This window comes from Bos indicus x Bos taurus, chromosome 15 (genome assembly GCF_003369695.1).
Source record: "Bos indicus x Bos taurus breed Angus x Brahman F1 hybrid chromosome 15, Bos_hybrid_MaternalHap_v2.0, whole genome shotgun sequence".
NCBI classification, from domain to species: domain Eukaryota; kingdom Metazoa; phylum Chordata; class Mammalia; order Artiodactyla; family Bovidae; genus Bos; species Bos indicus x Bos taurus.
In genome coordinates, this window is record NC_040090.1 from 3,832,898 (window position 1) to 3,904,986 (window position 72,089).

The window sequence follows — 72,089 nt, forward strand, 5'->3', positions numbered from 1 at the left end:
AAGAGTTGACTCATTGGAAAAGACTCTGATGCTGGGAGGGATTGGAGGCAGGAGGAGAAGGGGATGACAGAGGATGAGATGGCTGGATAGCATCACTGACTCGATGGATGTGAGTCTGAGTGAACTCCAGGAGTTGGTGATGGACAGGGAGGCCTGGCGTGCTGCGATTCATGGGTTCGCAAAGAGTCGGATATGACTGAGTGACTGAATTGACTGACTGACTGATATCCCCTATATGCCTGCTTTCTGGAAAGTTTTTATTGTAAATGGATGTTGAATTTTATTGAAAGCTTTTTCTGCATCAACTGAAATGACCATATAGGTTTTATTCTTCAATTTGTTAATATGGTGTATCACATTGATTGATTTATGGATATTGAACAATTCTTGCATTCCTGGGGTAAATGCCACTTGAGCATGATGTATGATCTCTTTACTGTATTGTTGGATTCCATTTGCCAGTATTTTATTAAGAAATTTTGCATCTATGTTCATCAGTGATATTGGCCTCTAATTTTCATTTTTTTGTGTGACGTATTTGTCTGGTTTTGGTGTCAAGGTGATGGTGGCCTCATAGAATAAGTTTGGAAGTCTACCTTATTTTGCAATTTTTTTGGAATAGTTTCAGAAGGATAAGTGTTAACTTGTCTCTAAATGTTTGGTATAGTATAATCTTTTAATGACCTATTGGTGTCTTCATATTTGAAATAGGTTTTTCTTAGGAGTTTTTGTATTGATGATCTTGCTTTATTCACAGTGATAAAAATTTTGACTTTTAGTTGGGGCTATTTAGAGTGAAAAGACCCTGATGCTAGGAAAGATTGAAGGCAGAGGGGAAGGGGATGACAGAGGATGAGATCGTTGGATGGCATCACTGACTCGATGGACATGAGTTTGAGTAAACTCTGGGAATTGGTGATGGACAGGGAAGCCTGGCATGCTGCAGTCCATGGGGTCGCAAAGAGTCGGACACGACTGAGCAACTGAGCTGAACTGATTTAGAGTGATTATTGATATGCTTAGACTTAAATCTGTCTTCTTTCTTCTTGTTTGCTTTTTGCCTCATCTGTACTTGATTCATTTTTGCTTCATTTTCTCATTTCTTTGAATCAGTATTTGGCTGAAGTTTACTCCTGAGAACTTTATTCTTTTGGTACATCTGGCTTGTTGGGTGGTAGAGAAGTACATGTGTTTGCGCTCACTCAGTTGTGTTCAACTCTTTGAGACCCCATGGACTGTAGCCTGCCAGGCTCCTTTGTCCATGGAATTCTCCAAACAAGAATACTGAAGCAGGTTGCCATTTCCTCCTCCAGGGGATCTTCCTGACCCAGGGATCAAACCTGTGTCTTCTGGTTCTCTTGCACCGGCAGGCTGATTCTTTATCACTGAGTCACCTGGGAACCCTGGAGGAAAAGTAGTTGGAAGACAAATTCTCAAGTAAAGAAATGCAGGTGGTGTGCACTGAAATGATGAGTGAGACAGCGAGTCTGCCATGCTAACCAATGTAACCATGGGGAGCAGTGTATGCACTACACTTTCTTTAGTGCCTGAAGTTAACTCAGTTGTGATTTTAAAATCTCACTGGCTAATAATTGAAAAGGAAATCTCACGATGTAGTAGACAGCCCAATGAGTAAGTAACTGAGGCTTCTTTTAAATTATTGTTTCAGTTTGGAAGAAACTACAAATATGATTCCAATAAACTGCTGAGAATATTAGGATGTGGCATTATAGTTTAATTTATCATGTCAGCTGCACTAGCTTTATGACTACTACTTGGCTGCATACCAGATTAGATAGTGAATATGAAGGGATTATAGAGCAAAGAATTAAAGATGGTGATGTAATGTGAGAAATCGACAATCAGAAGCACTCTAAACTAAGACCACCTCTACTAACACATATACATTTTCTAGAAAAGTAAATTTATTGCTTTAGGGATGGTAGCTTACATGTTACATTTATTTTTGGTAAAGCTGTAGGAAGAAAGTAAATTATAAGGTTTAGAGGTGAAGACATAGGTAAAATAGTAAATTTGAATGAAATTCCTTTGATCATGCCTATTATACGTGCTGTTTCTTCTTCTGTTTTTCATAAATATATGAATACATCTGATTAAATATTAAATATTACTTCCAATAAGACTTTTAGTGTCTGTTCTTTTTCGGTTATGCAGTATGATTGCACTTAGTACAAAATTAAATTGCATGACAGCAAAGGTAAATAAGTGCTGTTTCTCATCCACTTTACAAAGATTCCTATGGAGATATTTTCTATCAAGAGGTTTTTCTCTGCATATGAAAGCGTCAGTTCAGTTCAGTCGCTCAGTCACGTCTGACTCTTTGTGACCACAGCACACCAAGCCTCCCTGTCCATCACCAACTCCTGGAGTCCACCCAAACCCATGTCTATTGAGGAAAAGCATACACAGATGTAAATTTGTGTGCTTTTATAATAACATAAATGAAAGCTTACCTTGTACACACTTCTACTCCTTCCTTTTTTGAGTCAAATACTTTAGAATATTACGTTGAATCAATACACATAGCTCTAACTCATTTTGAGAACTATTTAATATATCCCTTATTGATACAAAATTACTCCCAATCTTTTGTTATTATAAATGATTGTGCTGCAACAATAAATAAGTTCTGTTTTAAATGTGCTATTTCATTTAAAAGCTGTTTTGCTTTTAGTATTTCTTTTAAAAATATTTTACTTCATGGTATAAATTTTTCATGTTTTTGGCATGTATAAAATATGTGAATTTCTTCTGGTAATTTGAAAATTTTACAATTCATTTTTATCCATTCTGATATTAATCTTTAGAAGCAATATTATACATTTTTGTTTCTAGAATTATTACCTTAAGATCATATTGGTATGAAAGATATTAATATTAGTACATTTACATTCCTTATGTTCTTTCCATAGCCTGATTTTGATAGTTTACATTATTATCCCTAATGCCCCTAGGGACTTCCGTGGCAGGTCAGTGGTCAAGATTCTCTGCTCTTAGTGGTGGGGCTCCACGTTTGGGCTTCCCTGGTGGCTCAGATGGTAAATAATCCACCTGCAATGCGGGAGAACTAGGGGTGATTCCTGGGTTGCGAAGATCCCTTGGAGAAGAGAATGGCCACCCACTCCACTATTGGGACAGAGGAGCCTGGCAAGCTACAGTTCATGGGATGACAAAGAGTCGGACATGACTGAACCACACTCACTTTCACTTTTCAATGCCCCAGTGGCAAATTTTCCATCTTAGAATATACTTACATATAAAATGATGTGTGTTACACTTAAGCAATATTTAACAATTTCCTACACCAAGAGGTGGAGAAGGAAATGGCAACCCACTCCAGTATTCTTGTCTGGAAAATCCCATGGACAGAGGAACCTGGCTGGCTAGAGTTCATGGGGTAACAGAGTCGGGCACACAGAAGAGGAGGAGGCTGGTGGGCTGTACAGAGTGCCTGCAAAATTCCTTCTTTTTTATTTCAAGTTTGTTGTTTGGTTATATTACTATATTATTAGTATTAGTCTTTACTGGTTAAATTATTATTGTCATACCACCATTTCCTGTAAACGGAGTTTTTCACTCTTGGTTCCATCAATAAGAGTATTCATTGCAAAGAATGTAGTGTGGAATGATATCATGGAGAAGTCTGAGAACAATTTGAGTTTTATCATACAGTCAAGAAAAAAATGAAGTCCACACACTTTACTAGAATAAACCATGAGCTATTTAATTTATATTTTTTTCTTTCAAGACAATTTGTACACTTTTATTCCACAGAGATCTTATGTGTCATTCATGATTGCTTTGAGAAGCATCTATGCTCCTTTTTTTGTTTTGTTTCATGTGACTAAAAAATTCTCATATAATTTTCTTTCTTGGGCTCAGCCGGCTCACCTTGCATTACCTGATATCATTTTGCTATTTCTTTTTTTAACCTTGCTATTCCATAGAGTAGATATTACTTTTATTTTAATGTGACAAACAAGGATTTTCCAAAAACTGTTTAATTAATTGAATACGTTCTGTTATTTTTCCTATAACTTTTTGGTTGGTTTAATGTACTATCATTCTCTATTAAAAATCTGTTTTCATTGCTTTCTCATTGATTTTAGATCATTTTAAGAAAAATAGCAGAAGTATTTTTCCATCAGTATCTTTAATTATAGCAAAAGTATGTGTACTTATAGCTGATTCACATTGTTGTAAAGCATAAATCAACACAGCATTATAAAGCAACTATCCTCCAATTTAAAAATAATATAGCATAATTTAAATTGCAAAACATGAACCATTATGAATATATAGATTTTATAGGTTTGTTTCCATAAATTCAACAAATATGTACAGAACACAATTATTGACAGCCTTCTGAGTTAGATACTTAACAGGAGTCATAAATGAGCTAATAGTGAAGTGTTATGGCAGTGATATCTGCCCTTGTTGAGGGGGATGAGTAATTAGGATTCTCAGAGAAGTGGTGATTTAGAGAATTCACCCAATGTCATCAGACTCTGCATGTTCTTCTCTCTCTTCTGCAACCATTCTATGCAAAACAAAACTTTTGCCTTTTTTCCTGCCTCCCTGCTTCTTACCAACTCATTAGCACTGCCTGGAATGCCTTTGCTCTTAACTTCAGTATATCTAAATTGTACTTTTCAGACCAACTTCTTTTTTGAAAATTTCCTTCTTTATTCCTACAGTGACCTGTCCTCCTTTCAAATCCAGAGACTGTTTTTTTTTTTTTTTTTTTTTCATCTTTTGTCTAGAGATAAGAACATGCTACTTTGAACTGGTGTCTTATTTTTATATCTAGATCAGTTCAGATCAGTTGCTCAGTCATGTCCAACTCTTTGCAACCCCATGAACAGCAGCATTCCAGGCCTCCCTCTTCATCACCAATTCCCGTAGTTTACCCAAACTTATGTCCATTTAGTCGGTGATGCCATCCAACCATCTCATCTTCTGTTGTCCCCTTCTCCTCCTGCCCTCAATCTTTCCCAGCATCAGGGTCTTTTCAAATGAGTCAGCTTTTCACATCAGGTGGTCAAAGTAATGGAGTTTCAGCTTCAACATGAGCCCTTTCAATGAACACCCAGGACTGATCTTTAGGATGGACAGGCTGGATCTCCTTGCAGTCCAAGGGACTCTCAAGACTCTTCTCCAACACCACAGTTCAAAAGCATCAATTCTCGGTGCTCACCTTTCTTTATAGTCCAACTCTAACATCCATACATGACTACTGGAAAAAACATAGTTTTGACAAGACAGACCTTTGTTGACAAAGTAATGTCTCTGCTTTTTAATATGCTGTTTAGGTCGGTCATAACTTTCCTTCCAAGGAGTAAGCATCTTTGAATTTCATGGCTGCACTCACCATCTGCAGTGATTTTGAAGCCCAGAAAAGTAAAGTCAGCCACTGTTTCCACTGTTTCTCCATCTATTTCCCATGAAGTGATTGGACTGGATGCCATGATCTTAGTTTCTGAAGGTAGAGCTTTAGGCCAGCTTTTTCACTCTCCTCTTTCACTTTCATCAAGAGGCTCTTTAGTTCTTCTTCACTTTCTGCTATAAGGGTGGTGTCATCTGCATATCTGAGGTTATTGATATTTCTCTCGGCAATCTTGATTCCAGCTTGTGCTTCTTCCAGCCCAGCGTTTCTCATAATGTACTCTGTATAGAAGTTAAATAAGCAGGGTGACAATATACAGCCTTGACGTACTCCTTTTCCTATTTGGAACCAGTCTGTTGTTCCATGTCCAGTTCTAACTGTTGCTTTCTGACCTGCATATAGGTTTCTCAAGAGGCAAGTCAGGTGGTCTGGTATTCCCATCTCTTTCAGAATTTTCCACAGTTTATTGTGATCCCCACAGTCAAAGGCTTTGGCATAGTCAATAAAACAGAAACATATACATTTTCTGGAACTCTCTTGCTTTTTCGATGACCCAGAAGATGTTGGCAATTAGATCTCTGGTTCCTCTGCCTTTTCTAATACTAGCTTGAACAACTGGAATTTCACGGTTCATGTTTTGCTGAAGCCTGGCTTGGAGAATTTTGAGCATTACTTTACTAGCGTGTGAGATGATTGCAATTGTATGGTAGTTTGAGCTATCTTTGGCATTGCCTTTCTTTGGGATTGGAATGAAAACTGACATTTTCCAGTCCTGTGGCCACTGCTGAGTTTTCCAAATTTGCTGGCATATTGAGTGCAGCACTTTCACAGCAACATCTTTTAGGATTTGAAATAGCTCAACTGGAATTCCATCACCTCCACTAGCTTTGTTCGTAGTGATGCTTCCTAAGGCCCACGTGACTTTGCATTACAGGATATCTGGCTCTAGGTGAGTGATCACACCATTGTGATTATCTGGGTCATGAAGATCTTTTTGTACAGTTCTTCTGTGTATTCTTGTCACCTCTTCCTAATATCTTCTGCTTCTATTAGGTCTATACCATTTCTGTCCTTTATCGAACCCATCTTTGCATGAAATGTTTGTTCCCTTGGTATCTCTAATTTTCTTGAAGAGATCTCTAGTCTTTTCCATTTTATTTATTTTTTATCCCATTCTATTGTTTTCCTCTATTTCTTTGCATTGATCTCTGAGGAAGGCTTTCTTATCTCTCCTTGCTATTCTTTGGAACTCTGCATTCAAATGGGCATATCTTTCCTTTTCTCCTTTGCTTTTCACTTCTCTTCTTTTCACAGCTATTTGTAAGGCCTCCTCAGACAGCCATTTTGCTTTTTTGCCTTTCTTTTCCATGGGGATGGTCTTGATCCCTGCCTCCTGTACCATGTCATGAACCTCCATCCTTTGTTCATCAGGCACTCTGTCTATCAGATCTAGTCCCTTAAATCTATTTCTCACTTCCACTGTAGAATCATAAAGGATTTGATTTAGGTCATACCTTAATGGTCTAGTGGATTTCCCCAATTTATTCAATTTAAGTCTGAATTTGGCAATAAGGAGTTCATGTTCTGAGCCACAGTCAGCTCCTGGTCTTGTTTTTTTCTGACTGTATAGAGCTTCTCCATCTTTGGCTGCAAAGAATATAATCAACCTGATTTTGGTGTTGGCCATCTGGTGATGTCCATTGTAGAGTCTTCTCTTGTGTTGTTGGAAGAGGGTGTTTGCTATGACCAGTGTGTTCTCTTGGCAAAACTCTATTAGCCTTTGCCCTGCTTCATTCCGTACTCCAAAGCCAAATTTGCCTGTCTCTCCAGGTGTCTCCCGACTTCCTACTTTTGCATTCCAGTCCCCTATAATGAAAATGACATCTTTTTTGGATGTTAGTTCTAGAAGGTCTTGTAGGTCTTCATAGAACCGTTCAACATCAGCTTCTTCAGCATTACTGGTCTGGGCATAGAGTTGGTACCATGATATTGAATGGTTTGCCTTGGAAATGAACAAAGATCATTCTGTTATTTTATATCTAGATATTATCTCCTAAATACTCTTATAGTTCCCTTATGATAGTAAATGACTAGTGAACAGTGATTCTATGCTGGACCTTGTTTTTAATTCTTTTAATGTTTTGCTTTGTTAAGTCCTTCCAACACCTTTGTGAGCTAGAAACCATTTTTATTTATTTATTTATTGTATTAAGAGAATGAGGCATGGAAAGATTTAAAAACTTGCTCAGAGTGACACAGCCAGTAAATAATGAAATTAAGATTTACACCCAGGCAGTGTGGCTCTAGAATCAGATAGCAGACTGTTATCTGGTAGCACCAGCTCCCAGCTGGTGCTGGGTGCTCAATGGATCACTCCTCACTGATAGAAAAGAGAGCTCTCTTTTGGGAGGATCCAAAAGGGGGAAAACATACACTGTTTTCCTAGGAGTAATCTTCTTTCCAGGGAAGACAGGATAAAACACTTGGTCCAGATGCCTCTGTGATCATGTTAATTTTGTGACTCCAGGTGTAAACTCTTGTTGCTTTAGTTCTTTGGGGACCTGGCTCTAAATTATTGTAAACTCCCAAGGGAAAGTATCTTCTTCTAGGCAGTATATGAATCAATATGCAGGTCAAAGAGTATCTCTTTACTCCTACAATGTTCAAGATGATGGATTTGTCTTCTTCCAATACTCGAAAGTCATGCCTCTTAGAAAAAATTGTCACCATGAAGGAAATTGAATATTTCACACTTATATAAAGAAATGGTTATTTACTTGAAGCAATCAATGGACCTACATAAAGAATATCTTTAAGGAAGTGAGTACATTGCATTCTAGATAATATGACAGTTTTGAAGTATGATGGAGAAGCTTCAGGCTGCGCTTGAACGTTGGGAATATAACCCTTCCAGACCAAGTTCTCTTTTAAAGAGAGCAGACTGGCACTTTGTTTACTTCCTTAAACAGACAAAGTAACTGTTTTCTGTGACTTTTTCAGAACTTATTTTCTTGTTTATTTCTGTATAATATAGAGGTACTACAAAGTCCATAAAGAATTCTAAGGTCACAGAATGTTAGCTGTGAAAATGGCATAAAGACTACCTTCCTTGCTTTATAAAGGACCTAAATTGACTCACATTCAAATAAATAAAAAGTTTTTGAACTAAAACTTGAACTAAACAAAAGCATTTATGCAATGGATAATGCTCTTAATCTATGCTGAGAAATATCTTTATGACTGTTGAAAATATACTCCACCTTAGCATTAGCAGAAAATCATAATGATAGATAATCACAAATCGAGTCACTTTTGTTTTTCATTTATCAAGCTCTACATATAACTATTATATAATTCGAGTAGTTTGTTGTATTTATTTATCACTGTAGTGATAATAAATGTTATTTAAAACAAGTTATTTTTCATATAAATTATCCTACATAGTAATCTTCTTGTAGGAATTTTAAACAGTTTGAGTCCTAATTCCTTAATTAATGAGTCCAAAAGTAACATATTCTTGAATGTATTTCATGCATAAAGTCTCATGCATTTGATATTTTACATATAACATTACCATAATTGATATTGCCTGGTAGATTTCAGGATAAATGCCCTAAAATAAGTTTATATGAAATATAATATATCATATAGAATAATTCTCCATTATTTTGGTGCAGAGATGCTAAATTTTACATATAGTTTCCATGACAACTTGCTGTCCAACGTTGCCAGATCATTTGATGTTACAGGCAAGGCATCCTCATTCCTTCCATGGGTCATATTCTTTTAAATTAGTAACCTCTGTCATTTGTGTATATTACCCTTTCAACATCTTTGTATAAGTGGTAGTAGGGAATGGACTGATAAACACATATGTGAATTGTGTGTTTAAAATACTAGGATGCATGTGATCATTAAAATAAAGAAATACCCTATTTTTCACTTCTCAGATGTCATATGTTGTTAGGATCTGAATATCTCATTGGTTTTACAGTATTCCTAGCAGTGTTTCTCTAGCTGGGGTTTTATATCCAATTATGCAATAAGATGAAACATGAAAGGTAGTTCATATACAAATTTGTAACTTGAAAGAGTTTTAGATTACAGGATTAGACTCTTTGTGGTGGCAAACAATAGAGATTAAAGGTAAATTACCCTAGTTTACACAGGATCTTTGCACAAACTGCCAGGATCTAGTATGTGTGTGCGTGCTCAGTCGTTCAGTCATGTCTGACTTTTGCGACCCCATACTGTAGCCCATCAGGCTCCTCTGCCCTTGGGATTTTCCAGGCAAGTGTACTGGAGCATGTTGCCATTCCATACATCAGGGGATCTTCATGACCCAGGAATTGAACCCATGTCTCTAGTGTCTCTTGCACTGGCAGGTGGATTCCTTACCACTGCACCAACTGAGAAGCTCAACCTAGAATCTGGGAATATTATTTTTTAGTTCCAAAGTGTTTCAGTAATTGTCTATTGTAGACCTATCTAACAGAACCCTTTATTGGCTTAATATGTTATTTGTAACTCAATGATTGTTTTTCATCAAAAAACATCTTTCTTATAACAGATTGCAGATGACCAATGGAAGATCAGAATCAGACAGCAGTGACTGAATTTCTTTTCTTGGGCCTCACAGATCATCTCTATCAGCAGATTGTTCTCTTTTTCATTCTTCTTTTTTTCTATCTTGCCACTCTGGGTGGTAACTTGGGGATGATCACTCTCATATGGATTGATCCCAGACTCCACACTCCTATGTACTTTTTTCTTAGCCACTTGTCCTTTGTAGACTTGTGTTCCTCTTCTTCCATTGCCCCCAAGATGCTGTGTGATATCTTTGTAAAGAAAAGAAGCATCCCTTTCATGGGTTGTGCTGCACAGATGTTTTTCTTTGGTCTTTTTGTGGCCACTGAATGTTTCCTGCTGGCTTCCATGGCCTATGATCTATATACAGCCATCTGTAAGCCCTTGTTGTACACACTCATTATGTCCCAGAGGGTCTGTGTGCAGCTGGTTATAGGCCCTTATGCTGTGGCTCTTATAAGCACCAAGACTCATACAAGTCTCACCTTTTGCTTACCCTTCTGTGGTCCAAATGTTATCAATCACTTTTTCTGTGATATTTCACCACTGCTTTCCCTTGCGTGTGCAGACACCTGGATCAATAAGTTGGTGCTTTTCACCTTGGCTGGAGCAATAGGAGTGCTCAGTGGCCTGATCATCATGATCTCCTATGTTTGCATCTTGGTGGCCATCCTGAGGATCCAGACTGCCAATGGGAGGAGGAAAGCTTTCTCTACTTGTTCTTCCCACCTGGCAGTTGTCTCCATCCTAGGTGGAACTCTTTTCTTCAATTATGTTCGACCTAGCTCATGTTCCTCCCTAGATATCAATAAAGTGATTTCCCTCTTTTACACCATGATGATCCCCATGTTGAACCCCCTCATCTACAGCTTGAGGAACAAAGATGTGAAAACTGCATTCAGTATGAAATTTGAAAGGAAGAATTGCTTAGTAGCTAGGTAAAGTAGAACTCTACTTGTCTTGTACCATAGATATTGGTACAGAATGCTTAGTAAAAAGAATACTAGCCTGGAAATCTGAAGTTTCATGTGAGTCCTGGCTCTGTCTCTTCAAGATAATCTGAAAAATGGGCAGTTCTTTAATAATTTTCTGCTTCAATCTTGTTCCCTGTGACATGAGAGTGGCTTAAAAATAATACAGAGATGGAGTGAGAATATAAATGTATAAATATACTAGAAGAGAACTCAGGTGAATATTGTACAGTCATACATCTGTGAATCATGTTTAATCTAGACATGAAAAATAGAAGTTATAATGGAAAGCTTAAAGTATGACAAACAATATTAAAAGGCAAATAAAAAAGAGAGAAAATATTTGTGCTCCTGAAACAAAGAGTGGGATAATATCCCTAATATTCAAATAACAGTCTAAAATTCACAATGAGAAAAACAATAGGTAAGTGTCAACTAAATGAACAGGCATTTTACAAAGATGGAAATGCAAACTGCCAAAGGTGCATGGAGAAAATGTTCAGCATCGTGATTGGTCAAGTAAATGAAATAAAATTAAAATGCCAAGGCAGTTCCTTTCAATGCAGGTGAAATGTTAACAGTTTAATTCCATGCCACTGATGGAAGAAGAGATCTTTTTTGATATGTAGTGATGCATTCATTATTTTCTACTGGCAGCAAGAATCTACTCCACTGTTTCCTAGGCCATTTGGTAGTTTTCATTTAAAATGATACATTTATATGGCTTTTGACTGAGAGATTCCTTTATTAGAAATCTAGACTGCTGCTGCTGCTGCTAAGTCACTTCAGTCGTGTCCAACTCTATGCAACCCCATAGATGGCAGCCCACCAGGCTCCCCTGTCCCTGGGATTCTCCAGGAAAGAGGACTGGAGTGGGTTGCCATTTCCTTCTCCAAAAAATCTAGACTACAGATGTATAAATGCCAAAACATAAGATTTCACATATTTAAGTGCTATGTGTTGTGGCAAATAAAATAAAAGAAATAACTTGAATACTAATCATGGAAGAAAGGTACATATTTTTCAGTGTAATGTTGTGCAGCAAATAAAGACTGAATTAGGTATTGATGGATTGAATTGGCAAGACCTATTGCATGCAGGCTACTGCTAGTTTAGAAAAAATCAGGTTGAAGATCAGTGCTTATGCTGGTCATTAAGGAAAAGAGCAAAACCTATATAATGAAAAAAATGTATATGTGTGTGTAGGTGTAAGTGAGCACAGGGAAAATTATAAACAATATATAATGAGCTACTGACAATGATTATTTCAATGTGAATGGCGTTGGAGGTAGGAAAAGAGAGCTCTTCCTCATAAACAGTTGTTGTTGGTGTTCAGTCGCTAAATTGCATCTAACTATTTGTGACCCCAAGAACTGCAGCATGCTAGGCTCCCCTGCCCTTCATTATCTCCCTAAGTTTGCTCAAACTCAAGTCCATCAAGTCAGTGATGCCATCCAACCATCTCCTCCTCTGTCATCCCCTTCTCCTCCCACCATCAATCTTTCCCAGCATCAGGGTCTTTTCCAATGAGTCAGCTCTTCACATCAGGTGGCCAAAGTATTGGAGTTTCAGCTTCAGTATCAGTCCTTCCAATTAATATTCAGAACTGATTTCTTTTAGGATGGACTGGTTGGATCTCCTTGCAGTCCAAGGGATTCTCAAGAGTCTTCTCCAACACCACAGTTCAAAAGCATCAATTCTTCAGTGCTCAGCCTTCTTTATGATCTAACTCTCAGAACATCCATACCTGACTATTGGAAAAACCATAGCTTTGACTCTACATACCTTTGTCAGCAAAGTGATGTCTCTGCTTTTTAATACATTGCCAAGGTTTGTCATAACTATTCTTACAAGGAGCAAGCCTCTTTTAATTTCATGGCTGCAGTCACCATCTGGATTGATTTTGGAGCCCAAGAAAATGAAATCTGATACTGTTTTTCACATTTTCCCCATCTATTCACCATGAAGTGATAGGACCAAATGCCATGATCCTTTTTTTTTTTTTGAATGTTGAATTTTAAGCCAGCTTTTTCACTCTCTTCTTTCACCTTTATCCAAGAGGCTCTTTAGTTCCTCTTCATTTTCTGCCATTAACGTGATATCATCTGTGTATCTGAGGTTGGTGATATTTCTCCCAGCAATCTTGATTCCAGCTTGTGATACATCCACTCTGACATTTCCCATTATGTACTCTTCATATAAGTTAAATAAATTGAGTGACAACATACAGCCTTGATGTATTCCTTTCCTAATTTTGAACCAGTTTGTGGTTTCATGTCCAGTTCTAACTATTGCTTCTTGACCTACATACAGGTTTCTCAGGAGGCAGGTAATGAGGTCTGGTATTACCATTGCATTAAGAATGTTTCACAGTTTGTGGTGATCCACACAGTCAAAGGCTTTAGCATAGTCAATGAAGCAGAAGTATATATATATTTTTGAATTCCCTTCTTTTTCTATGATCCAACAGATGTTGGCAATTTGATCTCTGGTTCCTCTGACTTTTTTATATCCAGCTTGAACATCTGGAAGTTCTTGGTTCATATACTGCTGAAGCCTAACTTGAAGGATTTAGAGCATAATCTTGCTGGCATGTGAAATGAGTGCAATTGTATGGTAATTTGAACATTCTTTGGCATTGCTTTTCTTTGAGACAGGAATGAAAACTGAACTTATCCAGTCCTGTGGCCACTGTTAAGTTTTCCAAATTTGGAAATTTGGAAATTTGCTGCACTCATTGGTATAATGAGTGCAACACTTTAACAACAGTATCTTTTAAGATTTTAAATAGCTCAGCTGGAATTCCATCACATCCACCAGCTTTATTCATAGTAAAGCTGTCAAGGCCCACGTGACTTTACACTCCAGGATGTCTGGCTCTAGGTAAGTGACCACATCATTGTGGTTAACTGGGCTTTTTGGTATAGTTCCTCTTTGTATTCTTGCCACCTCTTCTGTTCCTGTTAGGTTCTTGCCTTTTTTGTCTTTTATTGTGCCTATCTTTGTATGAAATGTTCCCTTGGTATCTCCAATTTTCTTAAAGAGGTCTCTAGTCTTTCCCATTCTGTTGTTTTCCAAAATTTCTTTACATTTGTTACTTAAGGCTTTTTTATGTCTCCTTGCATTTCTCCGGAACTGTGCATCCAGTTGGAGATATCTTTTCCTTTCTCCTTTGCCTTTTTTTTAAAAATTTTATTTTATTTTTAAACTTTACAATATTGTATTAGTTTTGCCAAATATTGAAATGAATCTGCCACAGGTATACCCGCGTTCCCCATCCTGAACCCTCCTCCCTCCTCCCTTCCCTACCCTACCCTCCCTCTGGGTCGTCCCAGTGCACCAGCCCCAAGCATCCAGTACTGTGCATTGAACCTGGACTGGCGAAAGATGGTAACAATAACCCTGTGTACGAGACAGCAAAAGAGACACCGATGTATAGATCAGTCTTATGGACTCTGTGGGAGAGGGAGAGGGTGGGGAGATTTGGGAGAATAGCATTGAAACATGTATAATATCATGTATGAAACGAGTCTCCTTTGCCTTTTGCATCTCTTCTTTTCTTAGCTATTTGTAAGGTCTCCTCCTAGATTCAAGGGACTAGATCTGGTAGACAGAGTGCCTGAAGAACTATGGACCAAGGTTCATAACATTGTACAGGAGGTGATAACCAAAACCATCTCCAAGAAAAAGAAATGCAACCAAGGCAAAGTAGTTGTCTGAGGAGGCCTTACACATATGCAGTTGAATTGTGTCTTATTCATGCTCTCTTGAGAGTCCCTTGGACTGCAAGGAGATCCAGCCAGTCCATCCTAAAGGAGATCAGTCCTGGGTGTTCATTGGAAGGACTGATGCTGAAGCTGAAACTCCAATACTTTGGCCACCTGATGTGAAGACCTGACTCATTTGAAAAGACCCTGACACTGGGAAAGATTGAGGGCAGGAGGAGAAGGGGACAACAGAGGATGAGATGGTTGGATGGCATCACCGACTTAATGGACATGGATTTGGGTGGACTCTGGGAGTTGGTGATGGACAGGGAGGCCTGGCATGCTGCAGTTCATGGGGTCACGAAGAGTCAGACACGACTGAGCTACTGAACTGAACTGCACGTGCTCTCTGGTCTTTCTTCGATATGATCTTGATGCACCATGATAGATTGCTGCTATGCCTATCTGATAATGGGAGGACCTGACAGGTTCCAGGTTATTATGGCAGACTGTATGCTTATTCCCATGATGTCATTTATTCAAGTATTGAAGTTCTTTTTCAGAAGCCATAGCATTCTTTGCTGTAAATGGCATAGAATTGCTCCTGAAGCCCTAAGACCTGAGTTATTGCCTTACTGAAGCTTGTAATAAGCTCCACACTGCTTCTTTCTTCCCAGTATACCTTTGATCACAGAGTCTAACATGTAGCCCAAGTGGCCATACTGCTTGTACTGTGACTGGGACATGCAACAGAGCCCTTTCCTCCTCTGATTCGCTTAATACTGGCAGCCTTCTCTGCCATGCAACATATGGACTAGAGACACAGTCCTAACTGTGGAATACACTGCCACTGAAATGCAAAGAGAGCTTCCAGGACCCTCTGGTTCTTTTCTCATGGATTTTAGAATCTTAGATCTTCCTTTCTATATATTAATCATTTTCTCTACAAATGTGTAGTTTATACTCAAATTTTGTGTTTTAATTTCTCAAATATTCCATCATTGTTTTAAGTGGTGTGTATATTCCTTTTGTTTGGTTTTGTTACATGTGACTGACAATTCTGATAGTCTTTCCTTTTCTGGGCTTAGCCAGTTAACTTCCTATCACATGATATAAGTTTGCTGTTTCTTTTTTCAATATTGCAGTTTCACAGGATGCATTTTTTGATTTTTATAAAAATGAAGTAAAGAATTATTTTCCTATCTTTTTTTGCTAATGGGAAACTTCTTCTTGTTCTTTTTCTATATTCCATTTTTTGGTTGGTATAATGAAGTATCATTTTCTTTTTTTTTAAATCTGCTTTTTCTCTTTTCTCATTGTTTTTAAATGGTTTTAAGAAGGATAAGAGGTAGAAATACTTTTCCCTTGACATTTTTAATCAAAATGTTATGTACCATAATTGCTAAACATGATCCATCAAGAATTATATAGATTTTATGGGTTTGTTTTCCACTAATTCAACAAATATGTATGCAACACCAATTATTGACAACCTTCTGAGATAGATAATGAATAAGAGTTATAAGTGAACCATCAGTGAAATGTTTTTGGGGTTGATAAATTGAATTATCCACTCTTCTTGAAGTTATAAAGAACTAGGTTCTCAGAGAAGATGGTGATTGAGATAGTTCACCCCGTGTCACCAGACTCTACACATTCTTCTCTCTCTGGTGACCCTTCTACCCCATATAACCTTCTTTCCTTTGTTTCTCCTTCCCTGCTTCAGATCATCTCATATAGCACTGCCTGGAATGCCTTTCCTCTTAACTTCAGTTTATCTAAATTATGGTTATCTTTTCAGACCAATTCCTTCTTTAAAATTTTTCTGGTCTATTCCAGCTTGCAGTGATCTGTCCTTCCTTTGGAGTCCAGAGACTAGTGTTTAGTTTTTGTTGTTGTTGTTGCTTATTTTGTTTATTTATTTTTTAAAATTTGTGTTTAGTTGGAGGATAATTGTTGTACAATATTGTGTTGATTTCTACCTTACAACAACATGAATCAGCTATAAGTATACGTATATCCCCTCCTTCTTGGGACTCCACCCCACCCCCATATCCCAGCTCCCTAAATCAGAGACTGTTTTCTACTTTTGCCTAGATATAGACAAATGTTACTTGAACATATGTTTTGTTTTTATATCTAGTTATTATCTCCTAACTATCCTGTAGACCCCTTTTGATACTAAACTTCGATTCTGTGCTGGATACTCCTTTAAATACTTTAAAATTATTGTCTCATTAAATAATTCCAACATCTTTGTGAACTAGAAACCACTTTTATATATTTAAGAGAGCAAGCTATAGAGAGATTTAAAAACTTGCTCCAACTGACACAGGCAGTAAGTGATGAAATTAAGACTATGCCCAGGCAGCAAATCCCAACTGGTGCTGGGGGCTCAATGCATCACTTCTCACTGATAAAAGAGACAGCTCTTTTTTGGCAAGGGAGGCTCCCAACGGAGAGCATCTACACTGTTTTCCTAGGACTCTTCCCTATGAGAAAAGATACAGTTAGGAAATAATGTTGGTCCAAATGCCACTGAGATCATGTTAGTTTTGTGCCTCCAGGTATAAGCTCTTGAGGCTTTAGTTCTTTAGGGACATGGCTCTAAATTATTGTAAACTCCTAAGAAACTGTCCCTTATTCTATGCAGTATGTGAATCAATATGCAGGTCAACGAGTATCTGTTTACTCCCAGGATGTTCAAGATGAGGGATTTGTCTTCTTCACCAAGTACCTAGAAAGTCATGCCTCTTTAGAAAAAGTTGCCACCATGAGCGAAGTTGAAAGTTCCATCCTTATTTCTAGAAAATGACTAATTCCTTGAAGCAATTAAAGGACCTATGTAAAGGATATCCTTAAAGAAGTGAGTACATTGTGCTTTGGATAACATGAAGTTTTTGAAATGTGATGGAGAAACTTCAGGCTGTGTTTGAACTTTGGGGATATAACCGTTCTGGATCAGGCTCTCTAAAGAGAGCAGACTGGCAATTTGTTCACATCTTTATGAGACTAAGCAACTTTTTTTGTGTGTGACTTTTTCTGAACTGATTTTCTTGTTTATTTTTCTATAATACAGAGATACAATGAAAGGAATTCTAAGGTCACAGAATGTTAGCTGTAAAGTGGCATAAAGACCATCCTCCTTGTTTTATAGAAGCCTGAACATGACATACATTAAAATACATAAATAGTATTTGAATCAAATATAGAATTAGTATGGTCAACCCCTTACCTCCATACACCTATATTGGTATATTTGAATGGATATAAACAAAAACATTCATGCAATGGCTAATGCTCCTAATCCAAGCCTAGAACTGTATTTGTGACCACTGAAATTGTACCCCACATAGCATTAAGCAAGTAGTCATGAAAATGATGAATAATCAAATAGATATAGTCATGATTTTTTTTATCAAACTTCACATATGATTACTATATAAAGAATAATAGTACACTGTTTTTGTTTTACTTAAAGAAGAAATTAATTACAGTAATAATAAATGGTATTTAAAACAAGATTTTTAAAATATGAATTACCTATGTAGTAATCTCTTAGAAAATTTAAACAACTTGATATTTTCTTCCTTGTTTAGTGAGTCAGAACATATGTATTATTAAATGTGTTCCCTGCATTAAAAATTATATATTTGATATTTTGCATATATCATTTCTGTAATTGATATTGCCTAACAGATTTCAAGATAAGTGCCCTAAAAAGTAGTTCATATGAAAAAGTAAGTCACATAATACAATTCTATGATATTTTGGTGCAAAAGATGCTTAATTTTCTATACAATTTCCACAACAAGTTGCTTTCTAACATTGTCATAACAATTTGATTTTACAGACAAGGCATCCCCATTCCTTCCATGGATCATATCATTTTGTATATGATAGAAAATATATGAGTAAACTCTTCATCATTTGTGTATATCACCCTTTCCACATCTTTGTATAAGGGGGAGTAGGGAATAGAATTATCAACACATACGTGAGTTGTATGTTAATAATATTAGGATGGTTGTTATCATTCAATAAGATCAAGAAATTCCCTGTTTTGCATTTCTCAGATGTCATATAATAGGATCTGAATATCTCATTGATCTTACAGTATTCCTAGCAAGGTTTTTCTAGCTAGGGTTTTATATCCAATTATGCAATAAGATTAAACATGAAAGGTAGTTCATATACAAATTTGTAACTTGAAAGAGTTTTAGATAACAGGCTTGGACTCTTTGTGGCAAACAATAGAAATTAATGGTGAATCACCCAAGTTTATACAGGATCTTGCGCAAATGGCCCTGATCTAGTATGTGTGTGTGTGCTCAGTCATTCAGTCATGTCTGACTTTTGCGACCCCATACTGTAGCCCATCAGGCTCCTCTGCCCTTGGGATTTTCCAGGCAAGTATCCTGGAGCAGGCTACCATTTCTTACTCCAGGGGTCATCATGATTCAGGGATTGAACCCATGTCTCTAGTGTCTCCTGCTTTGGCAGGTGGATTCCTTACCACTGCACCACCTGGGAAGCCTAACTTAGAATCTGGGAATATTATTTTCTAGTTCCAGAGTGTTTCAGTAATTGTCTATTATAGACCTATTTAACAGAACCTTTTATTGGCTTAATATGTTATTTGTAACTCAATGATTGTTTTTCATCAAAAAAAAAAAATCTTTCTTATAACAGATTGCAGATGACCAATGGAAGATCAGAATCAGACAACCGTGACTGAATTTCTTTTCTTGGGCCTCACAGATCATCTCTATCAGCAGATTGTTCTCTTTTTCATTCTTCTTTTTTTCTATCTTGCCACTCTGGGTGGTAACTTGGGGATGATCACTCTCATATGGATTGATCCCAGACTCCACACTCCTATGTACTTTTTTCTTAGCCACTTGTCCTTTGTAGACTTGTGTTCCTCTTCTTCCATTGCCCCCAAGATGCTGTGTGATATCTTTGTAAAGAAAAGAAGCATCCCTTTCATGGGTTGTGCTGCACAGATGTTTTTCTTTGGTCTTTTTGTGGCCACTGAATGTTTCCTGCTGGCTTCCATGGCCTATGATCTATATACAGCCATCTGTAAGCCCTTGTTGTACACACTCATTATGTCCCAGAGGGTCTGTGTGCAGCTGGTTATAGGCCCTTATGCTGTGGCTCTTATAAGCACCAAGACTCATACAAGTCTCACCTTTTGCTTACCCTTCTGTGGTCCAAATGTTATCAATCACTTTTTCTGTGATATTTCACCACTGCTTTCCCTTGCGTGTGCAGACACCTGGATCAATAAGTTGGTGCTTTTCACCTTGGCTGGAGCAATAGGAGTGCTCAGTGGCCTGATCATCATGATCTCCTATGTTTGCATCTTGGTGGCCATCCTGAGGATCCAGACTGCCAATGGGAGGAGGAAAGCTTTCTCTACTTGTTCTTCCCACCTGGCAGTTGTCTCCATCCTAGGTGGAACTCTTTTCTTCAATTATGTTCGACCTAGCTCATGTTCCTCCCTAGATATCAATAAAGTGATTTCCCTCTTTTACACTCTGATTACCCCCATGTTGAACCCCCTGATCTATAGCTTGAGGAACAAAGAGGTGAAGAATTCATTCAGTACAAAGTTTGAAAGGAAAAACTGTCCAATTGGTAGGTGAAATAGAATTCTATTAATGTTTTAGTGTAGATGTTGGTGCAGAACATTTAGTGATAAGAACACTAGCCTGGAAATCTGAAATTTCATGTGAGTCCTGGTTCTGCCTATTCAAGATGATTTGAGAGATGGTGTAGTTCTTAAGGTTTTTTTTCTGTTCCAATCTTGTTCTTTGTCACATGAGAATGGTTTAAAAACAATATAGAAATGAACTGAGAATATAAATATAAAAATATACTAGAAGAAACTGAGTATTTGTACAATTGTGGATATGTGAATTCTATTTAAATTGGGCAAACTCAATGTTACAAGGAAACTTTAATGTACCACAGTCAGTGTTAAAGAAAAAATAATGAAACAAAAGAGAATATTTATGCATGTGACCCAAGTGACGGATCGTATCTCTCTTCAGTTCAGTTCAGTTCAGTCGCTCAAGCATGTCTGACTCTTTGCGACTCCATAAATCGCAGCACGCCAGGCCTCCCTGTCCATCACCAACTCCTGGAGTTCACTCAGACTCAGGTCCATCGAGTCAGTGATGCCATCCAGCCATCTCATCCTCTGTTGTCCCCTTCTCCTCCTGCCCCCAATCCCTCCCAGCATCAGAGTCTTTTCCAATGAGTCAACTCTTCGCATCAGGTGGCCAAACTACTGGAGTTTCAGCTTTAGCATCATTCCTTCCAAAGAACACCCAGGGCTGATCTCCTTCACAATGAACTGGTTGGATCTCCTTGCAGTCCAAGGGACTCTCAAGAGTCTTCTCCAACACCACAGTTCAAAAGCATCAATTCTTCAGTGCTCAGCCTTCTTCACAGTCCAACTCTCACATCCATACATGACCACAGGAAAAACCATAGCCTTGACTAGACGGACCTTTGTTGGCAAAGTAATATCTCTGCTTTTCAATATGCTATCTAGGTACAGTCCCAACTGTGGAATATGCTGTCTCCAAACTGAAAGAAGCCTCCCTGGACACTCAAGTTCTTTCTTCATGAATTTTTCTTTGTAGGAGGTGTTTTAGCATGAGCACTAGACTTCACCACTAGATCTGTAAATATTTACCTAATGTGTCAAATTTCTGAATCTTAATGAGTTTTCTCTCATCCTTTGGAGAATGTATGTTGCCAATTGTGAAGAGCCTATTGTGACTCCACATTAGATCTGTTTCTTTTACTTTTACGTTGCTTCCCATTCCTTTTGTTCATTAAAAGGATACTGTTTATACCCAATGGCCTGGGAACCCTACCCCTCTGCCAGAAAATTCAACCAAAATGCCTCTGTTTGGGACCCTGTCCACCGGTGAATGGCTCCAAGAAGGAAGAAATTAACACATCCCCTCCCTGAGTCTTGCCATTCCAGAGATATTTACAAGATTAATGGTCTTTTTACTTTGTTTCCTCACCTCCCCCTACCTCATCTCTTTTCTATAAAAGAAACTAGCATCCGGGCCACAATAAAATGGTTATTTTGAGACGTTAGTCATGTTCTCGGTCAGCTGACTTTGTGAATAAAGTAGTAATCTTTGCTTCAACTCCTAGTCTCTCAGATTTATTGGCCTGTCATGTAGTGAGCAGAGCGAGCTTGAACTGGGTACCACATGCATTTTACCAAGACCTCCAATATTAGAGCACCTGTTTGTGTGACCTGCTATATTAATGTGATGTTATCAGTGTAAAGGACATTAAGTGTTGTATCCACTAAGTGTAGTGGATGCAGAGGGGGGTCAGATATCTGCAGACTATATCAAGGAATGAAATAGGGTTAACATAGCCTTAAAGCAATATTGTAAATGAATATTTTTGTTCATCTTACATGAAAGTAAACTGTTTCTGATTATTTATTTTTTCTAATCAGAATGGAAAAGACTACATTCCTCAAATCATGACTGCATGCCGTGTACTGGAGCTCCATTAAAGTATCCTGTATTTGTGGAGCACTGTCAGAGGTACTAATGCTTATTGGAACTTGAAGCAGTCTACAGGCATCCTTTTTCTTTTTTAATTCATTAAAAAAAAAACCTGAAGTATAGTTGATTTACAATGTTATGTTTGTTTCACGCCCTTACTTTCCTTACATTATGGTAACCATAATGTCTCTAGTCTGTGCATCTATTTCTGGTTTTTAAATACATTCATTTTTATCATTTTCATACATTCTTTTAAGATTCCACATATCAGTGATATCATATGCTATTTTCCTTTCTTTGTCTTATTTACTTCACTTCATAGGATAATCTGTAGGCCCATCTATGTTGCTGCAAATGGCAATATTTCATTCTTTTTATGGCCAAGTAGTATTCCATTGTATATATAAATATCACATCTTGTTTATCCATCCATTGATGGACAAGTAATGTGCTTCCACGTCTTGGCTAGTGTAAATAGTGCTGCAGTGAATATTGAGGTACATGTATTTTTTGAATTATGTTTTTTTTTTCTTCTGGATATACACCCAGAAGTGTTATTGCAGAATCTTATGTTAACTTTAATTTTAGCTTTTAAGGAACCGTCATACTGTTTTATATAGTGGCTAAACAAATTTATATTCTCATCAACAGTAGAGTTCCTTTTTCCTCACATCAGTTCCCGGATTTAATATTTGTAGGCTTTTTAATGACAGCTATTCTGACTGGCATGAGGTTATACCTCATTGTAGTTTTGATTTGCATTTCCTTTATAATTGCAATGCTGAGCATTTTTCCACATGCCTGTTGGCTCTATGTATGTCCTTTTTGGAGAAATGTCTATTCAGGTCTTCTGCCCATTTTTTTTTTTTTTTTTTTTGAGGTGAGGGCTTCCCTAGTGGCTCAGGAGGTAAAGTATCCACTTGCAATGCAGGAGATCTGGGTTCGATCCATGGGTTGGGAATATCCCCTGGAGAAGGGAATGGCAACCCACTCCAGTTTTCTTGCATGGATAATTCCACGGACAGAGGAGCCTGGATGGCTATAATCTATGGAGTCTCAAAGAGTCAGACATGACTGAAGCAACTTAACATGCATGCACACCCATTTTTTGATTGAGTTATTTGATTTTTTTTTACATTAAACTGTATGAGATGTTTGTATATTTTAGAAATTAGTCAATCCCCTGTCAGTCACATCATTTGCAAATATTTTCTTCCATTCCATAAGCTGTCTTTTCATTTTATCATTTCCTTTGCAAAATCTTTTAAGTTCAATTGGGTCCCATTTGTTTATTTTTGCTTTTATTTCTGTTACTCTAGGAGGCAGATTGAAAAAAATATTCCTGCAATTTATGTATTTATGTCATAGAGTGTTCTGCTTATGTTTTTCTCTAAGAGTTTTAGAATATCTAGTCTTTACATGTTTCAATGCCGTTCTCCCAAATCTTCCCACCCTCTCCCTCTCCCACAGAGTCCATAAGACTGTCCCATACATCAGTGTCTCTTTTGCTGTCTCATGTAAAATATCATGTATGAAATGAGATGCCAGTCCAGGTTCAATGCACGATACTGGATGCTTGGGGCTAGTGCACTGGGATGACCCAGAGGGATGGTATGGGGAGGGAGGAGGGAGGAGGGTTCAGGATGGGGAGCACATGTATACCTGTGATGGATTCATCTTGATATTTGGCAAAACTAATACAATTATGTAAAGTTTAAAAATAAAATAAAATTAAAAAAAAGAATATCTAGTCTTACGTTTAGGTCTTTAGTTAATTTTGGGTTTATTTTTGTATTTGGTGCTTCAAATCTTCTAATTTCATCTTTTACATGTAGTCGTTCAGTTACAGGCATTCTTTTAGAGTCATCTGGTTTCTGGATGGTCTAGACTGCTGAATTAAATAGAGAAATAATGTGACTACTTCTGAAGCACCCTTTATATATTTGGTGAAGGCATTAATTTCTCGTTTCAAGTATTCTGGAATCCTATCATCTCCATTGACTCTAGGAAGTTTAGATCCACAACAGAACCTTCTACCACTGAGTTTCTTATGAAACTCGAGTCCCTTCCATTAGTGTCTTTAAAAAATTCCTTTAGTGGAAGACATGCCTTCTCAGGAAACAGTCACCCAATACCTTCTCTGCTCTTACATCCTTGAGTTGGAAATTACCCGGCCTAAATGTTATTTTCTCATCATTTATCATATTAGTGGAATTTCACAAGTGTCAGTTTCATTGTGCAGTGGTTACCACTGCTCTCAATAGTTCTCACATGTTAGAAAAAATTGCCAAAGCCAATGCACAGTTTTCAACTGTACTCTATCCCAATTCGGTGCTGGTGAGTTGTAGTAATGCTGTGCTAGGGCATGCTGATGGTTATGACCACCTCATTCCACCAACAATGGACTCTCATTTCCATTTGTCTGTGAGTGGTCTGATTCCAGGATCCCATTCCAAGAATCTGCTGAATGCACTAGTCAAACAATTTACTAAGATAAGTTGTTAGAATTACAAAACCTAAACAAAATTTTCTACATATATTATAAACAAACAAAAACATTAGTGTTTAATGTGGTGAAAGCTTGGATTTTTATAATAGTTAATCTGCCACTGCTTCATCTGAATAATTTCAATAATCTGAATTAACTCAATCTATTTACATATATGGTTCAGCGAATTTCTAACACAAAGAGACAGAAAACACTTTCCAATAAAATTTGGAAACTGAATTTCAGAAAACTATCCTTTTGGAATGGCTTGCTCTAAGAAATTTTAGTCCTCATTTACCCCTTGAATTCAAGAAAGAACTCCAAGAAGAACAGATCACTTAAGACTTGAGCTCATATATGGTCCTGTAAAGACTGGCTACAGATTTAAAGATCAATTCAGTTAAGAACTCTAGACCTCACTATTCATCAGGGAAATGCAAATCAAAACCACAGTGAGACATCACCTCACATTTATCCAAATGGTTAATATGAAAAATATGACAAATAACGAGTGCTAACAAGGATGTGGATAAAAGGGAACCCTCGTGCACTGTTGGTGGCATTGTAGATTGGAAAACTACTATAGATTGTACTTTGGAAAACACTATGGAATTTTTTCAAATAATTAAAAGTAGAACTGTCATACGATCCAGGATTTTCACTTCTGGGTATTTACCTGAAGAAAACAAAAACTCTAATTTGAAAAGGTATTTATTGTAGCATTATTTACAGTAGCCAACATATGAAAGTAACCTACATGCCTTTCAACAGATGAATGAATAAAGAAGATGGGATATGTAAATATGTATATATACATACACGTTATGAAATACTACTCAGTCATAAAAAATGAAGTGCCCATTTGTGACAACATGAATGGATTTAGAGGGTGTAATGTTAGGTCAAATACTGCATGATCTCACTTATACATGGGATCTAAAAAATAAAATGAACAAACAAACCAAAGTGATATAAAAACAGACTCAGAGATACAGAGAACAAATGGGTAAATGCCAGAAGGAGAGAGGCTGAAAGGAGTGGGCGAAATAGGTGAAGGGGATTGAGGTACACACCTCCAGTTATATAAAAGTCATGGTGATATGATACAGAGCATAAGGAATATAGTCGATAACAATGTAATAACTTTGTATAGGAACAGATGGTTACTAGACATATCTTCATAGTGATAATTTCACAATGTAGGCAGATAGCAACATAATATAACACACATCTGAAATTGAAAGTCACTCAGTCTTGCCTGAATCTTTGCGACCCCATGGACTATAGAGTCTATGGCATTCTCCAGGCCAGAATACTGGAGTGGGTAGCCTATCCCTTCTCTGGGGGATCTTCCCAGCTCAGGGATCGAGCTCAGATCTCTAGCATTGCAGGTGAATTCTTTACCAGCTGAGCCACCAGGGAAGCCCAATACATCTGAAACAAGCGTAATATTGTAGGTCAGTCTATATTTCAATTTAAAAAAATCTTTAATTTCCTAATTAAAAAAGAATAAATTTCAGAGGCGAGTTATTTTATTACAAAGGCAAGCAGTTAATGACCACCAATTTCTTATGTGCCAAGCCTGGTCTTTTCCTGGGAAGGTGACAGAATCCTGAAGAAGCACTGGTTGGTTTATGCCATCAAAACAAAGTTGGCCCTTCAGTAGCTTGAAGTTTCACACCATAAGTTTCTCTAAGCATTTTATTAGCACTATTTTCAATTTTTATTTTATATTGGAGTACAGTATAGTATATTGATTAACAGGCTTTCTAGCTGGCTCAGTGGTAAAGAATCTACCTGCCAAAGCAGGAAACACAGGACACATGGATTTGATCCCTGGGTCAGGAAGAGCCCCTGGAGGAGGAAACATCAACCCACTCCAGTATTCTTGCCTGTAAAACCCATGGACAGAGGAGCCTGGCAGGCTACAGGCCATGGTGTCACAGAGTCTGATAGAACTGAGTGACTGAACATGCACAATAGTTGATTAACAGTGTTGTCTTAATTTCAGATGTACAACAAAGTGATTCATTTATACACGTACTTTCAAACTCCATGCATTGGAGAAGGAAATGGTAACCCACTCCAGTATTCTTGCCTGGAGAATCCCAGGGATGGGGCAGCCTGGTGGACTGCTGTCTATGGGGTGGCACAGAGTTAGACATGACTGAAGTGACTTAGCAGTTCAAAGTCTTAATTAGATTACTACAGAATACTGAGCAGAGTTTTCTGTGCTATATAGTAAGTCCTCTTTGATTATCTATTTTAAATATAGCAGTGTATATATGTCAATCCAAAACTCCCAGTCCATCTGTCTCTCTACCCTTTAACCCTGGTATCCTTAAATTCATTTTCTAAGCCTGTGGGTCTGTTTCTGTTTTATAAATCAGTTCATTTGCATCATGCTTTTTAGAGTCCACATATAAGCAATATCATATAAGTCTTTGTCTGACTTACTTCACTTAGTATGAGATTCTCCAAGTCGATGTTGTTGCAATTGGCATTATTTCATCCTTTTTAATAGCTTATTAATATTCCATTGTATATATGTACCACATCTTCTTTATTCTTTCATTTGCTGATGGACATGTAGATTGTTTCTGTCTTGGCTATCTTCGTTATTGTAAACAACATTGCAATAAAAAAAAAAAAGAATCCCCTCTCTGATTTTAAGCTTTCTATCAAAAATATGAAACCTCATTACTTAACACTGCAAAATTTGGTGTCAAGGGACAAGATTACAAAATTTTAGACTTATTACAGTGAGAAAAATTGTTCTGTTATTATTTCTATCTTAATACTATAGCTTGTATGGTAGGAAAAGACCTTGTTTATTTCTAATGATTTGGCATGGAAGTTTCTAACAAAAAAAATCTATTAAATTCACTTTGAAAGTGTTAGTTGCCCAGTTGTGTCTGACTCTTTGTGAACCTGTTTACTGTAGCTCACCAGGCTCCATGAAATTCTCCAGGCAAGAATACTGGAGTGGGTTCAGTTCATTTCAGTTCAGCCACTCAGTCATGTACGACTCTTTGCGACCCCATGAACCACAGCTCGCTCGGCCCCACATCCATCACCAGCTCCCGGAGTCCACCCAAACCCATGTCCATTGAGTCAGTGATGCCATCCAACCATCTCATCCTCTGTTGTCCCCTTCTCCTCTCTCCCTCAATCTTTCCCAGCATCAGGGTCTTTTCCAATGAGTCAGCTCTTCCCATCAGGTGGCCAAAGTATTGGAGCTTCAGGTTCAACATCAATCCTTCCAATGAACACCCAGGACTGATCTCCTTTAAGATGGACTGGTTGGATCTCCTTGCAGACTCTCAAGAGTCTTCTCCAACACCACAGTTCAAAAACATCAGTTCTTCGGTGCTAAGCTTCCTTTATAGTCCAACTCTCACATCCATACATGACCACAGGAAAAACCATAGCCTTGACTAGATGGACCTTTGTCGGCAAAGTAATGTCTCTGCTTTTGAATATGCTATCTAGGTTGGTCATAACTTTCCTTCCAAGGAGCAAGCGTCTTTTAATTTCATGGCTGCAAGCACCATCTGCAGTGATTTTGGAGCCCAGAAAAAGTCAGCCACTGTTTCTACTGTTTCCCCATCTATTTGCCATGAAGTAATGGGACCAGATGCCATGACCTTAGTTTTCTGAATGTTGAGGTTTAAGCCAACTTCTTCACTCTCCTCTTTCACTTTCATCAAGAGGCTCTTTAGTTCTTCTTCACTTTCTGCTGTAAGGGTGGTGTCATCTGCATATCTGAGGTTATTGATATTTCTCCCATTGGGTATCCATTCCCTTCCCTTCTCTTTACAGCCCAGGGGTGAAATCCAAGCTTCCTGCATTGCAGGCAGATGCTTTAGTGTCTAAGCCAACAGAGAATCTTACTTTCATGTAGTAAAACTAAAAGACTGCTTTTCTCTCATAGTCTTTTTTTTTGTAAGTCTAGCCAAGATGGAATTCTTAAGTAATCAAAGACCTAATCAAAACAATGTGATGTTCAGGAAATTATTTTTATAAAACATAGAATCTTTTTTTCTAGGCATTAATGAGTGCTTATGTGGTGTGTAATCTTGTAAGTGCTTTGTATGTAATAATTCATCTAATTCTTCAGTGTGAGCAAGCTATCCATCATCCCCATTTTGTAGATAAGGATACTGAGGAACAGATAGTTAAAAACAAATAGAAAATATACAAAAAAAAAAAAAAAGCAAAAACCCCACTAGCTCAAAGGGACAAGCCAAGGAGCTGTGATTTGAACCTAGGCTTCAGGATCCAGGCAGAGCACTACTCATCTCTGTCGGTGCTCAGTTTTTTAGCTCATCACTCTCTATGGATGTAAATGCTGCTGCTACTGCTACTAAGTCGCATCAGTTGTGTTCGACTCTGTGCGACCCCATAGACGGCAGCCTACCAGGCTCCGCCGTCCCTGGGATTTTCCAGGCAAGAGTACTGGAGTGGGGTGCCATTGCCTTCTCTGTGGATGCAAATGAGGTCCTGTTTTTTTTCAAAGAGTATCTAAAGGGGGAAAAACATTTTTCCCCCTCCTCAGAAATCTTCTATTTGAGAAAAGACATTATTTTGGAAACAACCTTGGCACAAAGTCCAATGATAGTGCTTTAATTTTGTCCCTCAGGTGTACACTCTTGAGGTTTAGTTCTTCTGAGACCTGGCTTTAGAGCAGTTAAAACTATAGGGACATGCATCCTTTAATTGTGCTGCATGTGAGTCGGTATTCAGGACAAGGTGCCTCTCTTGATCCACAGACTCATCAACATCCAGACTTATCTTCCTTACCAAGTGTTGAGGGCATCGTGCTTGTTGCAGAAGCTGAATACCAAGCTGGGAATTAAATCTTCCACACTGAGTTTCTGATGGAAACCAGAAATCCCTGGGTTTTGCTATTCCTCTTAAAGCAGTGAATGGAAAAACAATTCTTTTAATGAAGTGAGTATTCCATGGTTTGGGAATGAAAAGAAAATTTGAAATATAGTGGAAAGACTTTGGATGAACTTGGAGATTTAGGGAATATAAAACTCACCATCCCAAGTACTCCAAAGAGAGTGCTCTTTGGTGTTTAGTCCAGCTTTTCAGAGCACTAAGCAACTAATCTTCTGACTTTTTAAACTGAACTTTTTTTTTTTTTTAAACATGATAGAGATAGCATAATGTCCAAGAAGAATTCTAATGTCATAGATGCCAGAAATGGAAAGTGCATAGAGATCATTCTCCTTGTTTGCAGAAGTGGATAAATGTCCTGTTCAGGTTCACATGCTGGTTAGTGGCAGGTGTGGCATCCTACCCTCACGACACACACTTGCCTGCAATGCCCATAATATCCACAACCACTGCCTGAAAGCTATGCTTTGAGAAACATTTCAGATGAGAAATTTCACCAACCACTTCAGCTCACAGTGACCTTTCCTTCTTCTGAAACCCTAGGGCATGTTTCATCTTGGACCTCTCTGAAATGTAAGTTTTCCTTTTCTTTCTAAGTCCTGTCTCCCCAACCAAGTTTAAATTCCTAAAAATAACAACTGACATTATTAGTTGACATTTAATAGGCAATTGCCTTGTGAAAATGAATCCTATAGATAATTTCTTAAATTATAAAAATAAGATAGAGACGTAGACTTTTTTAAACTATTGTTTTATACCATAGCATTTCATGTTCCACATCCTAATTATTATATCTTCAAAATGTGGTATGTTTTGTTTTACTTATAGAGGTAAGTGAGTTGATTATACACATGATTTGAAACTAGAATCTTTGCTATGGATACTGATACACTTTGGGCTTCTTACTGTAATTATAACAGCTTGGTATCATCTTCCTCAATTGATGAGTCAGAAAAATAATATTTACCTTAAAATGGTGTCAGGGTTTCCCAGGTGGTGCTAGTGGTAAAAAATCTCCTGCCAAAGCAGAATAATAGGCGATGAGGGTTCGATCCCTGGTTTGGGAAGATCCCTTGGAGGAGGAAGTGGCAATCCACTCCAGTATTCTTGCCTGGAGAATCTGATGGACAGAGGAGCTTGCTGAGCTACAGCCCATGGAGTTGCAAAGAGTTAGATGTGACTGAAATGACTTAGCATGCATGCATGCAAAAATTGAGTCTAAATAAAAATTTTAAACATTTGACATTATACACATTTTCTTAATAACAGAGATATTACCTGTTATAATCTATGTCTTAAATAATTTTTAAATATTATAAAATTTTGGAAATAATCTTATTATTCTGGTTAACAGAATATATTTATACATTTATAAAAATTATAAGTAGAAATCATCTAGAGATTAAGTCAGATGAGCTTAATGCAGGTGTTTTTTTATATAGTTTCCATAAAAAGCTGTTATGTGTTGTTTGACAGATTAATTAATCTCGGAAGCAGGGCATCTAAGTCTCTCCAAAGGCATTATATTTCATTATTCAAGTTATATGGTTGGTGAAATTTTCTTCATGCTAACCCCAATTTTAAATCCTTTTTCTTTTTGTGCCACTCCTATCTTCAGAGTTGTCAAAGAGTAAATGAATCCAGTCTCTATTTTCACGAAACCCTACATAAACATAAATATAATTGTCATGTGTTACAACACAATATTCTTCATGCTAAATAACACTCTGGCAGTTGTATACATTTACCTTTTGAATACTTTCTTTTCATAAGGGGATAGATTAATGTACACAGATATGAATGTTGTCTTCATAATATCCAAATGACACTATTCATTCCATCAGTAGAGGAACTGAAAGTGTTTTATTTCTGTTCTACTTAGCTTATCCCAGTGTCTGTTATCAAGATCTAAATTTTCTTTTGTGTCTTACAATATCACTGGTAACTGTATTCTTAGGGAGTGTTCTTATCCTGTCATGCAATAAAGATGAAATACAAAGATTGAATCTCATATGGAATACAATTTTAGAACCCATGGGAGTTTTCGATATTGCAGTTAGACTCTTGAAGGCAGAGAATGCTGAATCCAAAAAGATCAACTATGAACTTGCCCAATTTTACAGGATCTGTGCTCAAGTGACAGGGTCTAGTCCCTAGAAATATTGTCAACCAGTCTAATGCTATTTCTGTAACTGCCACCTATCTAGATTAGAATAAAAAAACTACAATTAGTTTAAAAGACTATTTTATATGTGCTTATGTAAAGGAGACAGGGATCAAGACCATTCCCATGGAAAAGAAATGAAAAAAAGCAAAATGGCTGTCTGGGGAGGCCTTACAAATAGCTGTCAAAAGAAGAGAGGTGAAAAGCAAAGGATAAAAGAAAAGATATAAACATCTGAATGCAGAGTTCCAAAGAATAGCAAGAAGAGATCAGAAAGCCTTCTTCAGCAATCAAGGCAAAGAAATAGACAAAAACAACAGAATGGGAAAGACTAAGGATCTCTTCAAGAAAATCAGAGATACCAAAGGAATATTTCATGCAAAGACAGGCTCAATAAAGGACAGAAATGGTATGGACCTAACAGAAGCAGAAGATATTAGGAAGAGATGGCAAGAATACACAGAAGAACTGTACAAAAAAGATCTTCACGACCCAGATAATCACGATTGTGTGATCATTGACCTAGAGCCAGACATCCTGGAATGTGAAGTCAAGTGGGCCTTAGAAAGCATCACTATGAACAAAGCTAGTGGAGGTGATGGAATTCCAGTTGAGCTATTCCAAATCCTGAAAGATGATGCTGTGAAAGTGCTGCACTCAATATGCCAGCAAATTTGGAAAACTCAGCAGTGGCCACAGGACTGGAAAAGGTCAGTTTTCATTCCAATCCCAAAGAAAGGCAATGCCAAAGAATGCTCAAACTACTGCACAATTGCACTCATCTCACACGCTAGTGAAGTAATGCTCAAAATTCTCCAAGCCAGGCTTCAGCAATATGTGAACTGTGAACTTCCTGATGTCCAAGCTGGTTTTAGAAAAGGCAGAGCCCACTTGGTCATGGTGTATGATCTTTTTAATGTGTTGTTGGATTCTGACTGCTAGAATTTTGTTAAGGATTTTTGCATCTATGTTCATCAGTGATATTGGCCTGTAGTTTTCTTTTTTTGTGGGATCTTTGTCAGGTTTTGGTATTAGGGTGATGGTGGCCTCATAGAATGAGTTTGGAAGTTTACCTTCCTCTGCAATTTTCTGGAAGAGTTTGAGCAGGATAGGTGTTAGGTCTTCTCTAAATTTTTGGTAGAATTCAGCTGTGAAGCCGTCTGGACCTGGGCTTTTGTTTGCTGGAAGATTTTTGATTACAGTTTCAATTTCCGTGCTTGTGATGGGTCTGTTAAGATTTTCTATTTCTTCCTGGTCGAGTTTTGGAAAGTTGTACTTTTCTAAGAATTTGTTCATTTCTTCCACGTTGTCCATTTTATTGGCATGTAATTGTCGATAGTAGTCTCTTATGATTCTTTGTATTTCTGTGTTGTCTGTTGTGATCTCTCCACTTTCGTTTCTAATTTTATTGATTTGATTTTTCTCCCTTTGTTTCTTGATGAGTCTGGCTAATGGTTTGTCAATTTTATTTATCCTTTCAAAGAACCAGCTTTTGGTTTTGTTGATTTTTGCTATGGTCTCTTTTGTTTCTTTTGCATTTATTTCTGCTCTAAGTTTTAAGATTTCTTTCCTTCTACTAACCCCGGGGTTCTTCATTTCTTCCTTTTCTAGTTGCTTTAGGTGTAGAGTTAGGTTTTTTATTTGACTTTTTTCTTGTTTCTTGAGGTGTGCCTGTATTGCTATGAACTTTCCCCTTAGGACTGCTTTTACCGTGTCCCACAGGTTTTGGGTTGTTGTGTTTTCATTTTCATTCGTTTCTATGCAAATTTTGATTTCTTTTTTGATTTCTTCTGTGATTTGTTGGTTATTCAGCAGCATGTTGTTCAGCCTCCATATGTTGGAATTTTTAACAGTTTTTCTCCTGTAATTGAGATCTAATCTTACTGCATTGTGGTCAGAAAAGATGCTTGGAATGATTTCAATTTTTTTGAATTTACCAAGGCTAGCTTTATGGCCCAGGATGTGATCTATCCTGGAGAAGGTTCCATGTGCGCTTGAGAAAAAGGTGAAATTCATTGTTTTGGGATGAAATGTCCTATAGATATCAATTAGGTCTAACAGGTCTATTGTAAAGTTTGTGTATCATTTAAAGTTTGTGTTTCCTTGTTAATTTTCTGTTTAGTTGATCTATCCATAGGTGTGAGTGGGGTATTAAAGTCTCCCACTATGAATAATGCAATAAATGAAATTAAAAACACTCTGGAGGCAACAAATAGTAGTATAACAGAGGCAGAAGATAGGATTAGTGAATTAGAAGATATAATGATAGAAATAAATGAGTCAGAGAGGATAAAAGAAAAACGAATTAAAAGAAATGAGGACAATCTCAGAGACCTCCAGGACAATATTAAATGCTACAACATTCGAATCATAGGGGTTCCAGAAGAAGAAGACAAAAAGAAAGACCATGAGAAAATACTTGAGGAGATAATAGTTGAAAACTTCCCTAAAATGAGGAAGGAAATAATCATCCAAGTCCAAGAAACCCAGAGAGTCCCAAACAGGATAAACCCAAGGCAAAACACCCCAAGACACATATTAATCAAATTAACAAAGATCAAACATAAAGAACAAATATTAAAAGCAGCAAGGGAAAAACAACAAATAACACACAAGGGAATTCCCATAAGGATAACAGCTGATCTTTCAATAGAAACTCTCCAAGGCAGGAGGGAATGGCAAGACATACTTAAAATGATGAAAGAAAATAACCTACAGCCCAGATTATTGTACCCAGCAAGGATTTCATTCAAGCATGAAGGAGAAATCAAAAGCTTTTCAGACAAGCAAAAGCTGAGAGAATTCTGCACCACCAAACCAGCTCTCCAACAAATACTAAAGGATATTCTCTAGACAGGAAACACAAAAACGGTGTATAAGTTTGAACCCAAAACAATAAAGTAAATGGCAACGGGATCATACTTATCAGTAATTACCTTAAACGTAAATGGGTTGAATGCCCCAACCAAAAGACAAAGACTGGCTGAATGGACACAAAAACAAGACCCCTACATATGTTGTCTACAGGAGACCCACCTCAAAACAGGGGTCACATACAGACTGAAAGTGAAGGGCTGGAAAAAGATTTTCCATGCAAATAGGGACCAAAAGAAAGCAGGAGTAGCAATACTCATATCAGATAAAATAGACTTTAAAACAAAGGCTGTGAAAAGAGACAAAGAAGGTCACTACATAATGATCAAAGGATCAATCCAAGAAGAAGATATAACAATTATAAATATATATGCACCCAACATGGGAGCACTGCAGTATGTAAGACAAATGCTAACAAGTATGAAAGGAGAAATTAACAATAACACAATAATAGTGGGAGACTTTAACACCCCACTCACACCTGTGGATAGATCAACTAAGCTGAACTTTCTTTATAGTTAAACTCTCACATCCATACATGACTACTGGAAAAACCATAGCTTTGACTAGATGGACCTTTGTTGGCAAAGTAATGTCTCTGCTTTTTAATATGCCATCTGCTGCTGCTGCTAAGTCGCTTCAGTCGTGTCCGACTCTGTGCAACCCCACAGATGGCAGCCCACCAGGCTCCCCCATCCCTGGGATTCTCCAGGCAAGAACACTGGAGTGGGTTGCCATTTCGGTCTCCAGTGAATGAAAGTGAAAAGTGAAAGTGAAGTTCCTCAGTCGTGTCCGACTCCTAGCGACCCCATGGACTACAGCCTACCAGGCTCCTCTGTCCATAGGATTTTCCAGGCAAGAGTACTGGAGTGGGGTGCCATTGCCTTCTCCGAATATGCTATCTAGGTTGCTCAAAACTTTTCTCCCAAGGAGCAATCATCTTTTAATTTCATGGCTGCAGTCACTATCAGCAGTGATTTTGGAGACCTCAAAAAGAACGTCTATCATTGTTTCTATTGTTTCCCCATCTGTTTGCCCTGAAGTGATGGGACCAAATGCCAAGATCTTAGTTTTTTGAATGTTGAATTTCAAGCCAACTTTTTCACTCTCCTCTTTCACTTTCACTGAGAGGCTCTTTAGTTCTTCACTTTCTGCCATAAGTGTGGTGTCATTTGCATTTCTGAGGTTATTGATATTTCTCCCCGCAATCTTGATTCCAGCTTGTGCTTCATCCAGCCCAGCATTTCTCTTGATTTACTCTCCATATAAATTAAATAAACAGTGTGAGAATTTATGGCCTTGACAGACCCTTTCATGATTTGGAACCAGTCTGTTGTTACATGTCCAGTTCTAACTGTTGCTTCCTGACATGCATACCAGTTTCTCAGGAGGCAGGTCAGGTGGTCTGGTATTCCCATCTCTTTAAGAATTTTCCACAGTTTATTGTGATCCACAAGGTCAACAGCTCTGGCATAGTCAACAAAGCTGAAGTAGATGTTTTTCTGGAATTCTACGCTTTTCTGATGATCCAAGAGATGTTGGCAATTTGATCTCTGGTTCCCCTACCTTTTCTAAATCCAGCTTGAACATATGGAAGTTCACAGTTCAAGTATTGTTGAAGCCTGGCTTGGAGAATTTTGAGCATTACTTTATTAGCATATGAGATGACTGCAATTGTGCTGTAGTTTGAGCATTCTTTGACATTGCCTTTCTTTGAGGTTGGAATGAAAACTGACATTTTCAAGTCCTGTGGCCACTGCTGAGTTTTCCAAATTTGCTTGCATATTGAGTGTAGCACTTTCACAGCATCATCTTTTAGGATTTGAAATAGCTCAACTAGAATTCCATCACCTCCACTAGCTTTGTTTGTAGTGATGCTTCCTAAGGCTCACTTAACTTCACATTCCAGGATGTCTGGCTCTAGGTAAGTGATCACACCATCATGATTATCTGAGTCATGAAGATCTTTTTTTTTGTACAGTTCTTCTGTGTATTCTTGCCACCCCTTCTTAATATCTTCTGTTTCTGTTAGGTCCATACTTTTTCAGTCCTCTATTGTGCCCATCTTTGCATGAAATGTTCCCTTGGTATCTTGAATTTTCTTGAAGAGATCTCTGCTGCTGCTGCTGCTGCTGCTAAGTTGCTTCAGTCGTGTCCAACTCTGTGTGACCCCATAGACGGCAGCCCACCAGGCTCGCTCGTCCCTGGGATTCTCCAGGCAAGAACACTGGAGTGAGTTGCCATTTCCTTCTCCAATGCAGGAAAGTGAAAAGTGAAAGTGAAGTTGCTCAGTCCTGTCTGACTCCTAGCGACCCCATGGACTCCAGCCTACCAGGCTTCTCCGTCCATGAAATTTTCCAGGCAAGAAAACTGGAGCGGGTTGCCATTGCCTTCTCCATGAACAGATCTCTAGTCTTCCTCATTCTATTGTTTTCCTCTATTTCTTTGCATCGATCACTGAAGAAAGCTTTCTTATCTCTCCTTGCTATTCTTTGGAACTCTGCATTCAAATGGGTGTATCTTTCTTTTTCTCCTTTGCGTTTCACTTCTCTTTTCACAGGGACTTCCCTGGTGGCTCAGATGGTAAAAGTATCTGCCTGCAATGTGGGAGACCTGGGTTTGATCCCTGGGTTGGGAAGATCCCCTGGAGAAGGAAATGGCAGCCTACTCCAGTATTGTTGCTTGGAAAATCCCATGGACAGAGGAGCCTGGCGAGCTGCAGTCCATGGGGTCGCAAAGGATCGGACACGACTGAGCAACTTCATTTTCACTTTCTCTTTTCACAGCTATTTGTAAGGCCTCCTCAGACAACCATCTCGCCTTTTTGCATTTCTTTTTCTTGAGGATGTTCTTGATCCCTGCCTCCTATACAATGTCATGAACTTCCATCCACAGTTCTTCAGGCACTCTGTCTATCAGACATAATCCCTTAAACCTATTTCTCACTTTCACTGTATAATCATAAGGGATTTGATTTAGGTCATACCTGAATGGTCTAGTGGTTTTCTCTACTTTCTTCAACTTAAGTCTGGGTTTGGCAATAATGAATTCATGATCTGAGCCAGAGTCAGCTTCTGGTCTTGTTTTTGCTGACTGTATAGAACTTCTCCATCTTTGGCTGCAAAGAATATAATGAGTCTGATTTTGGTATAGAGTATCTGGTGATGTCCATGTGTATAGTCTCCTCTTTTGTTGTTTGAAGAGGGTGTTTGTTATGACCAGTGCATCCTCTTGAGGGATGCCTAATATGCATCTCTAATGACAAGATGGATGTCCTGGGGCAACGTTTATGTGAATAGATATTATCTGTTTTCTGTAATACCTTGAAAGATTCTTCATTTCTTAGAGTAAGAATTTTTTACTCTAAGTGTTCAAATGCTTTGAAGTTTGAGTCCAATCCTATTTTTCTTGTTTTTGAAATTTTCATATATACAGCGTGTACTGATTTTGTCTTTCAAAGATGTTGTCCAAATTTTAGCACTCCACTGCTGCATAGATACCATCAATCCACCTTATTTTTACTTACCTATACCTTAATCATACTGTTCATGGGGTTCTCAAGGCAAGAATACTGAAGTGGTTTGCCATTCCTTCTCCAGTGGACCACATTCTGTCAGATCTCTCCACCATGACCAGTCTGTCTTGGTGGCCCCACGGGCATGGCTTAGTTTCATTGAGTTAGACAAGGCTATGGTCTGTGTGATCAGATTGGCTAGTTTTCTGTGATTATGGTCTCAGTGTGTCTGCCCTCTGATGCCCTCTTGCAACACCTACCGTCTTACTTGGATTTCTCTTACCTTGGATGTGAGGCATCCCTTCATGGCTGCTCCAGCAAAGCACAGCCACTGCTCCTTACCTTGGATGAGTCACCCATCCTGACTTTGAATGTGGAGTAGCTCCTCTTGGTCCTCCTGCGCCCGTACAGCCGCCACTCCTTGGACGTGAGGTTGCTCTTCTCGTCCACCATCCCTAACCTCGGATGTGGAGTAGCTCCTCTTGGCCACTGCCCCAGATAATCACGATGGTGAGAAACCTATATGCAGGTCAGGAAGCAACAGCTAGAACTGGACATGGAACAACAGACTGGTTCCAAATAGGAAAAGGAGTACGTCAAGGCTCTATATTGTCACCCTGCTTATTTAACTTATATGCAGAGTACATCATGAGAAACGCTGGGCTGAAAGAAGCACAAGATGGAATCAAGATTGCTGGGAGAAATATCAATAACCTCAAATATGCAGATGATACCACCCTTATGGCAGAAAGTGAAGAGGAACTAAAAAGCATCTTGATGAAAGTGAAAGAGGAGAGTGAAAAGTTGGCTTAAAGTTCAACATTCAGAAAACTACGATCATGGCATCTGGTCCCATCACTTCATGGGAAATAGATGGGGAAACAGTGGAAACAGTGTCAGACTTTATTTTTGGGGGGGCTCCAAAATCACTGCTGATGGTGATTGCAGCCACGAAATTCAAAGATGCTTACTCCTTGGAAAGAAAGTGAACAACCTAGACGGCATATTAAAAAGCAGAGACATTACTTTGTCAGCAAAGGTCCATCTAGTCAAGGCTATGGTTTTTCCAGTGGTCATGTATGGATGTGAGAGTTGGACTGTGAAGAAAGCTGAGCACCAAAGAATTGATGCTTTTGAATTGTGGTGTTGGAGAAGACTCTTGAGAGTCCCTTGGACTGCAAGGAGGTCCAACTGGTCCATCCTACAGGACACCAGTCCTGGGTGTTCATTGAAAGGACTGATGCTAAAGCTGAAACTCCAGTACTTTGGCCACCTCATGTGAAGAGTTGACTCATTGGAAAAGACCCTGATGCTGGGAGAGATTGTGAGTAGGAGCAGAAGGGGACGACAGAGGATGAGATGGCTGGATGGCATCAGGGAGTCGATGGACATGAGTCTGAGTGAACTCTGGGAGTTGGTGATGGACAGGGAGGCCTGGCGTGCTGCGATTCACGGGGTCGCAAAGAGTCAGAGACGACTGAGTGCCTGAAATGAACTGAACTGAATACCTTAATCACCTTTTGAGATTGCTTATGTCCAAGAGACTATTTCCAAAACTTTTGTTGCAATGATCCCACCCTTTTAGTTTAGCTCACAAACCAGTTTTGGGGTCCTTAGTGCTGCTGTGGACTCAGACTCCCCTTCTGATTATAATCTCTCTGAAGCAAGACTTTATCTTACACCCTCAAACTGCACAATGTCAAGGGCTGGTGATAATTATGTGGTAGTTGAAGGTTCAGAGTTGGAATTTCAACCCAAATGCAGGTGTAGTTTTACTTTGTGCAAGTACATTTGATTCAAAGTCCCCAAACTATTTTCTCATAAAATAACTTTAATTTCTTCCCTGTAGGCCTGATCTCCTGAGCTTCCATTTCCTTGTGGGAGTTATTGCTAATTTACACAACAGCTCTTTAGAAAATCCTCTGGTGAGGGTTTTGCAGAATTGAGTCAATGAATTCACTAAAGTACCGTTAAGAAGGTCCAAGTTTCAAGATGGTATCAGAATATTATCTATCCTCCTAGTCAACATGAAGAAGCTGAGAGAAAAATGGCATGTCTACATTTGTAGAGTAATTCATTTTCATATGAGGGAATGTTAATTTCATAATTAATTTTGCCATAACTAGTTTTGGTCATGTCTGTTTTTAATTTATTTTTAATTGAAAGATAATTGCTTTACAATGTTCTGTTGGTTTCGGTCATACATCAACACGAATCAGCCACAGGTATACATATGTCCCTTCCCTTTTGAACCTTCCTCCCACCACCCACCCCATCCCACCCCTCTAGGGTGTCACAGTAGGGCATTTTTTCGTTTCCTTTTTAGGAAATTTCCCAAAGTGCCATCAGGAAGCCAGACGTGGAAGATGAGTTTAGAAGCTTAGGAAAGCATTATCTTTAAGCTTATTATGAAGGATAATTTGGTAGAAATAGAACGTTTCGTCTTTGTCTTTTGGTTTAAATGACCTAACTTGAATGTACATTTTGTTTGAATTTTGTATTTGGCATAGAGATGGTGAATGCACTTTAAGACATATGGGCTCATAGAATGTTAGAATGATGAGACCTTGGTTGGTTTCTCTGGGTCTTAATTTCTTCACATTACATATACTGGAATATTATATGTAGAAAACAAACCTCTGAATCAGCTAACTTACATCTTATGCTACTCATATCCAAAGATCATGAGTTTTCTGAACTGGAAAATTTTATCTGGGCAAGGCTGGGAAAAATAAAGTGATACGCATTTTGACTGTCAAAAACTGTTGTTTTCACATAGTAATTTGAGTTGGTTGAGATCACAGAGGAGAATATTCTAGTTACATCTTCATAGATTTTTTTTTATCACCTTAATTTATTTTGACACTTAAAATGCTTTGTTTCCATCTTTGAGTGAGAGCGAACATAAGTATAAATGACCTGAAATGAGTTCTGTGTTTACAAAGAAACATGTCACTACTTAGGTATTATTTTTTGACTAATCTAAAATTCCACCCCTCCAGGCCTTTTCTTTTCTTTTTTTAAATTTTATTTTATTTTTAAACTTTACAAATTGTATTAGTTTTGCCAAATATCAAAATGAATCCGCCACAGGTATACATGTGTTCCCCATCCTGAACCCTTCTCCCTCCTCCATCTGAGCTCCATTGCCTCTGAGACCACAGGAGGTCTGTTGCTTTTATTTCATTAATTTCCTGTTAAGTAAAATCCTTTTCAAGGTGTCTTACCAGGGAACACTGGCATTCGTTTTCTGTCAACACATCTGCTGCACACACTGCACTTAATATTTCTGTGTGATTGTGTTGCTGGCATCACCATGATTATTTCCATGTCCAAAATGCGTACCTCCCTTCTCCAGTTTTTCTTTTTCTTTTTGGTGCTATACTCACTTCCCCTTCCTCTAACTTTCTATTCATTTTTTTTTCTAAAACCTTTTTATTTTGAAATAAATATTCACAGGAAGCTTCAAAGATAGTACAGAGAGGTCTCATGTACCTTTCCCTCAGTTTTACCCCAGTTTACTACTATGCTAAGTCACTTCAGTCGTGTCCGACTCTGTGCGAACCCACAGACGGCAGCCCACCAGGCTCCCCCATCTCTGGGATTCTCCAACCTGGAGTGGGTTGCCATTTCCTTCTCCAATGCATGAAAGTGAAAAGTGAAAGTGAAGCTGCTCAGTCATGTCAGACTCTTAGCGACCCCATGGACGGCAGCCTACGAAGCTCCTCCCATGGGATTTTCCAGGCAAGAGTACTGGAGTGGGTTGCCATTGCCTTCTCCCGTTTACTACTATAGTACAATAAAAAAACCAGGAAATTGACATTGGTATGTTATGTGTATAATTCTGTATTGTTTTAGCACTCAATGTAGATTTATTTAACCACCAGCACAATCAGGATACAAAACTATTCCATCTCCACAAAGATCTCCTGTGTGTTATCCTTTTATAGTAACATCACCACCCTCCTTCCCAACATTCTTTTTTTTTAATTTAATTTTTAATTTTTTAAATTTAAATTTATTTATTTTAATTGGAGGCTAATTACTTTACAATATTGTATTGATTTTGCCATATATCAACATGAATCCACCACGGGTGTACACGCATTCCCCATCCTGAACCCCCTCCCACCTCTCTCCCCGTACCATCCCTCTGGGTCATCCCAGTGCACCAGCCCCAAGCATCCTGTACATCCATCGAACCTGGACTGGCGATTCATTTCTTACATGATATTATACATGTTTCAATGCCATTGTCCCAAATCATCCCACCCTCTCCCTCTCCCACAGAGTCCAAAAGACTGTTCTATACATCTGTGTGTCTTTTGCTGTCTTGCATACAAAGCTGTGGTACATATACACAATGGAGTAATACTCAGCCATTAAAAAGAATACATTTGAATCAGTTCTAATGAGGTGGATGAAACTGGAACCTAATATACAGAGTGAAGTAAGCCAGAAAGAAAAACACCAATACAGTATACTGCTACTGCTAAGTCACTTCAGTCGTGTCCGACTCTGTGTGACCCCATAGACAGCAGCCCACCAGGCTCCCCCATCCCTGGGATTCTCCAGGCAAGAACACTGGAGTGGGTTGCCATTTCCTTCTCCAGTGCATGAAAGTGAAAAGTGAAAGTGAAGTTGCTCAGTCGTATCCGACTCTTAGTGACCCCATGGATTGCAGCCTACCAGGCTCTTCCATCCATGGGATTTTCCAGGCAAGAGTACTGGAGTGGGGTGCCATTGCCTTCTCCGCCAATACAGTATACTAACACATATATATATGGAATTTAGAAAGATGGTAACCTTCCCAACATTCTTAATCCCAAGCAATCTCTTCTCCATCTCTAAGATTCTGCCATCTGAGTATGTTTTATAAATGGAATCATAGAGTACATGGCCTTTTCAAATTGTTTTTTATTTTATCAACTCCACTATTGATACTCAGCCAGATTGTTGCATGTATCATATTTTGTTTCTTTTTATTACTGAATAGTATTCCGTGGTATGGATATACCACAGTTTGTTCAATTATTTTTGTTATTTCAAGTGTTTGGACATTATGAATAATGTTTCTATGAATACAGTTGTCCGGGTTTTTCTGTCAGCATAGGTTTTTAGGGGGATAAATGCCTAGGTGTGTCATTTTCATGCTTAAGATATTATTTTTCTCTCCAAGATTCTGATAAGTCACAATTGATTTCAGCACCTATTGAATGTTTAAGAACTAGTCTCTCTAATGGGCTGAAAAGAGAATGGAGTTTGATAAAGTAATCAGCATGTGCATTAATAATATGAGGAATACAGGTGTTTCGGAGAAGGCATCACAGAGTAGACACTGCTGAGGACTTTGAACTCTGTTTGAAAGCCAACTTCATTTGTCTGAGCTTGCATTCCTTCTTAGACTTCAGAAGTTATCTTTTAGAGAACACGCTGACATTTTTTTCCAGAATCTGAAGAAATTAGCAAGGAAATTATATTTCTTACAGTCTTTATCTAGGGTGAGAGTGAGAACTATCAGCCTGAATTAATCAAATGCACATGATACCTTATCTGTGAAACATGTCTTAAAATATCCTTGGTTCAAAGGCAGGGATTTTTAGAAATGTCATCTGGCACAGTTAGAGGATTGCTTTAGATAATCTCCAAAAGCTACTTCTACACCTAAAATCTATGATTCTCTTCAAAAATTTCTGTTTTAATCAAGAAGAAATTGAGGTTTAGTGACTTAATATCATGCAAACAATAAGTGGATGGATGACCACTCAGAGGTAGAAGTCAGGAGTGTTGTCGTTCGATCTACCCTGTAAATGTAAAAAAGATAAAAGATTCATTCATTTTTAAAATGAGGAAACCCAATTATGAATTGACTCCAAAGAAAGATCTCTCTCTTTCAGAGAAATGGATTATGGAAAATGAAACTCTGGTGACTGAGTGTGTTTCCACGGGCTTGACAAATCGCCTCCAGCTCCAGGTTGTTCTTTTTGTGATATTTCTCTTGGTCTATGTTGCACTTTTCTGGGAACCTTGGGGATGATTACTCTCATTTGGATGGATCCTCGCCTGCACAGCCCCCTGAACGTTTTCCTCAGCCACTTGTCCTTTGTGGACATCTATTCCTCTCTGTCACTGGTCCCAAGATGGTAACTGACATCTTTGTGGAGAAAAAAGTCATCTCTTTCTTTGATTGTGCTGCCCAGATCTGGTTTTTATTTTTTTATTTTTTTTGGTCAGTGTGTAGTGACTGAGTGTTTCCTCCTGGCTTCCATGGCATATGACTGGCATATGGCCATCTGTAAGCCCCTGTTGTATACACTAATTATGTCTCAGCAAGTCTGTGGGCAGCTGGTGGTAGCTCCTTATATCGAGGGCCTTATAAGCACCATGATCCACACAACCTTCACCTTTTGCCTGCCTTACTGTGGTCCAAAAATCACCAATCACTTCTTCTGTGACCTTCTTCATGTTCTCTCCGTGGCATGTGCAGACACACGGGTCAATGAAGTTTTACTTTTCTCTTGGCTGGAGCTCCAGGAGTACTCAGTGGCCGTATCATTTTGGTCTCCTACATTTAGTTGTCATCACTGTCCTGAGGATCCGTCTGCTGACAGGAGGGGGAAAGCCTTCTCCACCTGCTCTTCACACCTGACTGCTGTCTCCATCCTTTATGGGACACTCTTCTTCATCTATGTATGTTCAAGTTCCAGTTTCTCCTTGGATATTAATAAAGTGATTCCCATGTTGAACCCACTTATCTATAGCCTGAGAAACAAGGAAGTAAAAGAATCATTCAGAAAGGAAGAAGTTTCTTATGGGTAAATAAACTGGAACACCATTTATACTACAGATTGAGAGTAATCTGAATGCAAGATGTAACCACATGGGCTGGGTATAGAGAATCTTTATTTTATGTTGAGATTTTGGGTCATTGACAAGTCATACAATGTCTTGGGTTATAATTTTCTCACTTTGTTTTTCTCATTTCTGATTCAGTAGGGATGGATTTTAGAACTTTTAAACTTAAAAGAGTAGATTATTGAATCCCAAGACTTAAAAATATTCTTATCATATAAAAAAATTTATGACTAGGATATCAGAAGTTCCTTGTTAAGTCCTGAGTAAATGTTGTAATCATAGCAGTGACTTAGCAGTACTTTCATTTTCCTTACAGTGTGTTGCGGTCTCTCGTCTGTAATCTTGACCTTGACTCTTTAAACATAGACTGTTAAAAAATGTATTAAGGTCAAAAGTTTAAAGCTTTCAATTATAAGATAAATATGTTCTGGGGCTGTAAAATATAGCACAGTTTCTATAGCTAACAACACTGTATTTTATATTTGTAAGTTGCTGAGAGAGAAGATTTTTTAAAATTTTATTTTATTATTTAACTTTACAATATTGTATTGGTTTTGCCATATATCAACATGAATCCACCACAGGTATACATGTGTTTCCCATCCTGAATCCTCATCCCTCCTCCCTCCTCCCTCCCCGTACCATCCCTCTGGGGCGTCCCAGTGCACCAGCCCCAAGCATCCAGTATCGTGCATCGAACCTGGACTGGCGACTCATTTCATATATGATATTATATATGTTTCAATGCCATTCTCCCAAATCATCCCACCCTCTCCCTCTCCCACAGAGTCCAAAAGACTGTTCCTTTAATCATTCTCATCATGAGAAATGAAATTCAGAACTCTGTTAGGTGATTGATAAGCTAATTGGGGTAATCATTTTGCAATATACACAAATATTGAATAATTATGGTGTATACCTTGGACTAATAAAATATTATGTTAATTATATATCAATAAACCTGAAAAAAGTGAGATATTCAGAAACTATGTAACCATAGCACTCTCTAATATTACCTTCATGTTTGGTGTACATTTATTCCCAAGGCCTTTTATATCCTCTATACTCTTTAGTCATAGTAATAATTTATTGGGATTTTGCTGCTGTAATCATATGCTTTGTGCATATGAAGTACAGAATATCTCCATGTTCTTTAATAAAGTATTAGCTATTATTGTTATTATTTATTGATCTTTGTGACATACGCAGGATATTAGTTCTATATTTACAGATAATGCACCAACAGCCATGAAGAGTCAATGCATTACCTGTGACTTCATAATTTGGTCTCATACTTTTATTTTCTCCAGTTACAATATTCCTTCAGCCATATTTTTGTGTTCTGTTTTCTGGAACATGGCAACAAATCAAAAAAATGGGGGAAGAAATGATGTTTTTGTACTAGTATAAGACTTATTGAGATCTACACTTTGTCATTCTTAAAGACTTTCTTTAAAATGTATTTAAACTTTAATTTAAAAAATTAAAGAACAACAAAAAATGCGTTTAATTTTAGTTCAGTAACTTTGAAGGATAAAAGTAGTTAGTAATACCCTAGAATTTTTGTTTTATGTATTTTTTGTCATGCTTTCTGCCAGTTTTGGTGACTATGTTGGTTAATTACACTGCAGTATATGTTAGAACTGGACATGGAACAACAGACTGGTTCCAAATAGGAAAAGGAGTACATCAAGGCTCTATATTGTCACCTTGCTTATTTAACTTATATGCAGAGTACATCATGAGAAACGCTGGGCTGGAAGAAGCACAAGCTGGATCAAGATTGCCAGGAGAAATATCAATAACCTCAGATACGCAGATGACACCACCCTTATGGCAGATAGTGAAGAAGAACTAAAAAACCTCTTGATGAAGGTGAAAGAGGAGAGTGAAAAAGTTGGCTTAAAGCTCAACATTCAGAAAACAAAGATCATGGCATCTGGTCCCATCACTTCATGGGAAATAGATGGGGAAACAGTGGAAAAGGTGTCAGACTTTATTTTTTGGGGCTCCCAAATCACTGCATATGGTGACTGCAGCCATGAAATTGAAAGACGCTTACTCCTTGGAAGGAAAGTTATGACCAACCTAGACAGCATATTGAAAAGCACAGACATTACTTTGCCAACAAAGGTTCGTCTAGTCAAGGCTATGGTTTTTCCTGTGGTCATGTATGGATGTGAGAGTTGGACTGTGAAGAAAGCTGAGTGCCAAAGAATTGATGCTTTTGAACTGTGGTGTTGGAGAAGACTCTTGAGAGTCCCTTGGACTGCAAGGAGATCCAATCAGTCCATTCTAAAGGACATCAGTCCTGGGTGTTCTTTGGAAGGAATGATGCTAAAGCTGAAACTCCAGTACTTTGGCCACCTCAGGCGAAGTGTTGACTCATTGGAAAAGACTCTGATGCTGGGAGGGATTGGGGGCAGGAGGAGAAGGGGACGACGATGGACATGAGTCTGAGTGAACTCTGGGAGTTGGTGATGGACAGGGAGGCCTGGCATGCTGTGATTCATGGGGTCGCAAAGAATTGGACACAACTGAGCTACTGAACTGAACTGACTGATACTGAGGAGAGAAAAGATTTGAAAAAATGGTATTGGATCCATGGGATCTGCATGGGAAAAAAGTGATCATTTACCCTTACTTCACAGCAAATACTAAGGTCATCTCAAGATGATTTGGAGATCAAGATGTGAAAGGGAAGGGATTAAAACATTTAGAAAATAATACGGGAGAGGATCTCTGTGATATGTGGTTGCAAATTAAAAAAATAAGCTACAAAAATACTAAACATGAAAGAAAATATTGATTCCCTAAACCACATTAAAATTGAGACCATAGGCTTGCCTTTAAGAGCATAAACATGTAAGACACACCAAGGAAAGATGTATTTACAGTGAATATAGCTGGTATACCTGAAATACATGAATAATTACCATATATTTTTTAAACAAGTCAGGCAATCTAGTGAAAAAATGTGGGCAAACGCTTGAATAACTATTGGTTATATAAATGTCCTGAAAATATTGCAAAGTTGCTCAATCTCACTAGAAATTGGCAAAATGGCTGGTAAAGTTCCAAAGCAGCATTAGATTTGCCTTTTTCAGTGAAACATCTCCCAATTTCTCATGGAAAAATCTGTATATACAGTAGAAATTCTTCACACATTTTGATTTTCAGTGATTTTTTTTTGTCCGTATTGGAAAAAGACACTAATTAAAATGATCACAATGTCAAATAAGGTATCCTGTGGAAAATTCTCTATTATAATGAACTTTAGATAAACAGTTCCAGAAATTTTGTCATCATTACTCTGAAGTTTACTCTGTAAATAGCTAAAGAAGGAGGTAAGAAAAGGATTCAAACACAGAAAACAAATATTTTGATCCCAGAGGATTTTTAAAAGCATTTAGAGGCAGCAATAACATTTTAACTTACTTTCCTCTTAATAAAATTCCCAAGGTATGGCATACTTTAGGGAAACAAATTCTCTCAGAACAAAAAATGATGTAACTACTTCTGAAAATCTTAATTCATGTGGAGATTTTTTTTTTTTTTTTTCAGAGTGGAATCTTCCTATTTCCTTGGGGGAAAATCTAAGAATACGACCAAGTGACTGCTAGACAGTTGGACTTCCTCTCTGTGCAAAGGCACAGGTCTGGGTGGGAAGATGAAAGGCATGCTGAAAAAAGAGCACAGTTTGTACTTCAATGTTAATTTTCTAAAGAAGAAAGGAACTCACTGCCATGTAAGTTTAACTCACTTTTTAAACCTATTTCTGATTCTCTATATCTTCAAAAGTTCAAGATGAGTTAAATGGATTTATGGGGAAATAAGATTGACTAACATTCAAAATATTTTATAGGTTTTCTAATGTCGAACAAACTCCTAGTTAAACCCTAATTTTCTCTCTAAAACGTTTAAGGCATATTACTCTTTAGAACTGTATTTGATTTGCTGGCATTTCATTCTAGCTTTTGTATGCCAACGTTCCCAAACTGAAAACCTGCAATTTCTTTTCTTATGGATAATGTTATGCTTCTAAGTAATTTAAAGCTTTGTGCACAATAAATTTCTTGTTTTTTTCCCTCACTCTAGTGACTGAGCTAACCAATGGCTGGTGAAAACTATACAAGGATCACAGAGTTTATTTTCACAGGCTAAAAGTACCATCCGCATGTGCAAGGCTTCCTCTTCTCGCTCTTCCTTCTTTTTTACCTTGTCACCATGACAGGAAACCTGGGCATGATTATCCTCATCCGGATAGATTCCCGCCTGCACACACCGATGTATTTTTTTCTCAGTCACCTGTCCTTTGCGGATGTCTGCTTTTCATCCGTGGTTGGCCCCAAGATGCTCAGAGACTTCTTCGCTGAAAGGAAAGCCATTTCTTTCCTGGGCTGCGCCTTGCAGCAGTGGTTCTTTGGGTTCTTTGTGGCCATCGAGTGCCTTCTCCTGGCGTCCATGGCTTATGACCGCTACATGGCCATCTGTAACCCATTGCTGTATTCCGTCGTCATGTCCCACAGACTCTGCATACAGCTGGTGGTCGGACCCTACGCTGTTGGATTTCTGAACACCATGACCCACACAACAGCTGCTTTCCGACTTCCCTTTTGTGGTTCCAACATTATCAATCACTTCTTCTGTGACATGTCCCCGCTTCTATCTCTGGTATGTGCTGACACGCGGATCAATAAATTGCTAGTTTTCATCGTGGCTGGAACTGTACTGGTCATCAGCAGCCTGACTATATTAATCTCCTATTGTTACATCCTCATCTCTATCCTGAGCATCCGCTCTGCTCATGGGAGGCACAGAGCCTTTTCCACATGCTCTTCCCATCTCACAGCTGTCTCCATCTTGTATGGGACTCTCTTCTTTACCTACGTGAGGCCAGGCACAGTTTTTTCTCTGGATCTCAATAAAGTGGTGGCAGTGTTCTACACAGCAGTGATTCCCATGTTGAATCCTCTCATCTACAGCTTGAGAAATAAAGAAGTGAAAGCTGCTATGTGCAGGACCATCGCCAGGAGAAAGTTTTGCCTCAAAAGTTAAATTTCCATCTAAAACAGAAAATAGATTAAAAAGTAAAGCTTCCAGACATGGCTAGACTATCTGACCATTATCCAAAGATGCTAAAAAATTTGAAGAATTTGGGGGGTGCTATCCTTCCATTCTTCTACATGATTTTTATTTTAAAACCTTTTTTAAAAAAGCTCCATTTCATCATGTCCCTATTAGTGATAAAAATCCCCAATCACCCAGACTCAGAGAAATTCCTTCTCCTCAAACATCTTCATTACTGAGAATATGATTGAATCTAATAAATGTTGAAGAAACCTAGTTACTAATACTTTCACACTAGTTGGACCAACAGAAATGTCCAGATGAGGTGAGTTTCTTTGGAACAACAAACATTACCCCTATCCTTACATGTACAGTTGAAAATATCAAACAGAACATTTACTTCTCTTACATATGACTTTAAAAAGTAAATAATACTCCATACATTATTTTTAATATCTGTTATGCTTATTTTCTTAATTCTTACCTTCCAAAAATACAATATCATGATCACTGAAGATGAAAATGCAGCTAAGCCAGTGAAGAAAAATGTTAACCAAAAAAAAAAAGAAAACCTTTTTAGTTTTCCAACTATTATGTTAGTATTAATATTCAGTTTTCCCTAGTTCTTTCAAATAAAGATAGAGATAGCTTACTACAGAAAGTAGAAATAAATTACAAAGAAGTGAATGAAAAAAATGAGAAAACTTCTGAAAAATCAGAAACAATGAGCTGAGAAGTTATTGGTAATTAAAATGCAGAAAATTTATTTCTTATTGTCTTGTTAGTATTTTTCTCTTATTCTTTTAAAATTAAAAAAATACAATAGAATGAAGATAAAAAATATTTCAACACCTTTCTGCTCCCCTCAACCTCAGAAGAATCCAAAGAGGAATTATATGAACTGCAATCATTTTCATAAAAGTTAAGTGATTTTTGAAAAGCATCCATTTGGTATAAACTAAATTCTAACAACATCTACCTTTAGCCCTGATAGCTATTGGTGATCTAAAATGTAAAATTTATCTCTAGGCTATACAGAGATCCACATATAAGTAGAGGAAAAAAACAAAACAAAAAACAGATATGCTTGAGTAGTGATGTAGGAAATAACTAGGGTGTAGAATCTAGCTCAAACCCCTGCCCGGATAAATATCTTGATGCAGTTGTTGGATAAGCAAATGATTTCTCAGGCAGTATTGATGAAAGGATAGTGTCACAATCCTTCTTCCTCACTCCAGAAGTCGTTGTACCTGCTTTGAATATTGCAACTATACTAAGAATAGCACATTACAGGGACTGGACTGGGCATGGAATGACTTGGGTTCAAGGGAAGTAAGCAGACTATGGAATCAACTGGATATGAAGACGTGGAGCCAGTGTACAGGCTAGGAATAATAGTCTGCATTCAATGAAGCTGTTGTCTCTGCAGGAATGAGGCATGTGCTAAATAGTCAGAGAGATAGAAATAGTGCTAGTAGGAGGCTATTAAAAGGATCAGGATGTTAGCTCAGAAATTTCCTCCATTTAATTTCTATTATTTATTTATTGTAGAAACAATTAATTAGATGGAGGCTGGGATGAACCATTTCAGATGTGTATGTGTTTGCTGCTAATAGTGAAGTGAGGTGACTTTTCTTTCTCTTGATGGAAAGAAAATTACCACTGTTCTGATCTGTGCTTAGAGCAGAGGTTCTTGGGGTTCTTGCAGATGGTAAGTGGTTCCTCTAAACATCTATGGCATCTAAGTATCTTCTGGAAACCAGAGCTCTTTTTATTTGCTGAGCCACACAGATGATGTGTTAAGGTGGTGGAGAGGGTTTCTGCCCTTGGGTTTGTGGACACCATTATAGCTCATGACAACTGTTGATTTCCAATTATTCTCCAGGTCATTTCTAAGACACTGCCCTACTGTTTGCCATCAAATGCTCTGACACTCCATCCAATGTATTTTTACTCAAAAATATTTTTTATGGAATGTTTATATTTATAGAATAACATAACATAATGAGATCCTCTGTTCCCAACATCCAGGTTGTTACTGTTTGTGTCTGGAGTTATAGGTATGGTCTAGCCACCTGCATGGGGAAGAAAGTCAAAAGGGGGCTTTCCTGGTGGCTCAGATGGTAAAGAATCTGCCTGCAATGCAGGAGCCCCTGGTTCCAACCCTGGGTCCTGAAGACACCCTGGGGAAGGAAATAGCAACCCACTCCAGTATTCTTGCCTGGAAAATCCCATGGACAGAGGAGCCTGGTGGGCTACAGTCCAGGTACTCTCTGTTTACCTCCTTATGGCCATTGTGAGAATTCACTCAGCTGCTGGAGGACACAGACTTTCACCCTTGCGTTTACCCTGCGTGATCTCTACACTGAATGAGACTCGCTTCTTTATCTATGACTTAGTCTTCCAAGTTCTCCTGACTTTCTCTAAAGGAGTGAAGCCTTTAACACTAAGGTCTCATCAACAAAAGGAGTATTTAGAAAAAAGAAGATTTTCCCCCCTTAAGATCTAAATTCATATCCAATACAGGATATGGGGGGAAAAAGAGCTTCTATGAAAATCAAATGAACTGGGAATGTTCCTATGATTCGATGCCACTTAGCAAGACTTCTGAATGAATGGGAAAAGGAGAGGCTGCTTGATCAGAATGTACATTCCTGTCATTTGGATGCCATGATTGCTTCTCAGTTTCCCAGGAAAAGAATAAAGTTCAAACCCCATACTCAGCGCATCAAATCCTGGGGCCAAGAGATTGCTCTTCATCTTGACTTTGAACCACAAGTAAGAGTGCTACATCGCTTCCATCTTGTCTGACTACTTGTGACTCTGTGGACTGTAGCTCACCAGGCTCCTCTGCCAATGGGATTCTCTAGGCATGAATACTGGAGTGGGTTGCCATGTCCCACTCCAGGGGATCTTCCCCACCCGGTGAAAGAACCCGTATCTTTTATGTCTCCTGCATTGGCAGGTGGGTTCTTTACCAATAGCACCATCTGGGAAGCCCTCTGAACCACATACACAATTACTTAAAATACCGTTATTAGACCTCTGCAACAAAGAAAATTTCTAGAGCATTCCCTTGTTTTTCCCTGTCCCAACCTCTAATAAGTTTTCTGACAGTTGAATTTCTAATACTAATTTTGATGTTATACTGTCACAAATGTGATCTAATTAACCTATGATTTTGGATTAGAAGATATATATGGCAACATTAAAAAAGTCACCCAGAGACCAAAAACCGCGTCCAAGGAAAGAGAAACCCCAGTAAAACGGTAGGCACTGAGAGAGGGCCTCAGAGGGCAGACACACTGAAACCATAATCACAGACAACAGGCCAATCTGATCACACGGACCACAGCTTGTCTAACTCAATGAAACTAAGCCATGCCTGTTGGGCCACCCACGGTGGATGGGTCATGTTGGAGAGGTCTGACAGAATGTGGTCCACTGGAGAAGGGAATGGCAAACCACTTCAGTATTCTTGCCTTGAGAACCCCATGAACAGCATGAAAAGGCAAAATGATAGGATACTGAAAAAGGAACTCCCAGGGTCAGTAGGTGCCCAATATGCTACTGGAGATCAGTGGAGAAATAACTCCAGAAAGAATTAAGACATGGAGCCAAAGCAAAAACAATACCCAGTTGTGGATGTGACTGGTGATAGAAGCAAGGTCCAATGCTGTAAAGAGCCATATTGCATAGGAACCTGGAATGTTAGGTCCATGAATCAAGGCAAATTGGAAGTGGTCAAACAGGAGATGGAAAGAGAGAACATTGACATTCTAGGAATCAGGGAACTAAAATGGACTGGAATGGGTGAATTTAACTCAGATGACCATTATACCTACTACTGTGGGCAGGAATCCCTTAGAAGAAATGGAGTAGCCATCATAGTCAACAAAACAGTCCAAAATGCAGTACTTGGATGCAATCTGAAAAACGACAGAATGATCTCTGTTCATTTCCAAGGCAAACTATTCAATATCACAGTAATCCAAGTCTATGTCCCAACCAGTAATGCTGAAGAAGCTGAAGTTGAATGGTTCTATGAAGACCTACAAGACCTTTTAGAACTAACACCCAACAAAGATGTCCTTTTCATTATAGGGCACTGGAATGCAAAAGTAAGAAGTCAAGAAACACCTGGAGTAACAGGCAAATTTGGCCTTGGAGTACAGAATGAAGCAGGACAAAGACTAATAGAGTTCTGCCAAGAGAACGCACTGGTCATGGCAAACACCCTCTTCCAACAACACAAGAGAAGACTCTACACATGGACATCACCAGATGGTCAACACTGAAATCAGATTGATTATGTTCTTTGTAGCCAAAGATGGAGAAGCTCTATACAGTCAGCAAAAACAAGACCAGGAGCCGACTATGGCTCAGATCGTGAACTCCTTATTGCCAAATTCAGACTTAAATTGAAGAAAGTAGGGAAAACCACTAGACCATTCAGGTATGACCTAAATCAAATCCCTTGTGACTATACAGTGGAAATGAGAAATAGATTTAAGGGACTAGATCTGATAGACAGAGTGCTTGATGAACTGTGGACAGAGGTTCATGACATTTTACAGGAGACAGGAATCAAGACCATCCCCAAGAAAAAGAAATACAAAAAAGTAAAATGGCTGTCTGGGGAGGCCTTACAAATAGGTGTGAAAAGAAGAGAAGCCAAAAGCAAAGGAGAAAAGGAAAGATATACCCATTTGAATGCTGAATTCCAAAGAATAGCAAGGAGAGATAAAGCATTCCTCAGTGATCAGTTGAAAGAAATAGAGGAAAAGAATAGGATGGGAAAGATTATAAATCTCTTCAAGAAAATTAGAGATATCAAGGGAACATTTCATGCAAAAATGGGCTCAGTAAAGGACAGAAATGGTATGGACCTAACAGAAGCAGAAGATAGTAAGAAGAGGTGGCAAGAATACAAAAACCTACTACGCCTGAGTTATTTGGGTCCAGGTAGTTCTGGGTGAGCCTAAGGCTACAGGGAGCTTCATGACTCACATGTTTCCCCTAGGCCAAGTGAGATGACTCTGGGCCCCTTTCAAACAATCTGGGAGGATAGCTACATAAGAAAAAAGCCAGAGAATTCATTCACAGTCATCCAGTGACCACTCTGAATCTCAGCAGTAATTGATGCAAACCACAGTTCATCCTCCTCCTCTAGAAAGACTGACTCTTGCATCTCTGGGGAGATAAAATGATGCTAGGAACAGTGTAGTCCTATAGGCTTAGAATTTCTTCATCTCATGTCTGAAGACTCCATCAGGGCAAACTATACCTTATTTTATGTTTCAATCAAAGAAGGAAAGATTTATAAACAATTTAAGAAAGAGTAATTGATCAGGAAAGAGGATACAGTGTTTACTGTAAGTCCCTGAGCATCTGAATATCTCTTGATGCAGAACCCAAACTTTAGAAAGGATTAGGGGCTCTCGGGTCTTCTTTTTTTAATATAAATTTATTTATTTTAATTGGAGGTTAATTACTTTACAATATTGTATTGGTTTTGCCATACATCAACATGAATCGGGTCTTCTTCAGGTGTTTGAAAATTCCGTGAAACACACGGATTATCCGAGTAGACGTTCTACTTTGTCAAGTCTGTGGAGGCTTTAAGTGGAGCTCATTCAAAGAGTGGACCTTCCATCTAGCTGAAAGTGGCTCCCATCTAAACTCAGGGTTATGGGTCCATGACCACACCGTCCCCAAATCTCACTTGAACCATTTCAAAGCCAAACATAATGGGGTTGAAGTCAGATATCCTGATGCTGATGGAGAGTAGATTTGTCTGTATCCTTCACAAAAGGTCCCTTTGAGTGTGACAAGAGGTTTTGACCATCCTGGAGATTCCATAAATTACTTTCTTGGACCATGGTTTTTACCACTCTTTAAAAATGGGCATTTTTTTTTTAATTGAGAGGATATTTCAACTTTCTTGGGTTATTATACAATTTAGTGTAAAAATCCAACAAAAAACTAATAAGAATATAAAATATATGTGACTAAAGTTTAAAAATATTTTTGTTGTTGCCTAGGAAGTATAATAAAAGACACTTCTGGAGCTGATACTTAAATCACTCTAGAATATTTGGAAAACAGAACACGAAAGAGACACAAATCACATGTAGTTGTACTAGTCACATATACAAACTGCAGCTATTTTCATATGTTTATTTAAGTTATTTCTTGTACGTGTGTATTTGTATAGTATATGTAGAACTCAGCAATACATCAATGCATACAATTTATTTTGTGAGCTAATGGGATATTAAAAAACAAAAGTCCTTATATAATATGGTTGGTCTGTACAGAACATTTGTGTTAAATCATTTGTTTATATTCTTCCAGGATTTTTCTGTGTATGTACATGTAATATTTGAAAAGATTTCTTATGGAATATTATTTTGCCTATTTAAATTATATATCCTAAATATTTTTAATTGGACTATTCTTATTAACTATTCTTCTCAACAGGAGCTTTAATTGCCAAAATAATTTATACAATTAACAAATACACTTGTGATGACTTATAATAACATGATGCTTAGTAGGCAGTATCCCAGGTTCTGAGGATTTATCTGTGAGCCACACAAGCAAAGACCCTTCCTACATGGAGCTTACATTCCATTGAGAGGAGAAAGAAAGAAAGAAAGTGAAGTCGCTCAGTTGTATCTGACTCTTTGCGACCCCATGGACTGTAGCCCACCAGGCTCCTCCGTCCATGGGATTCTCCAGGCAAGAATACTGGAGTGGGTTGCCATTTCCTTCTCCAGGGGATCTTCCCTACCCAGGGATCTAACCCAGGTCTCCCGCATTGCAGGCAGACGCTTTAACCTCTGAGCCACCAGGGGAGTAACGCATTGAGAGGAGAGAGGCTTGCAAATAAAGACAAATCAAACTGTGACCAGTATTATTATGAAAGAAGAGCATAAAGAGGTGGAGTGTATCTTGCAGTGGAGGCAGGATCGTGCAGCTGGTTTGTAGTGGGGTTGGGGGTTCCAACTCAGATCCTCAGACAGTAAAGCTTATACTTCTAGCTATTGTATTAATGCCATCATCATAGTCAGATCACTGAGGAAAAATAACAGATGAGGAGAAGTCAAACGGACCCCATATACTTCTGTGGCAGAAACTACTGAAGAAACAGCAGTATTTCATTCTGCCCATCTTTAACAGATGACCTGTGTTTGGTTGGTACATTGAAACCTGTATGCATGAGTGCTAAGTTGCTTTCATTGTGTCTGACTCTTCTCTGTCCGTGGGATTCTCCAGGCAAGAACACTGGAGTGGGTTACTATTTCCTTCTCCAGGGGATCTCCTGGACCCAGGGATTGAACCCGCATATCTTATGTCTCCTGCACTGACAAGTGGGTTTTTTTACCACCAGTGCTACCTGGGAAGCCAGTATAAAAGACTGCATTTCTCATCGTCCTTTGTAATTGGGTGTTGACATGTTACTAAGTCCTGATGGGTAAGTGGAAGATTTGTGAGGCACCTATAGGAAGTCTTCTTATACTTTCAGAGAGTGCCTTTCTTCTCAGCTAGCTCCCTTGTGCGACCTGGAATGCAGCTTTGATGGCTGGAACTTGAGCAATCATTTTGGACCATGAGGAAGCATTCGTATCCCTGATACTTTGTACAACCGTATTAGTCCTGTATTGTGGCAAAAACAAATTCTTTTAAATACTTTAAAAAAATCACTTATTTTGAGTTTTATATCATAGGAATGTTGCTGCTGCTGCTAAGTCTCTTCAGTCGTGTCTGACTCTGTGCGACCCCATAGATGGCAGCCCATCAGGCTCCCCCATTCCTGGGATTCTCAAGGCTAGAACACTGGAGTGGGTTGCCATTTCCTTCTCCAGTGCATGGAAGTGAAAAGTGAAAGTGAAGTTGCTCAGTCGTGTCCGACTCTCAGTGACCCCATGGACTGCAGCCTACCAGGCTCCTGTGCCCAAGGGATTTTCCAGGCAATAGTACTGGAGTGGGGTGCCATTGCCTTCTCCATCATAGGAATAGGCAATCCTAATTCAAATTAACCCAGATGCCTATTTTGGAGGCAGAAGGTGGAAACAGCATATCTGTACCATACTTTGGTTGACTGTTGACTTGGTTTTTAGGTTTAGTACATTAAAATATTGGAGAAGGCATTGGCACCCCACTCCAGTACTCTTGCCTGGAAAATCCCATGGACGGAGGAGCCTGGTAGGCTGCAGTCCATGGGGTCGCTAAGAGTCGGACACGACTGAGTGACTTCCCTTTGACTTCTCACTTTCATGCATTGGAGGAGTAAATGGCAACCCACTCCAGTGTTCTTGCCTGGAGAATGCCATGGACAGAGGAGCTTGGTGGGCTGCCGTCTATGGGGTTGCACAGAGTCGGACACGACTGAAGCAACTTAGCAGCAGCAGCAGCATTAAAATATAGTAATATTCAGAGAAGATAGTAAAGAAATAGTTTCTATTTACTGTCTCTCTCTCCAGTTGACACCATTCAAGAGAAACAAATGCTGATTTTGACCCAACTCGTGCTTAGTAATCTGGTGGCTCTGTCCAGAATGTTGGGGTTTCCTCACTGGTTTTCTCTGCTGGAGCAAGTGCTTATGTCAGTGATTTGGGAGAGGCAGGGTCTCATGATTGACAGCCCTACCAGGTCTAGGATGGACAAGTTATTTATAATAAAAGAGTAATTCTGTTGCCAAAGAAGGAAAAAGAGAGATCTGGTCAGACAGATAAACACATTTGAAATGAAACTTTGAGGAAAGATAGAGAAAGGTTTAAAGAAGATATTTTGGTGAGAGAAAGACACCATTTTCACAATTTCCTATGCCAGAGCAATGTGAGAAACACTCTGAAAAAAAAAAAAAACCCTCATTTTTAATGTGCTTAGATTTTTGTGTGTGTGAGAGAGGCAGAGAGGCAGAGACAGAGGCAGAAAGAGAGAAGTTAAATGGGAATGTCCCAATTAATTTTAGGTTATGCAAGTGAGACTACATAATGAAAAATTTAAAATAAGAAGCAGTATTTGGTATTACAGATAATTTAAACAAACAATTTATTTTGCTCATCTATTAAATGGGGATAACATTATGTGAGGCACTGTATGAATATAAAAATAAGTAAGAGATCATAAAAAAGTGCTCAGAAGATTGTAAGTGAGATTTTACTATTTTTATTATCAATATTCTTTTTTATATAAAAACATATTTATAGCAGTATTGACTGTAGGTTTTGTTGATTTTTAAATTTGATTTGCAAAGTAAATGCAATAGCTTTCTTTTTTTATACTTAAGTAAGATAATTTTTAAATTTTTTTATTTTTGCAAATTAATTTATTGTAATTGGAGGCTAATTACTTTACAGTATTGTAGTGGCTTTTGCCATACATTCACATGAATCAGCCATGGGTGTACAATACTCTTCAAGTTAATAAAAATTCCATATTATCATCTTTATAGGCATAAGACAATATCTGTTCCTAATTAACTTTATAAAGTTTTAGTAGCCCAGGAAAAGAGGAATTCTTATTTATCGAATGTCCTGGAGAAACACTACTTCTTTATCGTCAGGGTCTAGGAAAATATACGACTCCCAAGTAGTTTATTCACTAGAAATTTGTTAACTCTATCTTAGGCTTCCCCAGTGGCTCAGCAGTAAAGAATCCACCTGCCAATGCAGGAGACATAGATTCGATTCAGGAATCGGAAAGATCCCTTGAAGAAGGAAATGACAACCCACTCCAGAATTCTTGCGTGGGAAATTCCACGGACAGAGGAGCCCAGCGGGCTACAGTCCATGGAGTTGCAAAGAATCTGACACAACTTAGTGACTAAACAACAACAACAAATCTATCTCAAGGTATTTTGAAAGGAACACGACAAAACATTAACTTCTAAGACTCATGCTAGTCCTGCTCCAACATCATATTAATAAAGATTCCCTCAAAATGACCTTATTTTCTAAACTGTTATAAACCCAATTTTAATTTTTTTACATTTTTAAAAATTAAATTTATTTATAGAGGCTGATTACTTTACAAAATTACTTGAAAACAAGAGGGTCAAAGTTTGTTAAAATTTGTTGTACCTTCAGTACCATGAGATGCACTATTTCACATTCTTAATGAAAGATTCCCCTCTACCTTTTTATTCATCTCCTATTTAACAGGGTCTCAGTGAATACAGTGGGGTGAAAGTGATAATCACTCAGTCGTGTCTGACTCTGTGACCCTATGGACTATAGCCCACCAGGCTCCTCTGCCATGGAATTCTCCAGGCAAAGATACTGGAGTGGGCTGCCATTTCCTTCTCCAGGGGATCTTTCCAACCCCAGGATGGGACCTGTGTCTCCTGCATTGCCCGCAGACTTTTTATTTTTGAGCCACCAGGGAAGCTTCAGTGCATATAGAAAGCTTTAGTTGCTCAATTGTGTCTGACTCTTTGCGACTCATGGACTGTAGCCCCCAGGCTCCTCTGTCCATGGAATTCTCCAGGCAAGAGTACTGAGGTGGGTGGTCATTCCCTTCTCCAGAGGAACTTCCTGGCCCAGGGATTTAATCTGCATCTCTGGCATTGCAGGCAGATTCCTTACAGTCTGAGCCACCAGGGAAGTCCACTTTCTGCTATATTGCCCCTATATTGAATATAGGGTGTGTTCAAATAAAGTGTAGGCAAAGTTCTTAGTGAAGTAACATTGTTATAGTTCCTTTTCAAGGTGGTATTAAACATTGCCACGAGGTGGCAGCATCAGCTTATCAATCACAATAAAAGCTTGTTCACATTTCCTTCATTATTTTTTAAGATTTTTTTTTGGGGGGTATGGATCATTTTTAAAGTCTTTATTGAGTCTGTTACAATACTGCTTCTATTTTACATTATTTTTTTATTTTTTGGCCACAAAGCACAAGGGATCTTAGCTCCCCGACCAGGGATACCTCCTGCATCAGAAGACAAGGTCTGGATACCGGATACCACTGGATACCAGAGAAGTCCCCTCTACTACTTTAATTTACAAAGGATTCCATAGAGTTTCCTGTGTATCTTGGAACTAGAGAAAATGGAGAGCCTATATCCAGTTAGAAACAAATATAAAATTATCAGAAAATAGATCTCATTGGACTGACTGAGTTTATGGAGCAGAATTTTAATTGCACTTTCCCTTAACTGTTCTTTCCCAAGATACAGTACACTTTGGGGACAGGACATCTTCCATAAGAACAAGCAGAAAATGATTCAACTAATTCAGGGGACTTTCAGCTAGTTGTCTAAGACTCTGTATGTGTCACAGTGGAGTCTTCCACACTTTCTTTCTGGAAGAAAGTAAAAAGTAAAATCAAATGGCTGTGGAAAATTTGGACCCATTCTATGTGTGAAGGTAAGGGAAGAGATGAAAGCTAACCAACTTGGTTTGTTTTTACTTTAGTTCTTCTTGTCATCTTTAAACAAGAGGGACCCCATTGAAACGTTAAGAACTTCTAAATCATTATCTGTTCCTTTTCCTATCTGATTTTTAGCAAGTTCAGGAGAACATAAATGAAGTAAATTGAAAATAAATTTTATATTTGATTCATGGCCACGATGGCATTATCCTTGTCTTTGATGGATGGTTAAGGAAGATCTAAGAAGAGATAACCTAGGTAGAGAAAAGTTTAGATTCTGCAACTGGATCAAAATATTATAACATGAGTATAAAATGGGTCAGAGAGGAGGAAAAGGGGAAAAGAAAAGCCCTGAATTCAATTCAAATTCCAGTCTGAGCCATCTGGGTGATTTCCTTTCTCCTTGCTGAAAGAATTATTGTGGGCTGTGTTGTTGTTATCCTGAGTGCTCTGAACCCCAGGGAGACCTGTGTTCCTCATCCTGCGTGGTCTCACCTGTTGGAGCACAGTAATCTATTTTAGGCATCAAGCCACATTGAAAAACTGAGAAATTAAAATGTCATGCAGAAGGCCTGGGCAAGGGCTTCTTTTGTTGCTCAATGGTAAAGAATCAGTCTGCCAATGCAGGAGGCATGGGTTTGATCTCTGACCTGGGAAGATCTAACTTGCTGTGGATCAGCTTAGTGGGTGCTCCACAACTATTGAGCTCATGGTGGAGGCCACACGCTGCAACTGTCGAGGCCCGAGCACCCTAGAGCTGGTGCTTAACAACAGGAGAAGGACCACAATGAGAAGCCTGAGCACCGCAACTAGAGAGGAGCCCCCACTTGCTGCACCCAGGGAAAAAGCCGCTCAGCCATGAAATCCCAGCATGGCCAACAATGAATGATTGAACAACTCAGGTTCAAGGAGATCAGTTGACTTAACCAAGGCCATTCTTATAGTGCATGAAAAAAGAATACATAGAGGATATAGAGGTGGGCTACTTCAGGCTTTTCTCATGGTTTCTTCTATGTATTGTTTCCATAAAGTGATGCTTCAACTCAGCATTCTATTATCCTATGGGCTTCCCACTAATGACCATTGGCTATAACCTCAAAAAAATAGGAAGCCAAAATGCATTATTGTGTACTCCTATTGCAATGTACAATGTTTAATCTCTTTAAGATGAAAGGATTTATGAAGACACAGGAAACACTGTTACAGTGTGAAAAAAGAAATATTACAGTCTGTTTTGACAGGTAAATACTCAGTGCCCACTTCTGCCAGTCACTAGAATAGGGAACACGGATTAAACTTTTATTTTGCTCCTATGTAAAAGGAAATAATGATGTTTAGCTTGCAGGCTTGTTAAAGACAATATGTAAGGCACAAATGCCAATAATTAGTGTGCACTTACTAGGAACTCAATAAGACTCTGTTAAATGTTTGCACGCATTAACTCATTTAATCCTCACAGCAATTTACAAGGTAGGTGTTACTATTATTACTCTTATTTCACAGGTGAAGAAAAGTAACTTTCCTAGGGTCAGAGCACTTGCAGAGTGTGCACTAAGGCTTAAGCTGTAATCCCAAAGTGCACAGCACGTGGCCTGAAACTGAGCAGCGGCTCATTCTTCTCTGCTTGTTTCATTTCACTCTCCTACATCACTTCACCAGGCCTGTACCCACCTGGTGAACTCAGGTAAACTTCACTGAAGTTAAAATTACTGGAAAGTTATTCTGGAATTTTCTCTGCTATTGGTTATGGGAATTTGAGTTTCTAAGCTGTCGTTTTCTCACCCATATATTGATGGATTCGTATGGAGCCTTGTAATATTATAGCTTCAAATCTGATCCTTTGCTCTGGTCTCTATTTCACTATTGTTTCCTTAGCCACAGCATGCACCTAAAAGTCGTATACTCTCCTAGGGACTAGTTTATTTTTTCCTGTGTCCCCTTTTTGAAGACATGTTTACCAAATTTCTCTTCTCTTCTCCAGCGGAATCCAGAGTCTGTCCCCGGCTAATGAAAGCGACATGAGGGTCATAGAGTTCGTCTTCAGAGGTTTGAATTTCAGCCCTCAATTGCAGGTCTGCCTTTTCCTGCTCTTTCTGAGTTTCTACCTCATCAACCTAACAGGATACTTGGGTGTGATTATTCTGATACACATGGATTCCCGCCTTTGCACCCCATGTACTTTTTCCTCAGTCACTTGTCTTTTGTGGACATGTGCTTCTCTTTGGTCGTGAGCCCCAAGATGCTCTCTGACTTTCCGGGGCTGTGCTTTGCGACAGGGGTGCTTTGGGTTCTTCGTCCCAGCAGAGTGTTTTCTCTGGCGTCCGTGGCCTATGGCCGCTGTGGCGCCATTTGAAACCCACTGTGGTATTACGTCACCATGTCCCAGAGACTCTGAGTCCAGCTGGTGGTGGGTCCCTATGTCACTGGGTTCGTGAACCCCATGACGCACACATGATGCTTTTGGCCTTCCTTTCTGCAGCTCCATGTCATCCCTCGCTTCTTCTGTGACTTGCCCCTTCTGCTTTCCCTTGTGTGCCGACACCAGTCTCAGCAAGTGGGTGGTTTTTGTTGTGGCTGGAGCTATGGTCGTCTTCAGTGGCCTGACTGTCCTGGGCTCCTCCACAGACATCCTCATCCCCACCCTGAAGATCCGCTCTGCTGATGGGAGACGTGAAACCTCGTCTACCTGCTCTGCGCACCAGACAGCCGTATCTATCTTGTATGGCCCTCTTCTCTTTATTTATGTCCAGCCTAGTGCCTGTGTCTCCCTGGGTCTTGACAAAGTGGTGTCTGTGGTTTATACTGCAGGCATCCCCATGTTGAACCCATTTACCTATAGCTTGAGGAATAAGGAGGTCAAAGATACCATCCATAGGGCCGTGTTGAAAAGGATGTTTTCTAGGGCATAAATTCTTATCTAGAATGGAAATTGGAGGAAAAAGCTAAAAATGACAGACTGTGTGGATTCCTAAGGTTCCAGGCCTCTTGCAAGTATTTGGGGATGCAGTGGTACCTCTTTATCCATTCATCCATCCAATTATTCATTCATCTTGTCAATCAACGTGGATTCCTTAAGCCTTGATCTCTTCTGTATAATAAGCCAAAGTTATAGTTCAAATCCACAGCCCATTTAATCTGGTTCCTTTCAGCCACCTCATAGTCCAATCATTTTCAGAAAAAGCTTATTATTTAATATTAACTACTATTTTAAATAAAAATTCTGTATATCTATTTTCTTTTTCTGCTGATTCCTTGGAATTTGACTTTTAAAATGCCAGTGTTTGCACAAGGTTTTGCACTCACATTTAGCTCCCATCGATAGGAATTGGTACAATAAATGATGTGGGATTTTACGTTCAACCTCATAAATGGAATGAAATCCCTGGCTGTACACACCACTTTTTGGAATGGCCTTGATAAAAGGAGCTATGTGTATCTTAGGAACTAAAGATCTATTTGTGTTCAACCCTGACAAACGGAGTGGTCCACAGAGCCTGTTTATAGTAACACAGGCCCTTGGGATTATTGCTAATGAATTTCATGCTTGAAAGACCTTCTGATGGAATGGAGGAAAATTATATGTGTGTGTGTGAGAGAGAGAAAATGTACAGCATCTGTCTTTTTCTGTCTAACTTATCTCACTAAGCATTAAACCTTCCAGGTCCATCCATGTTGTTACAAATGGCAAATTTTCATTTTTTTTAATGGTTGAGTAAAACCACAGTGAGTTATCACCTCACACCTGTTAGAATGGAAAATTAAAAAAGAGAAGTAATAACAAGTGTTGGTGAAATGTGAGGAAAAGGGAACCGTTTGTGCACATGGGTGGGGATGTAAATTAAAGCAACCACTATGAAAAACAATATGGAGGTTCCTCAAAAGATTAAAAATGGGACTACCATACAATATGACAACTCCACTCCTGGGTATCTATCCTAAGAAAACAAAAACACTTATTTGAAAATACATATGTACCCTAATGTTCATAGAAGTGTTATTTACATAGCCTAGATATGGAAGCAACCTAATTGTTCATAAATAGTTAAATGAGTAAAGAAGATGTGGTACATATATTTAACGGATATTTTGTGGGGGTTTGGTTTGAAAATCATGATGGGTAAACATAAGCATAACATAATACCAGTAAAGATACATGGGGGTAGCGGTGCATTTTTTAAGCTTAAAATAACTATGGGAAAAAACCTGATAGATTTGACCATATATTGACATGAGTTTGAGCCAATTCCAGGAGATAGTTCCAAAGAGTTGGACACGATTTAGTGACTGAACAACAACAATGGGAATATTAATAAAATCAGTTTGGTAGGATGGAATAGAATAGAATTGTTTAAAGGGATAGAATAGAATAAAGAAGGAATAAAGTTTAACAGTTCAGTTCAGTTCAGTCACTCAGTCATGTCCAACTCTTTGCGACCCCATGGACTGCAGTATGCCAGGCTTCCTTGTCTATCACCAACTCCTGGAGTTTACTCAAACTCATGTCCATTGAGTTGGTGATGCCATCCAACCATCTCATCCTCTGTTGCCTCCTTATCCCCCTGCCCTCAATTTTTCCCAGCATCAGGGTCTTTTCTAGTAAGTCAGTGCCGGGAGCCGGTGAGAGGCACTCCACTCATGACAAAGGTCATGAGGAAGGAGGCTCGGCATATGCAAAGGCGGGATCGAGCCTCAGGAGTCCCCCTGGATATTCTCGAGCATCTACCCCCAAAAACCAGAGTCTGCCTACTTTATTGCTTTGTGGTCTCACCTCTGACATTACTGGGGGCTGTCCCCCACCACCATCTTGCTCTCTCTGACAAAAAGTTAACTTACAGCTCCAATTAATAAAGTTCCTGGGCATTAGGAGTGTTTAAATCCAAACCCCACAGATAGCTCTCTAACTTGCCTGACAAGTCTACCCGGACTCCTACAGCTATGCATATGATTATTTACAGTCTCCCAGCCTTGAGGGGCACAGGAAGCTTAAGATATTCAAATAGCTTAGAGCCTCTCAAAGAGTTAGAAACTGTCAGAATAAAACTAGTAAAAGATTTCATCGATGAGCCAATGCTTGCTGCCAAGTTTCCACATCCCCTGTGTTGTATCCTTGAATGTGTATTAATTAATATAGTTGGTATGTAGAAAAAATAAGTAGTGGCCTTGGTGTTAGCAACTTTAGACCCTTAAGGTAATAAATTATTTCCTTTGTTGTAAACCCACTGCACATCTGCCCTATAGGAATGTAACTTTATCTAACACCTTCGGAGGATGGCGTCAAACCTTAAAATAATTACTCTTAGAGAAAATAAGTCTTACGGTTGATAAACCTTTGTCAAGAGTCATAAAATGTTAATAGGCCTTCTGGCCAGAAGATGATGTAAATCACCTAAACCATTTGTATACAATAAATTTGCAGGAAAGAAACCCTGGTTTTTGATAAGGATCAAAGACTGCTGACTTTGCATGATTTCACATCCCCTATTATCCTCTATGTGTAACTTAGGGTATAAAAGCCCCTGTTGAAAATAAAGCTATGGGCCTTGCTCACCAAAGCTTAGTCTCCCCATGTCATTCTTTCTTTTCACATTCCGGCTGAAGTTTCCATCTGGAGCGTGGAGGTCCTCTGCGACCATTTATTTGCCTGGGCTTCTAAGATCCACTCGAGAAGGTGTCTAAGGTGGGGCACCTTCTGCTATTCGAGAGGGCGCCTGCAGCCTCCGTGGTCAGAGCTAATCTGGTGTCACAGGTTATATTGATTTTCCGCGTAAACCAAGCTACTCAGCCTCTTTTCTCCACTGAATTTTCCTACTGAGCTATCCTCATTCCTCTTTATATCTCTAATTAATATTTAAATAAATCGCCGATGCCGTCTCTCCTTCGAATACCCTGGATCAGCCAGGGCTGGACCCCGGCAAGTCAGTTCTTCACATCAGGTGGCCAAAGTATTGGAGCTTCAGTATCAATTTTTCCAATGAATATTTGGGGTTGATTTCCTTTAGGACTGACTTGTTTGATCTCCTTGCAGTCTAAGGGACTCTCAAGAGTCTTCTCCAGCATCACAGTTCAAAAGCATAAATTCTGCAGTGCTCAGCCTTCTTTATGGTCCAACTTTCACATCTGTACATGACTACTGAAAAAACCATAGCCTTGACTATATGGACATTTGTAGACAAAGTGATGTTTCTGCTTTTTAATATGCTGTCTAGGTTTATCATAGCTTTTCTTCCAAGGAGCAAGCCTCTTTTATTTATTTATTTATTTATTTTTTTAAATTTTATTTTATTTTTAAACTTTACATAATTGTATTAGTTTTGCCAAATATCAAAATGAATCCATCACAGGTATACATGTGCTCCCCATCCTGAACCCTCCTCCCTCCTCCCTCCCCATACCATCCCTCTGGGTCGTCCCAGTGCACCAACCCCAAGCATCCAGTATCGTGCATCGAACCTGGACTGGCATCTCATTTCATACATGATATTTTACATGTTTCAATGCCATTCTCCCAAATCTTCCCACCCTCTCCCTCTCCCACAGAGTCCATAAGACTGTTCCATACATCAGTGTCTCTTTTGCTGTCTCGAACATAGGGTTATTGTTATCATCTTTCTAAATTCCATATATATGCATTAGTATACTGTATTGGTGTTTTTCCTTCTGGCTTACTTCACTCTGTATAATAGGCTCCAGTTTCATCCACCTCATTAGAACTGTTTCAAATGAATTCTTTTTAATGGCTGAGTAATACTCCTTTGTGTATATGTACCACTGCTTTCTTATCCATTCATCTGCTGATGGACATCTAGGTTGCTTCCATGCCCTGGCTATTATAAACAGTGCTGCGATGAACATTGGGGTACACTTGTCTCTTTCCCTTCTGGTTTCCTCAGTGTGTATGCCCAGCAGTGGGATTGCTGGATCATCAGGCAGTTCTATTTCCAGTTTTTTAAGGAATCTCCACGCTGTTCTCCATAGTGGCTGTACTAGTTTGCATTCCCACCAACAGTGTAAGAGGGTTCCCTTTTCTCCACACCCTCTCCAGCATTTATTATTTGTAGACTTTTGGATCGCAGCCATTCTGACTGGTGTGAAATGGTACTTCTTTGTGGTCTTGATTTGCATTTCTCTGATAATGAGTGATGTTGAGCATCTTTTCATGTGTTTGTTAGCCATCTGTATGTCTTCTTTGGAGAAATGTCTATTTAGTTCTTTGGCCCATTTTTTGATTGGGTCATTTATTTTTCTGGAGTTGAGCTGTAGGAGTTGCTTGTATATTTTTGAGATGAGTTGTTTGTCAGTTGCTTCATTTGCTATTATTTTCTCCCATTCTGAAGGCTGTCTTTTCACCTTGCTAATAGTTTCCTTTGATGTGCAGAAGCTTTTAAGGTTAATTAGGTCCCATTTGTTTATTTTTGCTTTTGTTTCCGATATTCTGGGAGGTGGGTCATAGAGGATCCTGCTGTGATGTATGTCAGAGAGTGTTTTGCCTATGTTCTCCTCTAGGAGTTTTATAGTTTCTGGTCTTATGTTTAGATCTTTAATCCATTTTGAGTTTATTCTTGTGTATGGTGTTGGAAAGTGTTCTAGTTTCATTCTTTTACAAGTGGTTGACCAGTTTTCCCAGCACCACTTGTTAAAGAGATTGTCTTTAATCCATTGTATATTCTTGCCTCCTTTGTCAAAGATAAGGTGTCCATATGTGCATGGATTTATCTCTGGGCTTTCTATTTTGTTCCATTGATCTATATTTCTGTCTTTGTGCCAGTACCATACTGTCTTGATAACTGTGGCTTTGTAGTAGAGCCTGAAGTCAGGCAGGTTGATTCCTCCAGTTCCATTTTTCTTTCTCAAGATTGCTTTGGCTATTCGAGGTTTTTTTGTATTTCCATACAAATTGTGAAATTATTTGTTCTAGCTCTGTGAAGAATACTGTTGGTAGCTTGATAGGGATTGCATTGAATCTATAAATTGCTTTGGGTAGTATACTCATTTTCACTATATTGATTCTTCCAATCCATGAACATGGTATATTTCTCCATCTATTAGTGTCCTCTTTGATTTCTTTCACCAGTGTTTTATAGTTTTCTATATATAGGTCTTTAGTTTCTTTAGGTAGATATATTCCTAAGTATTTTATTCTTTCCGTTGCAGTGGTGAATGGAATTGTTTCCTTAATTTCTCTTTCTGTTTTCTCATTATTAGTGTATAGGAATGCAAGGGATTTCTATGTGTTGATTTTATATCCTGCAACTTTACTATAGTCATTGATTAGTTCTAGTAATTTTCTGGTGGAGTCTTTAGGGTTTTCTATGTAGAGGATCATGTCATCTGCAAATAGTGAGAGTTTTACTTCTTTTCCCATTTGGATTCCTTTTATTTCTTTTTCTGCTCTGACTGCTGTGGCCAAAACTTCCAAAACTATGTTGAATAGTAAAGGTGAAAGTGGGCACCCTTGTCTTGTTCCTGACTTTAGAGGAAATGCTTTCAATTTTTCACCATTGAGGATAATGTTTGCTGTGGGTTTGTCATATATAGCTTTTATTATGTTGAGGTATGTTCCTTCTATTCCTGCTTTTTGGAGAGTTTTTATCATAAATGGGTGTTGAATTTTGTCAAAGGCTTTCTCTGCATCTATTGAGATAATCATATGGTTTTTATTTTTCAATTTGTTCATGTGGTGTATTACACTGATTGATTTGCAGATATTGAAGAATCCTTGCATCCCTGGGATAAAGCCCACTTGGTCATGGTGTATGATCTTTTTAATGTGTTGTTGGATTCTGATTGCTAGAATTTTGTTTAGGATTTTTGCATCTATGTTCATCAGTGATATTGACCTGTAGTGTTCTTTTTTTGTGGGATCTTTGTCAGGTTTTGGTATTAGGGGGATGGTGGCCTCATAGAATGAGTTTGGGAGTTTACCTTCCTCTGCAATTTTCTGGAAGAGTTTGAGCAGGATAGGTGTTAGGTCTTCTCTAAATTTTTGGTAGAATTCAGCTGTGAAGCCCTCTGGACATGGGCTTTTGTTTGCTGGAAGATTTTTGATTACAGTTTCAATTTCTGTGCTTGTGATGGGTCTGTTAAGATTTTCTATTTCTTCCTGGTCGAGTTTTGGAAAGTTGTACTTTTCTAAGAATTTGTCCATTTCTTCCTCGTTGTCCATTTTCTTGGCATATAATTGTTGATAGTAGTCTCTTATGATCCTTTGTATTTCTGTGTTGTCTGTTGTGATCTGTCCATTTTCATTTCTAATTTTATTGATTTGATTTTTCTCCCTTTGTTTCTTGATGAGTCTGGCTAATGGTTTGTCAATTTTATTTATCCTTTCAAAGAACCAGCTTTTGGTTTTGTTGATTTTTGCTATGGTCTCTTTTGTTTCTTTTGCATTTATTTCTGCTCTAAGTTTTAAGATTTCTTTACTTCTACTAACCCTGGGGTTCTTCATTTCTTCCTTTTCTAGTTGCTTTAGGTGTAGAGTTAGGTTTTTTATTTGACTTTTTTCTTGTTTCTTGAGGTGTGCCTGTATTGCTATGAACTTTCCCCTTAGGACTGCTTTTACCGTGTCCCACAGGTTTTGGGTTGTTGTGTTTTCATTTTCATTCGTTTCTATGCAAATTTTGATTTCTTTTTTGATTTCTTCTGTGATTTGTTGGTTATTCAGCAGCGTGTTGTTCAGCCTCCATATGTTGGCATTTTTAATAGTTTTTCTCCTGTAATTGAGATCTAATCTTACTGCATTGTGGTCAGAAAAGATGCTTGGAAAGATTTCAATTTTTTTGAATTTCCCAAGGCTAGCTTTATGGCCCAGGATGTGATCTATCCTGGAGAAGGTTCCATGTGCGCTTGAGAAAAAGTTGAAATTCATTGTTTTGGGATGAAATGTCCTATAGATATCAATTAGGTCTAACTGGTCTATTGTATCATTTAAAGTTTGTGTTTCCTTGTTAATTTTCTGTTTAGTTGATCTATCCATAGGTGTGAGTGGGGTATTAAAGTCTCCCATTATTATTGTGTTATTGTTAATTTCTCCTTTCATACTTGTTAGCATTTGTGTTACATACTGCGGTGCTCCCATGTTGGGTGCATATATATTTATAATTGTTATATCTTCTTCTTGGATTGATCCTTTGATTATTATGTAGTGACCTTCTTTGTCTCTTTTCACAGCCTTTGTTTTAAAGTCTATTTTATTTGATATGAGTATTGCTACTCCTGCTTTCTTTTGGTCCCTATTTGCATGGAAAATCTTTTTCCAGCCCTTCACTTTCAGTCTGTATGTGTCCCCTGTTTTGAGGTGGGTCTCTTGTAGACAACGAATGTAGGGGTCTTGTTTTTGTGTCCATTCAGCCAGTCTTTGTCTTTTGGTTGGGGCATTCAACCCATTTACGTTTAAGGTAATTACTGATAAGTATGATCCCATTGCCATTTACTTTATTGTTTTGGGTTCGAACTTATACACCGTTTTTGTGTTTCCTGTCTAGAGAATATCCTTTAGTATTTGTTGGAGAGCTGGTTTGGTGGTGCAGAATTCTCTCAGCTTTTGCTTGTCTGAAAAGCTTTTGATTTCTCCTTCATACTTGAATGAGATCTTGCTGGGCACAATAATCTGGGC

General features: G+C 38.5%; 3 protein-coding genes and 2 pseudogenes across 3 annotated transcripts; all 5 read left to right on the top strand.

The window, feature by feature from the left end:
* The first annotated feature begins 9,991 nt into the window (after nt 1–9,991).
* LOC113906010 (olfactory receptor 5G3-like) lies at nt 9,992–10,936 on the top strand. The gene has a single exon (XM_027564036.1). It carries the CDS (start codon nt 9,992–9,994, stop codon nt 10,934–10,936), a length of 945 nt encoding a protein of 314 aa, XP_027419837.1.
* Nucleotides 10,937–19,378: 8,442 nt separating this feature from the next.
* LOC113904644 (olfactory receptor 5G3-like) lies at nt 19,379–20,323 on the top strand. The gene has a single exon (XM_027561767.1). It carries the CDS (start codon nt 19,379–19,381, stop codon nt 20,321–20,323), a length of 945 nt encoding a protein of 314 aa, XP_027417568.1.
* A 23,755-nt stretch (nt 20,324–44,078) lies between these two features.
* Nucleotides 44,079–44,993, top strand: LOC113904645 (annotated as a pseudogene).
* A 4,145-nt stretch (nt 44,994–49,138) lies between these two features.
* Nucleotides 49,139–50,083, top strand: LOC113904646 (olfactory receptor 1009-like). The gene is given in 1 exon segment (XM_027561768.1): nt 49,139–50,083. A coding segment is annotated over 1 exon segment (945 nt).
* A 12,103-nt stretch (nt 50,084–62,186) lies between these two features.
* Nucleotides 62,187–64,386, top strand: LOC113906011 (annotated as a pseudogene).
* Nucleotides 64,387–72,089: the final 7,703 nt, after the last annotated feature.

Bases quoted from the DNA above. Each gene is read 5' to 3' on its own strand.
- LOC113904644 (XM_027561767.1), top strand. From the start codon at position 19,379: ATGGAAGATCAGAATCAGACAACCGTGACTGAATTTCTTTTCTTGGGC.
- LOC113906010 (XM_027564036.1), top strand. From the start codon at position 9,992: ATGGAAGATCAGAATCAGACAGCAGTGACTGAATTTCTTTTCTTGGGC.